The sequence below is a fragment of the Aulonocara sp. 'chitande type north' Nkhata Bay genome, linkage group LG1 (genome assembly GCF_057382095.1).
Source record: "Aulonocara sp. 'chitande type north' Nkhata Bay isolate Kocher_YH1m ecotype deep benthic linkage group LG1, A_spYH_male_GT1.1, whole genome shotgun sequence".
NCBI classification, from domain to species: Eukaryota; Metazoa; Chordata; class Actinopteri; order Cichliformes; family Cichlidae; genus Aulonocara; species Aulonocara sp. 'chitande type north' Nkhata Bay.
The window spans coordinates 15,823,183-15,884,130 of NC_141344.1; the positions used below are offsets into that span (position 1 = coordinate 15,823,183).

The window sequence follows — 60,948 nt, forward strand, 5'->3', positions numbered from 1 at the left end:
CTCAGGGGTGAAAGGCTGCTTTTGGGTTGCCAGATATCGCGAGAAAACCAAGAACTGTCAACATTAAAATGACTTTCTGAACACAAGTGTAACCACATCCACGTGATCACTCACAATCATCGTATCTTTTCGTAATTTGCAAATCACAAATATACCATAAAATTAACTGTGTGTTTTATTGTATAGGACTGTATTATACTATAAAACAATGTTCATGAAACGGACAAACAAAAGTTTAAATCATGCAATACGAACTTTCAAGGACATAAATATGCTGAAGTTGCCCAGTGAAGCTGTCTGCAGCAAATACAAATGGCACGCTGTAAAAGCGAATTCACGTTTATAGAAGGACATGGCAACAAAGGATTGCCGAGGCACACTGTAATACGATCATATTTCCATGATAGAGCTTTATTGCCACCTACTGGTCAAGAAAGAAAAAAAATGACGTACATGTTTGTATTGATCACCTATTTCAGTGCTGTTTGATTTCAGGCTGCCTACATATCAGAGGTCTCTAATTCTCCCCCTGCCCATCAAGAGGAAAGTTAAAAAGAAAGAGAGAAAGTTCTTCTTTTTGCTGTTCTTTTAGGGGTTGCAAGGTCAGATCACCTTCCTTAATCTCACCCGACCCCTGTCGTCTCAACCCTCTGCGTGTTCTCCTTCCCTTACATCCATAAATCTTCTCTGCGATCTTCCTATTTTCCTCCTGGCTGGCAGCTCCATGCTCAGCCAGGATATATCCAATATATCCATTATCGATTCTCTGCACTTGCTCAAACCATCTCAGCTAAAGTTTCCCTTTGATTTACTCTTTTCCATCCTGGTCAGTCCCAGTGAAAAGCTCTTCTTAACATCTCATCACAGCTTCCCGTCTCTTCGTCAATGCCGCAGTCTCTAGACCACACAGCTCTCACTCCCATCTTCTAAAACTTCACTTTCACTCTTGCTGTTGTCATGTCCAGTGCTCTATTTTGGCATCTTTAAAATGCTTCACCTAAGGCCTTTGAATGCTGTCACGATCAAGCCAACAAAACTGGGGCAGCTGCGGCTCAGGTGGTACAGTGGGCTGCCTACTGATTGGATGATTTGTGGATCAACTGACTCCTCCGGTTGGCACGCTGAATATCTTCCAGCAAGATACTGAATCCCAGGTTGCTCCCAAAGCGTCCATGTAAGTGCAGGTGCAAATGTTGGAAAGCACTTAGGTATAGATAAAAGTGCTGAATGAATATGTAAGATTACATGAATGAGATCTGCAGTAGCAACTGAGTAGAAAGCTGCTACATAAGCACCAGTCTTGCTCAAATCACTAACCAATGTTTGTATGCTTTTCTCTGTAGGTACATCTCTACACCCTGCACACCCAGGATTATCTCCTGAATTAAAACTCGTAAATATCCTGTTTTAGAGTGATTACATATTCAAAAAAGACATGAAAAGTTAATTTCCCCCCTTATTACTTCAATTAGGTTTAATTTCTTTTTCAAATCAAAAATCTCCATTAAATCCAAAGAGTTCTCAAACTTTTTCCCCCCAGCTGGTTAATTTCGCCCTGCCCGAGTAATTAACCAGATTTCCTCTTGCAGTTGTCCACCATGAGATGGCAGCAGATATCCAAATAAAGCTCCCAGTCAGCAACACACACAAAGCAACAGATGGTTTACCTTGGGCAACGTTGTAGCCACAAACGGCTGATTTATCGCATTTTTTCAGACATATCGTGGAAAAAATTCAGAGAGCATAAGTTGAGAAACACTGTTTTGTTAGATCTTATCTTCCATTTGTCTTCATTTCTCCTGCAAACGAAAATAAATCTGTATCATTTAACCCCAATCTTGAATCACTGTATGTACTTTTATTCTAAACCATACAACTGCCTTATCCTCCAAAAAACAAGAATACGATTTCTTTAAAATATACTTTACAGACTTTTTTCATTTGTAATCAAGGATCTTTATTTCACAATAATTCCTATTCTATATTGTATATCATATGTTTCCTGTTTCTCTCCCCATTGTGTCCCTAAGCTGCCAAACCTTTTTAAAATGCCAGAAATACCACTACTATATATCGTCTGTTTAGACTTGAGGCTTAGAACACACAATTTCAGCACGCTCAGACAATAACATACCAGTGGGGGGCCACACACAGCAGAGCAGAGACCAGGCACCATCTAAATTTTGTGTGCCAGAGCTCAGCCTGCAAAGACTGCACACTTCGATCTACCCAAGCCAGATGCCAATGTGACATTAAAATCCATTTTTAAGCCACAGTTCTAGCACCAAGTCTGAGTGGTCAGATATCAGACAGAGCTGGAATTTACAAGTCCTCATTTGTCTTTTAAAACCCGTGTGGGATTGTAAACATATCAAGGACATACAGTCCTTTTGTCCCATGTGTTTACACTGTAATAAACCTTAACCACTTACAAAAGGGCTCTTTAGAAATAACACACAAAACAAAGATCATATTTCAGTGTTTCTTTAATTTCTATCTCATCAGCTCATCGTCCTGGAAACTCACCACTCACAAAAAGTAGTATAAGAGCATCAAGCATGATTCAGTGATCTCTGAATACAGTTTCTACTTCAGGCAATCCTGAACCAGGCACAGATGGTGTGACATCTTTGTTTAATTTATTTATTTCAGCTTAGTTCAGGAGTTCATGTCACAGTTCCTTCAATTATTCTTCGATTATTCTATACAGCAGCTGTAGTTTTCAGGAAACGTTATCCAGGTGTTTTGAAGGACAACTTATAATTCCATCAGTTTTGACAAGATTTCCAGCACCACTGACTCACAGAGCTTTCGTTGTGTTTTACAGATGACTCTAGAGAGTCGCTGTTGTATCCCTCTCCTGACTTCCTCCATACAAATTGTCTGTTATGTATGGGCAACTCACTGGTTTATCCCTTTAGTTAGGTCAGTGTTAAATGGCTTAAACAAAAAGAAAATCCTCTGACAATGATCCGGTACAAGTACAGTGGAGAAAATGAGTGAAAAAGCAGCCAATGTCCAAAGAAAAAACTCTTAAAGACCTCAGAAAGCCTGGAGAACTATAGCTCAAGACCACTTTATTAAACATACAAGAAATATAAAGAACTGAAAAATGGCTCAAGACTTCTTTACAGTATTGTCTCTAAAAGTGCGACACAGTTGTAGTGTTTAGTAAGAAACTGTGATTATTTTTTAAAATATTAGGTTGTCACATTACCATATACGAAAACTAGTTCAAGGTAAATTCTATATAATAAATTATTTGACAAGTTTTAGTTGCAGGTAACTCGATGGCAGCACTCATGGCAGCTAAAGCAAATTACTGTGGTAACCTGGTAGTTAGCCTGACTTAATAGAAAGACTTTCATCCCTTTTTAAAGTCACAGCAATCACTATTACTTGATTTTCTGCAGGTTTTCAGTTTAACTTACGAGCTCAAAAAGAATATCAACTACAGGGTACAAATTTGTAACGTTTTTTTCCCCTAGATTATATATGTTGTGTCTTGACATGACATTTCTGCACAGCAACAACTGTGCGACCTGCAACTTCTTTGATATGTTCAGAGGAGTTATATCTCTGTGATGGACAATGACCACAGTCACAAAAATATTTTTATTGCATATACACACAATCTGACCCACTCACCCCACCGATTCGTCTGTAGTGTTTATTTATAAAGGTCAGAGCCAAACTTAAAGAATTAAAGAAGGAAAAAGAGACAGAGGCAAAGACAGAGATATAATTGCTCTTCAGCAGACTCATTAGACAAGGCACCTGAATCCCCTGACTGAATTGATCTTTCAATCATGTTCTGCATATTAATCATTAAGGTTTTTCATGTGCACAGTCACTCATGGCTCATTCGCAGCAGATATAGCTTTGGTGTTTTAAAGTCCGGATTTTCACAGGTAGAACTCCAGTGCACAAATTGAATAACTGTTAATTAGAAGGTTCCGAAAGAAAAGTTTGCCATCATCATTCGCATCCAGTCAGAAAGCAATGAAGAAAATGAGCCGTGAAGCTGTGATTTGCCGAACAAAGGTTTATTTTCCAAAATTAAAACTAATTGCAGCTGTGAGTATAAAAAGGAAAGAACACACATAGACTGACTCCCTGTAAAAAAGGAAAGAATAAGTTAAAGATTGTATCAGGAATTACTTATTTGCGTGCAAAACTAAGTCCAGGTTCAATTTGAGGACAACATTATAAGACGTGCTGCAAGAAAGTGATAGGACATCATAATCTGTTTGTTTGCCAAGTCAAGTGTGAAATCATCACAGTCACAGATGGATATGGATGAATAAAAAATGGAAAAAAGTCAGGATGATAAGCAGGGCATCTCAATTTCAGCTGTATCTATATTCAAATTTGTGTAATATATTTATATATTAGAGATATTTGTAATGTATTGTGTCAGTGCTTTGAGTGTTTAAACAGTGTAGAAAAGTACCATTAAAGTACCAGTCTATTTACCATATTTTAAAAAACCTGACTTTAAAACCATCTCCAAACCAAGTGTGTAGAGTTTTAGCAAAATTTGTTTCATTTTGGACCATATAATAATGGAGATTTGATTAGGAGACCTTGTGGCCATACTTTTACGATTTTATTTATTAAGGGAAAAAAGTGATCCAACTCTACCCGGCCCGTGCCTGCTTGGAGCAGGTGCATGACGTATTTACTTCATTAGATTATCATATATTCGATTACTGTCTTGCAAGCACAGAGCGGCAGAAATAAGTGGCGTCTTTAAAAGGGAGGGGAGCTTTTGGGGAGCTGTAGCAGGTCACGCTCAGCGATCGTCGATAATGTTGTATGTTTGTGCAATATTATATAAAACTCTATTCAATATGTTATTGATTTTAATAAATAAAATTAGTTTAAAGTAATGTTTTTTGTGTCAAAAAAAGATTAATACATGTTAGCCAGATTTCGACCTGAATCTGTGCGCACTCTGTGGCAGGAAGATAGGACCCAGATACAGGACTCAAACTCACACGATAAAACTCAAAAGCGGCTTTGTTGCTGAACTAAGTCAGAGAAAATACATAATACAGAACAACTCAGGCCAGGCAGAAACTAGGAACTTACGAGGCTCTAACAAGAGACCGTGGAACAAACATGAGATACACAGCTTGATGAGGAACATGACGAAAGATAAAGAGAGACTAAGACGATATATACACACAGGTTGACGAAAGAACAGGCAACAGGTGAAACTTATCAGACTAAAGAGCCAGGGATGCAAAACTGAACAGAACACGCACAGGACAAGGAACTATCAAAATAAAAAAGGATGTAACAAATACTCATATCAGGAGTGAGACATATGAACAGGACATGACTGAAGAGGAAATGACGGGGGAGGCAGAAAGATAAACAAACAAAGAGATTATACTGGAAAAACCAGGGATTCATAAACCAGACTTAAACCAACGAATGCTTACAAGAAAGTATGAAACCAGAACACAAAAGACTCCAAGAAAACCTTTAGATCAAACATTCAAAAGTAAAACTAGCAGAGAATCATGAAACAAAGGAAAAAACGTCAAAAAGAAACTGAGTGACAAATTAAACTTTTTCATTTCCCCTTCAACCCCCCGCAGCTGACTCTGAAAGATTTCAGGTGGTGTAAAGGAAGCACAATATATAAACACTACTTTTCCACCTGCTCCATATATGGCCATTCAAAAAGGCTTCTTTTTTCACCTTAGTTTTATTTTTGAAGAAACTAGCCTGTTTTGTTAGGCAGCTTTTGCAGTCAGAATTATGGTCTGAATGCACTGCTGTGCCAAACATATTTGCTTTTACAAGACAGGCTCGATAATCTCTGTATAGGCATTAAAGGCTGTTTATTATATTGCTTGATACTGATATGTTGATGATTGTCTTGTTTGTTACGTATGGTGTCTAATTCAAGCTGCTCTCTATCACATCCTTATACTGCACATAAAGTAACCTCAACCAAAACACTTGAACAGAAAATGTTATATGTTCTTGAAAACTTGTCTTTTATTTGACAAATCAAATGCACAGTGAATATGATGTTACAGAGATCAGTCACAACATTAAAACCCAGTGCCTAATGTTGTGTAGGGTCACCTTGTGCTGCCAAAACAGCTTGGACCAATCAGGGCGTGGATGCAGTACAACTGAGGGCCTCCTGTAGTCTCTGGCATTCCAACTGGCAGCAGATCTTCAGGGTCCTGTGGGGTGTTTGAGGCCTCCATGGTTGTTTTGGTACATGCCACAGATGTTTGATTGGACAGGGATCTGGGGGGTTTGGGGGCCAATCCAGTTCTTGTTGTGTTGTGCCTTTGATTGGACACTGTGTATTTGACATTTCTGCTGAAACTAATTGTTATACTCAGCAGTTACTAAAACAAAATCAGTAGAAAATTTGCAGAGCTGCCACAGTAGGAGCTTCTGTGTGTTGATGCCCGATCAACTTTTAGTGTGGGCACAAATGAACGTGTGGGGCAGAGGCTAAAAAAGTATTGTAATTAATGATTTGATTATGGCACTACTAAATAACTTACAAAGTAATGAAAACACTGACAGTGACTGTCTCCTAGTAGTAACTATCACAACCACAGCAGGCAAAAAATTTGCTTTTTTGGTGTTAATTTGTCCAATTTACAAATTAATATTATATATTAATAATATGGGTAGGATTAGTAGCTAGGAGGTCCTTTTGTAACCCTTAGTCTCTGTATCTCCCATTGTCTCTCTGTATTTTCTGTCTGTTCATGAAGTATTGTGGGCTTTCTTTGTATCACAAATGTCTACATCTGCCTCTCTGTAAGTCTGTGTTTAGGACTCTTTACCTAAAATTTATGACAAACATAAGCACGTAGGATTTAAAGGAAGTAACATTTCAATGTCTGCATTCTGAATATTGTTTTTATTTACAACGTTTTAAACTTTTATGTATAGAGATGCTCCAGCTGTACGACTAATATAATATAGGGAAGAATGAAATGCCTCTCGACAGAAGTACACTGGTTTATGACCCGATCTGGACCCGATCTGCTAATGTGGGACACTACCAAAATCCCCTTCTGCCTATACACACATTCAGTTTCCTTTACTGATAGACCATTTTAATTATGCATAGAAGAAGTGCTGACTGCAAATGTACCCTCATAAGTAAAAGCAGTTGTTTATTCCTCTGACAAGTTTGAAATAGCACTTATAATATAATTTATTTAAAGTTATTTAGATGAATGCATCTTTCATTACATCTGTTGCAGTACTCTCAGGGGATCCTGTAGTGGTTGCTGCTTTTCATCTATTTCTGTTGTTAGTTTATTGAGTGTCGTTGTCAGTGCTAAATGCCAGCTTCAGATCAGACAAATCATGTCTGCTCTGAAGAGTAATTAGCTAATTTGTTGTAATAGTCACAGAGAGAGAAGTATACGCATGTCAAGTATACATCCGTGGCCACAGCCCATTAGACGTGTCTCTGATGTGGTATGTCGACACAAACAAGTTGAGCTAACTAACGATATAAACAGGAACAATGTGTATCATTGGCAAGCTACAGTTTAACTGTTTAAGTATGCAAAGAGAAAAAATGTTCACTGCTCCCACAAAAATAATTAGATTACTTTCTTACATGGGTCAGGGCTAAATGTCAGCATCAGTCCAGACACAGGGCTATCTACAACACTAATAGGCCAGCTCACTCCCACACATTGCTGCATACTGGGACATAGTGTCAGTGTGTGGGAGAAAGCACCTGTGTATAAATAATTGCAATGGAAGAGTGAATATACAGCATCTCTGCGATCTTTATGAGTCTGCCAATAAACTGACTGCACAATGATTTCTCTTTCTTTATAAGTAACAAAGTAATTTTAGAGCTATAGATCTCAATGATAAATCACACACTATTGATTGCACTCTTATATGTGTATCTCCCTGTCTTTGCTTTAGAAAGAAATGCTATGGTTTCTTATTAGCTAAATAAATTAGAATTTTTTTTAATGTTAATTAAAAATAATCGCTAATTTAACTTTTAAAACATGAGACTAGCCAACACACGGTTATCTTGATCTTACATTGAATATAGATTACTCAGCAATGGGATTTTTACCATGTCGAATGTGATGTGCTTCCACTGACTTTGAAAGTATTTTGTCACCATAATTTGTTACAGTGTTTCATTATATGTATTTAATGCAGAAGCAGTATACTCCTATTGCTTTCACAGAAATTAAGAGGGTAAATAGCAACCAGGTGCTGCTAATCAAAGTCCATCATTCTACAATCAGAAGGAATATTCACAAATGGAAAACATTCAATATTGCCAGGAAATTCACCCCGAGGTCAGAATGAGTAATGCAGAGAGAAAATGCAGAACACCCGAGAGCTACATCTCAGACATACAGGCTTCATTTAGAGTGTCAAATGTTAAAGTTCATGACAGTACCATTAAAAAACAGAGTATGGCTTGTTTGGAAAAGTTGCCAAGAGAGTCTCTTCTCTATAAAAATAACATAGCAGCAGGTTTGCAAAGTTTGCGAACAAAAACATTCTGAACAAACCACAAGACTTCGGGGAAAATGTCCCTCGGACAGAAAAGGCCAAAGTTGAAAGGTTTGGTACACAGCTTCATGTCTGACAAAACCATCCATCTATCGTCTTCTTCATGTCAGGGTGAAGAGAAAGCTGGCGTGCACTGCGTCTGCATTTTGGTTTAATTTTTGTTTAATAAATAATGACACATAGTAAAATTACATTTGGTGAAGGTTATCTGAGGGTACTTCTTTGTCACATGACTCTACATATCTTATATATATTTTCTGTCTGATAACAGGTAAAAGGTCAACTGACAGCTGCTGGCTGAAACTTGTTCTGCAATGTCATCAGGCGGTTTATGAGTATAGTTCGTTTTATTTTTATGCATATTTGCTTTTTTCAAATATACAGAAATTTTTGTTCTTAAAATGACTCTAAAATGAAATAAAAAAATAAAAGAGTATAAACCTCTCAGGAGGGTGCACATAAAATATCTGAAGTGTTAACGGTAAACTGCCCTGACAAACAAACACTTTTCAGGTTGAATTCACCCCAGTGCCAGTAATTATCTGTTGCTCGTAAGCAAATGTCATTGTTGTAAAGAACCATCTTCAGCGACAACTAACGTGACTGAATGCTGCAACAGATGGTGTGACCCCCACTGAGTCCTGAACATCGCTGAGATTTGGATTCCACAAAGAGACAGAAGCAGCAGACATGCAGACAGCCTACATCCTCAGAGGAACTATAAACAAACTTTAAAACCAGCGAAGAGTCTGATTTAAAGCATATACTGTTTGCTTCTGTAACCCTTTCACTTATGGTCATATAAGACATGCCGTGTGCCTGACAGACCAATCACTCTGCTGTCTGTACAGCTGTCTGCTTGTTTTGGTGTAAACAGCTGAAGAGGAGAGGTGAAAGTCAAGGGGGAGACAGAAAGCCAGACTGAGAGGGAGATACACATACTTTTTCTCTCATGATGTAAAACCATAAGCTCACAAGATGACTCCCACACCAAGAGAGGTTTGCCCTCCTAAATTTGCCTGCAGATGAGGCAAGATGGTTCATGACTAATTGTCAAGGACAAACTACTCGGCTGGAAGCTTGCCGGAAGAAATATGTGACTATCTCAACTATCTCACTATATCAAGTAACCACTCTCAGGCAGTGGGTGCTTGGGAAATTGTGAAATTCTATCTTAAGCAAATACAACAATGGTTGTAGTTGTGGACAGGCCCCCTGTCTGGATAAACACAGGCTGTAGTCCTATGGTTTTAGCAAGGTTCCTAACAGAGTGAAGGGATTCTGTGGAGTATCTGTGTGGCAGTCATAACAAGAGCTGTTTGAATTCTTTAAATCCCTAGGAAAGGTGCTTCAGTGCTTCCTTTATTATACACCGGACCATCCTTTATAAAAGGAAAGCCGATAACGCCGTCCCAGAGTTCAAAGTAACACTTGTTCGCGAAAACAGTCAGTCAGATAAGAGATATTTTCTGCCATATCCTGCTGATATATTTTGAACCTTTAGCGGCAGGCTGTTAAACCCACAGGTGAACTTTGAACATTTTGCTACTGTTATAAAAACTGCTTCTTGCGTAGCTAATCTAAAGAAGGATTATGAGCTACATAAAACTGATCAGAGTCAATTTAAGGTTTACCATAATTCAGTTTGCATTAATTATATCCTCAATTTAGGTGCTGCTGCCTTAGGATGATCATAATTAATTTTTCTTCTGTCACAGAAAGCCTTAATAAAGGCATTAGTTACACTTGCTCATCTGTCTATGAAGAGAAAGCATGAGTGGCCAAGGATACGCAACTAATTTCAATGTGACAAGCATTTTATTTCCTTTTATAGGCAATTTATTCCCTCTGGAATTTAATCTTGCAGCTGAAGTAATATTGTTCACCAGTTGTTCTCTTTTACTGAACTGAAGCAATTAAGATGAGCTTACCACATTTTCGGAACATTGCCGTTTGAGACCTAATTCAAGAACAATATTAAGGAGGCCAGTGTTAAGTGCAGTCAGACTCTCTGAGCGCACCAGTAATCATTATGAATTCTTCTTAATGTCTTTCCTTCACTTCAGTTTTTTTTCTTTGAAGTTCAAGTAAAAGTTTAGAAAAGATTAAAGAAATTTATTGGGCGATTTTCTTTTTTTTTGGCCATTTCTCGACAGTCATGCATTAGAAGACAACATAATACGACTGCTGCACTGAAATACAAGATCATAAACTGTGTTATGGTACAGCTAACAAAATGAATTAATTGAAAATGTATTGTTTTACAAATATAATTACCACAAGATGAATTGGTGTGAGTGTATATTATATTATGAGATATTCTAGGTATATTTACAATGCTGTCTTGAAAAGGTTAACTTTATTTTTCCCTGAAAAAGAGGATCTAGTATCCTTTGTCCCTAAATTTCTGCCTAAGGTTGTATTTCTATAACAGCTCAATTTCATAGTGGTCTGGGGGTAACCACATGACTGCTCTCAAGGAGATGAATAGCTGTGATCATCTTTTAATTTTGTGTCATGGACAGCTTACAGTACTTGCTTTAAAATTGAGCCAGAGTCTGAGTGTATTGCTATGATTATTTATATCGTTTTGGTGAGTGGAACATGGCCATTGCTTTCAGATCATTCCCCAAAGTGTCTTCTTTCTGTGATAAAACAAAATAACTTTCTGGTCCTGAGTGGTGGTCGAAGTAAAATATTAATGGGTTCGATTCAGCAGGAAGTCTGTGGAGCAGCAGGAGCAGGAGGAAGAAAGATCGTACAACAGATAAACACCAAGCCTCTGTGGACATTCCTGCTCTTTTCACATAAACTCTTCTAATGTGTAAAACAGAAGAGACGTCATGTACACATGGTGCTTGTGTTTGAGAAGCTTCTAGTATAGCACTGTTTGGTAATGTAAAAAGTAAAATTAGAAATAAACTGACTCTAAACTAATCTTTCAATTTTAGAGGTTTTCAGTGCCACAAATTTTGGTCACTGTTTTAGCCTAAATATACTGTAAAATGTTACTATTGCAACATATTGTTTTTAACACAACAAAGATTTTTGTCACTCAGCCTGAGTCTTTGATAAATGTGTTTACTTATTTTGATATTATGTTTAAACCAAACAAACAATTCAACGAGTAGGTTTCTTTCTCCAATGCGAATCTAATAAAATATTCTTATGTTGTCTCGTATGTTTTGGTATGAATGTCCTGTTATACGGACCATTCTTGGGCATTTTACATGTAAGCATTAGTGACGGTTTGTAACAGTGGAGCTGAATGTGACAGCTTGAATTATTACAAGAACTGGCTCTGTTTGGAGACTTTTATGGAAATAATTCAGGAACTTTTACATTTTTCATCTGTTCCGTCTTTGTCTGTAGATGCTCACATACTTCAACATGAAAAATTTACACACAGCTGTAAACTCAGGATGAAGCCTGGCCTAGAAAATACACAGTATGATATCAACAATCATTTATACAGCATCACCCGAAATACCTTCACAGGACGACCTATTGAGTACTATAATTTTAAAGCGGTTTTAATGTTTAAGCCAGAGGTGACAATTTTTAGGAAAGGGTGTAGACTTGGGGAGATGTTTGGTGATTGAGTTGCTTTTGTGGTTTGTTCCTTAAATACAGTCCACTAAAAGACAAACAACAGGACTCTTAAAATATTTTAATCATTTTATTTTCCAACCTAAACCCAACAAAGCATTTCAAAAACATACTTTCAAATTATGTTGTGCAGTCTTTCCAACACTGTATAAACTTTGGAGCTGAGACCACCTTTGTACATATTTATACAACCAGTGACAAATAATGAATATGAAAATAACAGAACTACCCATATATATTGTTATATCACATGGACGGTGAACTGGGTCAATATATTTTTATTTAACTTACATTACAGTTTCAATCAAATTTCCAAAAAAATGTAGTTGTGACAAACTAATTAGCCAAAATAGTTCCCTTAGCACCGTTAGTTTAACGAAGCAGACAAACAAAGCACATTGAGTGACATTCATGTAATTAAATCCATGTAACTAAAAATAGTTTTCATTTTTAAATGCATCAAATCATAAAAAAATAATTTCCTTAATGCTAGAAGCTGTTGTCGCTTTATATTGAAACTGATTCTCTCTAAACGCATCCTCACAGTAAAGAGTATAAAATAACTGTAACACATAATAAAACCCCCATACAACAGAGTACATACACCAGCCAGTAGTTACAAATGCGCAAGCTCAACCAACACCTAATTAATAAAATATGTAATTTGCAACAAAAAAATAAATAAACAAAAATTTTTCTGGACCACTGCAATATTCTGTAAACCTTGGTCGAATAATTAAAGGCAAGAATTGAGTGGAACCTGAAACGATTGCAAATGTGCTTTAGCCATGATGTAGCTGCAGTATAATATATTACAGGAATAGATACAAATTAAAGATAATAATGTGTACATCTGACAAAGGAAGAAAAACAAACAAACCCCCCCCCCCCCAAAAAAAACCAAACAAAAAAATAAACCCAACTTCGGTCTCTGGTTTGATGTTACGTCAGACGCAAGAAGTTCAACAGTACAATAAATTCACATTGTTCAGTTAGGTCATAACAAGTGCATATATAAACGTCAATAGTAAAACCACAATGACGATAAGCTGTAATATATTGTAAAGCAATATCTGCTTCTCTACAATGTTAATTCATTTAGACCAATCTGTTTTTTTAACCTTTATTTTACTTTAAGTATGTGAAACACTTTAGGTTTTGAGCTTTATGTTGCAAGAGAGTGTCCCAGTGTAGAAACTAGAGGTCCTGTGGAAAACCCAGGACCCTCTTGTTGTGAGGCAATAGTGCAAACCACTGAACCGTCGTGCTAACTTGAGAAATAACCAATGGTGTTGCATTATGTTCGGTGACGTCACTTTGACAAGTAGTAGGGAGGTAGTCACCGAAGGTATGAGTTTGAATCCAATGTGCACTATGTAACCGGAAGGTCGCCGGTTCGATCCCCGGGCTCTCTGTCCTGGTCGTTGTGTCCTTGGGCAAGACACTTTACCCTACCGCCTACTGGTGTTGGCCAGAGGGGCCGATGGCGCGATATGGCAGCCTCGCTTCTGTCAGTCTGCCCCAGGGCAGCTGTGGCTACAACCGTAGCTTGCCTCCACCAGTGTGTGAATGAATAGTGGCATTGTAAAGCACTTTGGGTGCCTTGAAAAGCGCTATATGAATCCAATCCATTATTATTATTATGTGGTTAGCATATTAGCAATATATGGGGGGGGGGAGTGTGGTTACCAGTCAGCTTTCCATAGCTTGTGAAGTTTGAGGTTCTGGGAACTCATGGTAGTGTTGTACAGACATTTTGCGACTATACTTCCAAGCATTTCACCATGTTCAGGAAGAACTCTGTGACTGATTTACTGCTGGTAATTAGTGGTAAATAAACGTCGCTATACCTCACGTTGTATACTTCTACACCCACACTCATTACCGAGTGAGTTACACTTATAGCTCTGCTGTAATGATGCTCTGTCTAAATAACAAGGCCACACTACTACTCCTGTTACATCTTTCCACACAACAATAGTCAGTGGGAAATATCTCTGTATTGTTCCCTTTGAACCTGTTGTTAGGCATCATGTGGTTTTTTGTTGTTGGCAGTGGCGCAACTTTTTTTCTTCATACAATTTACTGCTTCAATTTTGGCAGTTCACAGTGATTGTATACTGTTTCGCAGAGTGATCAGAAGCATACTCATGAACTCAGAAACTGATATTCAGCATGCCAGAGGGAGCTGTTACGACGAAGGGTCAACACTGCAAACAGGCACTGTTTACATAAATCTGATTTATTTGCCAATAAAAGTCTTTGAAAATTATGAAACGCCCCAAATTGTTCTTCATTAGATCACAGAAACATGTAAAAAAAAAGCTAAATAAAAAAAGTCAAGCGGCAAATTACAGGAAACAAAATTTGTGCCACGTCCGCAGCTTTGGCCACGGCAGATCTAAAGTGCTGCTTTTATAACTTCACTATTCTGTGAAAAGGCAGCTTGAAAACATGCAATCATGACTAACATGTCAATCACAAATCGTCATTTCCACTGCATAATTGTTTGACTAAAGACAGTTGTACTGTGCTGATTGTCAACCACTACACAAATAAGGAGTAGGATACATACTACATGCAAGTCTACTAACAGCAGTATTCAAACTGGCATGCAGTGGCAATATTCTAAAAGACAAGGTTGCTGCTTATAGGCACCCTGAGATTATGGCATTGCCACTTTACTAAGATTCATATTTTTTTTTCTGTTCCCACTGACAAAATTGTATTTCATAATAAAGGTTTTTTTTGCTTTAATAAAATATCTGTAATACATCTGAGCATCATAGGTAACACTTGTCCTGGACACATCAGGAGATACAAATAAGGTAAACTGACCAGCTGTTTTTAAGCAACAAACAAAAAAAGTCATTTTAGACCATTTTTATGCATACCAGCACTTCAATACCAATTCAGCATTGATTATTTAGAAAGGTCAAGCAATGGTTTAATCAACAGAAGAAACAGGGGCAGAAAAGTATCAAAATTAAGGCAACGCCACAAACTGTGATTGTGTGTTGCACTGGAAAAGACTCATTTCACATAAAAGAAAGAAACAAAAGTGGTTGTTTTGTATTTTGTCTTTATCCCTGAGACCATGTTAGGCACATTGCAGTTAAAAGCTCATATCTAAACGAGTATTTTCCACCATTAGTACACTGTATTTCAACAAAGTTGTTAAAAGTAAGTAAAACAGTGGACGCTGAAAAAAAGAAAAAGAAAAAAAAAAGCACAATTGAATATCAGATCTCTTCGCTACTTGCAGTTTTCTGTCAGTCCCATTCTGGCATACATTTGAACCATTTGTCCAAGCGACCTTTCTGACGTCGTGCATCTTCGGTGGGTTCAGCATACTGATCACTTATGTCTTCAACACGAGTGATATATATCCGGGTGACTAGCACACCGAAGAACTAGACAGAGGGAATGAGAGAGAGAGAATCTTAATAAGCATGGTGGAAGAAAGGTGACTGTGGCTGCTTCTCATCAGTCTCATTTGTGTCTTTACCTTGTATCTAAGCCTCCCTAATGTAAGATATGAGAAAGAGATTAAAAGAAGAGATGTGAGGCGGAAGGAACAAAGGAAATGTGTGTTTAGATAAACTGGACATCCTTTGAAAGATCACCTGAAGCAACATCAGGCTGCTTTGTATGCTTCTGAGTTTGTCTTTGCAGAGATACAGAGATACAGTCTGCAATAAGGGCACGCGACTACTACTGCCACATCTGTCCACACAACGAAATTGAGTGCGAAATCTCTCTGCTTCTGTTTCCCAAACGAGAACTAGCAAACTAGACACCTGTACCTCCTCCCAGCTTTGTTTTTTGTTTTTCAGGCCTGAAAGAAATCAGCTAATTATTAAATACAGGTCTGTGAATGCCAAGAAAGTCCATGCAAGAGATAAACCCTCTAAAAGGCTTTTATGTATAATATCTGTGCTTGTCTTATGGTAATGACTTAGAAAAAGATTACGCAAGAAGAAGAGGAAGGGCTTTCTAATTTTCATTTCTGACTTTTCTTTTTGACTCGTTTAAGTTTGTGCCTAATGCAGTTTTGAGGAATAGCTGACAAGTATCTGCACAGCCTTCACCAAAAAAATCTTTTCTACTTACTCTGCAAACGCATCCCAGAAATTAAGCTCACATCTCAGATAACAAAAGCACACATATCAGCAATACTTTAATCTATTTATTTATATTTAGAGCTGGTATTCGTTCCATTTGCTTTTTCATGATTGTGAAATTTGTCAGAATAATCTCAGTGAATCATAGAAATGAGAGGAACAAAGGTACTTTTAATCACATACACATTTTTGGATTGTTCACAGCCAAAAAATACACTTTGTGTATTTTTTTTTCCATTTTAATATGTCTTGAATAAAACTTGCTTAATATTTATTTTATTATTTTTTATTAATTAGACCTACACTAACCACACGTCCAGAAATACACACAATTGGAATCTAAACTGGAAGCTGAGATGAAAATGACTTGTCCTGCTATATAGAGATTTCTGTTGAGTTAGATGAAATTTTCCACTTGGAACTAAACATTCGTAAGTAACCTCAAATATCTGACAGAGTGGGACACCAGATTAAATGTTGGGCATCACCTGAGAAATCAGGATGTGTGACAAAGAGCAAAAGAGAAGCACCTGTGTAATGAACCAGACGACTGACACCTTCTGCACAGCTCAGTGAAGTTCAACATGCTTATTAAAGTCCAGCACAGCCTACATTCATATATTCATAGCTGCCAGAGTGTGTGGATTATTAAATGTATGATTGAAAATGGGATTTATGAGGGTAGAAATGGCAAAGTAATGAAAAACAGCATCTGTGCTGTTACATCCACACTACCAAATGAATCTGGTTCAAGAAAAGGGAAGGATGAAGGAGTATAAGGTGTGCAGAGTGAATGAATAGTGTGCATTTGTTCTTTTAATGCTGGAAAAGAACAAAAGTCTGATTTAAAAAGAAAATCTTTGGTCCATTTTAAGTTCAGACAGAATATTTTAAAATAAAAGTTAATTTTTGTGTTTTTATTATGGCCTGTTTGGTCCAAGCAAATCTAAATAAATTGGACCAGCAAGTAACTGCACAGCTGATTTTATCTCTCCTAAGGCTGTGGAGCTGTCAGATGTGCCTAAGGGGTGAAGCAATTTCCATTTTATTCCATTTGCTAATCTGGGTTTTGGATGATTTATTCGGGGCGACCGTGGCTCAGGGGGTTGGGAATCGCATCTGTAACCAGAAGGTCGCCGGTTCGATCCCTGGGCTCTCTGTCCTGGTTGTTGTGTCCTTGGGCAAGACACTTTACCCTACTTGCCTACTGGTGTTGGCCAGAGGGGCCGATGGCGCGATATGGCAGCCTCGCTTCTGTCAGTCTGCCCCAGGGCAGCTGTGGCTACAACTGTAGCTGCCTCCACCAGTGTGTGAATGAATAGTGGTATTGTAAAGCGCTTTGGGTGCCTTGAAAAGCGCTATATAAATCCAATCCATTATTATTATTATTCCACTGAGCTCTAAAAGGTACACTCTATAAGTCTCTGCAAGCTGTTTTGGTAAATACAGAAGCAAATACAAGTTTGCGTTCTCAAAATCTGAAGTACAAATGACACATCACTGCAGCCACACCTATCACAAAAAGGTCAACTGAAAAACTGTACAACCTTGCATGAAATCTCTCTGTTTGGCCACCTCTAACATTATCTCCCTAACCTGTGTGGTTCCACAAGGTTCAGTCCTGGGTCCAGTATTATTTTCTTTCTACATGCTTCAGCTGGCATCATTTAGTATTTTAATGACATTTCTTATCATTTCTATGGTGATGACATTCAACCATATATGTCTTTTAAGCTTCACCAGCTGGACCCACTGTTTAACTGGGTTTAGCTCTCTAGCAGTTGCCTTGTATTAAATGCCAACTTTACTGAAGCAATAATTATAGCACCTGAACGATATCCTAAAATCAGTCCGGCTCTTGCTTCTTTTGTTTCAAATGTAAAGTTCAGTGTTTGAAATCTCGGTACAATATTAAATTCTTCTCTGGTCTGCGCAGCTGAACCAAAAAAAAAAAAAACCCAAAAACAAAAAAAACCCCCACAAAAAAACAACAATTCCCGCATTTGTGCTTAGATTATTGTAATACCCTGTTTACCGGTTTTGACAGATAATCTCTCCAAGCTGTACAAAATACTGCATCCAGACTATTAACGTGTTGATATTTAACAACACGTTCTAGAAATCAAGCTCACAACACTCCCACCTTATACTGAATAAATTAGCTCCCAAGAGATTTTAGCATTTGTTTAAAATCCTTGTATTTACACACAGAGTGCTAAGTGGCCATGCTCCATATTATTTATCTCATCTTGTTACAAAAGACACTGCTGCTGACTATCTCCATTTACAAGCTCAGAATTTTTTAGTTGTTCCTCGTACATGAATAAAGGCCAATGAGACAGTCTTTTTAGTCTACATTTGTTTTGTTTAAACAGGCTTTCTGTTGAGACTTTTATTACATTATTTATCTATTTGCCCATCTGTACATCTGTCTATACTTTTGTATTGAGTTTAAACATTTAATTGTTAAAAAGGTAAAGTAAAATTAAATGGTAATTGTTCCATAAACATCCATGGTGGGAATAAATACCAATAATGAAAATAAAACTCATTTAGCTACAAAGTGACATAAATAACTCCTCATATATAGCGCTACACATTAAAATATAACTTAGTCATCCTTGTCTCAGGTAAATCATACTAAACCAGCCTGTTTTTTGCAGCTAATGTTTTATGTTAAATTGTGCTTCTAAAAGGCTTTTTCAGCGCATCTTTTTAAATCCATTTTCTGTCCCATGGGCAACAATTGAAAGATGTATGCCTCTACTCTGTGCCCCTCCCCAACAGAGCGCCGCACTTTTATTCAGACACCCTTTTGAAGAAGTTAATTGCTGTTGTTTGTACCCACCATCGACAGCTTTCCCGTCACCGCAATAATAACTGTATTTGTTTCGAACTTTTTAAAAACACACAGTTACAAAGTGAGTCACAGTTGGGATAAAACACATTAAAAATGAGTGTAAATATTTGCACATGCAAACAGAGTCAAGCACATGGTCTTTCATTCATTTCTGCATGAACACTCCTATACAAACATATTAGGAGAAGAAAAGGCCACAGATAATGGGAAAAGCTAACCTGTAAAAAATGAGTAGAAAGGTAAAGCATCTGTATCACTATCTCACTGTACAAATGTGTGTGTGTGTGTGTGTGTGTGTGTGTGTGTGTGTGTGTGTGTGTGTGTGTGTGTGTGTGTATACCTGAGGCACTAGGATCAAAAACAGAAGTATGATCATAATCTTATAATTGTCCAGCAGCCAGTAAATGAATGCACCGGTGCAGCCTCTGGTATAGATGTCAGGCAGTGGTTGATGCTGTGGGACACAGAACACTGGTGGTTAGTCCAATTTCAAAACTACAAAAAGTCAAAGGCAGCTCCCTTTCCTTTCTTCCAACTGTTTAACTTTCTGTTCCTTGCTTATAATAAGACCAGTCCATTACTTAATTATCTGACACTTGTCCTCAGTTGTGTGAGAGCGACACAGCACACCCAGAGTTATTGCTAAGAAACATTCAGCTGTCAATGAGATAAAAAGGACAGCAACTGCCAGTTTTCTGTCTGCAATTCCCAGTTTAAATGAACCTTCTGTGGATATAAAGCACACAATAGTCACAATGGATATTTCAGCACATAATAAAGTGTTTTATGACTTGGTGGTCTTACCTTGTCATCTAGGGCCTTGTACCCACACATAGTGTTGGGAACTTCATTATTCTGAAAGAGAAGTAAAATGTTTCAAATGAAAATTAACAGAAAGCTGTACAGTGTGGGGACAGCCAGGAGAATAAAAGCTTTTATCTAATCTAACGGTTTTATCTTCAGAACAGAGTCACCTGCAGCCTGCATCTTGTTGTATTAAAACTAAAATTAAGTGGAATTAAAAATAAACCTCTAAATCATTATATCCATGTTTGTTCGCAAAGATAAGTCTGCATTAAGGGCATATATGCTCTGCTCTACAGCATCCGTTGCCACTTATGTGAGTCATCTCTGGCAGGTAGGGATCGTTTTGCTATTTTCTCTCTGCCAAACAGTTTGTCAAGACCATTTTTATTCCACATAAAAATGCTGCTAGTCAAAGAAAGAAAGAACGAACTAACGAACGAAAGATAGATAGATCTAAACATCTAACAAAAAGTTTGACCCAACAAAGAAACCTTTAAATAAAATTAAATTTTAGAGAATGTCGGATGAGATCAGTTTCATTAGTTCAGACAGTTCGTCAAACTGTTGTGTGTTTAGCTCGAGACTTTCTCTTTGTTCTCTTTGTCCTTATAATTACTGGACAGTGTAGGTGTACAGATTACAGGGAGCCTTTGCTACTTAGAGGTGGAGAAAATTGCCTGCACATGCCATGGCTAAGGCTTAATCACAATATAGGGTGAAGAGGTGCATTTTAAATGTCACTCTGCATGCAAGAGCTATTACTTTAAGACCCAGACACACAGACACTGGCAGCCACCGAGCACTAGAGAAAAATGTGCATTCCTTAATGCCAACCACTTTGCAGATGAAAATCAGAAGTTCAGTTGTTTAGCAGTTGCTTGGGGCTGAGGGTTGAGGAAGGTGTCGCCGACAGATCTTTAGGCCTGTGTGTCTGAGAGCTTTAATGACACACACACACACACACACACACACACACACACACACACACACACACACACACAAATCCAAAACTAAAAAAACAAATTCAGGAACAAACATGATAAAATTACAGATTAGTTGGTATCTAACTCTGATCTTCAGCTCCCACTGTGATTGTGAGACTGCATGCCCTCAGTGAGCAAATAAAATGCCAGCATCTCACAGTGTGTAATTTGTCTCTCAGAAGTGAAGCTGCGTGGGATTTTGGGAGTTCTCCTCAGCACAACTGCAGATCAAAAACCCTCTCATGAGACAGATGAGGATGTATCAAGATAAATTCACGCCACACTTTAGCCATTAAGCCATTTATTCACGTATTTTCACGTGAATATCACCCAACAGCAAACCTGGAATCTTTAGCTTTAACTAATCAGACTTTGTTCATTCCCACTGCAGCCACAAAACATCTACACAATTGTTTTTAAAAACCTCTTAGCATGAAGTGTTCATCAACTCCAGTGAAGAGACAGGTGTGTTAAATATGTGCAATCCTCTTTTACAGGGGACTTAATGTATTCTAGCTTCATATGTTTTTATAACTGGACCCCATTAAAAATAGGTCAGCATGAGATACAGTTTAAGATGATAAATGCCAGTGTCATTTTGGTCTTTTAACATTTGGTTTACAAGTTTGAATGTATTTTAGGATTTTCTCAAATCCACACATATATTAAACTGGTCAACATTTCAAACCACAAATCAGTCTTGATGAGTGTTTGGGGTTATTGTCCTGCTGGAACACCCATCTGTGTCTTGGTTTTAAGTGTCTAGCTGTTGATTTGAGATGAAGCTGAAGAATTTGGAGGTACTCATCGATCATTATTCCATCTACTCTGTGTGATGTAATGTACCACAGGCAGCAAAGCAGCCCCAGAGCATGACACCATCGTGCTTGACAGTTGAAAGTTTGAAAACCTCAAGCTGTCACTATAGTCAAAAAGCTCAGTCTTTGACCATAAAACCTTTCTCCAAAAGGCATATGGCTTCCAGTTCACAGCAGATTTGAGCCTCTGTTTATTCTGAACATCCTACAACCAATTTCTTCTTATGTGATGATGACAGTTTTGGCATTCTTCCAGATAAATTGTGCTTACATAGACCCGTCTGAACTGATGAACTGATGATCTGCAGTTGTTTAGAAATGGCTCCAAGCGACTTTTCCAACTTGTTCAAATCTACTAGTCTCCACTTTAGATTTTTGCTGAATTCCTTGGATTTCCCTTGTTCTGAATATTGGTCAATCTGATGAGTGCTGTCAAACAAATCTTTTTAATGCTGATAAAAGAAAAACTACTGGTTGTAGTCAGTGCAATATAAGTTCAAATTCAAACTTGTGCACCCAATTCTTGTTCCCCCCCCCCACCCGGTCATTAAAAACAAAAGCTGTTCAAAGAAACCATTAAATGCCCCAAATTTCCATGACATTCATGCCCATGATGGATGTAAAAGTCTACCCACAAGTAGTTTCTAAAAAAAAACATAATTTAAATGTTATATACCATGTAAAATATGTACTTGTAATTATAATAATAATAAAAATGTTTTAAATGTAGTAGCTGAACATAAATTGTGCTATAGCAGTATTATCAGAAGAGGCAGAAGCAGTTAGCATCATGCATAGAAACTGGTAATACAAGAGGTATTATTGCAACAAGAAAAGCATATATTGTACCAGCCGATGTAGTGGTAAGACCATCAATAATGACACCTACCTTAGTAGTAACACAGCAGGTATATGGGACACCGCAGGCTAACGGACCAGGCGCACTACAGTTGTGGTACATGTTGACTTTCCAGTCTTTAAATTCTTCACCTCCACAACACTTAAACTGACAAAGAGGACAATATTAAAGGTAAGAAGGAAAAGGAAAGTGGTTTTAAAACACAGGAGAGACAGAGAGAGTCAATAAGTAACTAACTATGTTGTGCTGGCATGATGCCAAAAGTAGCATTTTAGGATGAAATTAATCACAATTAACAACATTTGGCATCCGGTTAGTATTTGATTCTCTCTCACACTTTTCCTTTCAGCCAGAATTTCAAAGGAGCAGATTGAAGGGCTTTCCCCTGAAGAAGTGACGTTTCCCTGTACAAAATATTTTACTGAGCTGTTTACAAGACAAATGAGGTAAACTATACCATCAATATTCACATTCAGATGCAGCTGTGTTTACTATCCAAATACAATTTTCCACTGGTGGCAAATTTATTTGACTGTGCAAACACAGCTTCCCCCTTTCATTCCTTCTACCACATTCTTGAAAAGGTCGGTAGGTGTTGTGATATTTGCACATATCCAAAAACCTGCTTATATCTACTTCCTTCATTACTTTTAAGAGCAGGTGCATTTTTCCTTCCCACTAGAAATGTAAGCTCTTCCTCAGGGATGCATCTTTGTCCCTGTCTTGTAAAGTGCTGGCCTGTTTGTGTACAAAATACTCAGAGCCGACTCCGGCACAAGTCCATCCATCTGTCTATCCATCCATTTCCTTAATAACTAATCCAATTCGGAGTCACGGGGGTTTTGGGCCCATTTCAGATGTCATTCAGTGAGAGGCAGGATACCACCCGGACAGGTGGCTCGTACATCACAGGCCATGTATCAGAATTTATGTTAATATTCAGATCTGAGGAAAATATTCCCATTTCGAAAGAAAACCTGAAAATACAAAATACTTCACCAGGAGGAGATAAAAGGACTAATTTGGAATACTCAAAGAGAATTTGCTGCTTCACTGACCTGCATCAAATTTGGAAATTATCATCTTCACAAGAACAGTGAATCATTATGTGTCATCACCTGCAGCCACGTGTTGTGGGATCAACAAGTGGCTGCAGAGGCTGCACCAGTCATTTTTACTGCCCTCTTCTTTTGCAAACTCTCAAGAGACTAAAGAAACCTAAACAAATCAACAGCAAACAAACTTGGGAAAACACATTAGCGTTAGTAAGACAACAACGTATTTAATAAAGTTTTAAGTCTTCTTCAATATACAAACAACACAAAATCCAGTATAATACACAAAAGCTCTGTTCATTTGTTTCCAAACTCTTCCTAAATGATCAGCAGTTGTGCAACCAGAGTTGGCACACAGGTACATCTTGGGACCCTGAAGGTTTTCACATCATTACATTGCCTAGCAACCACCTACCAGCAAGCTTAAATGACCCATTCATACTGTTTATGCACATAACATCTAAATTATATCCAGATATACTTAAATAATGTGTGACATTTTATGATGGCTTAACATTGCCTAGCAACCAACTAGAAATGGACTAAAATGACCCATTTGTAGCATTTATCTAGCTCCAAGACCTATGAAAAGCCTAATATTGTTTTATTTCATAAAAATAACATTAATTTACATCCATGTAAACCTGAATTGCGCACAATTTATTATGATGTCATGTTTCCCAGCAACCACCAACCAACAAGCCAAAATGAGAATTTGTAGTGTTTATGCATCTACAACATAAGAAAAGGTGGTTCAGGGGGCATTTCCTATGCGTTCTGTGTTTATTACTTAGGCAATCAGTTTATTCGTTTCATTTAGCTATTCTTACATTTGCTGAAGGCACAAATGTGCACTTTCTTTGCTCAGTTTTCATCGTACAGGGTGGAAAAGTTGCCACACCGATGCTTTGGTGTGCTGAACTGTATTTCCCATTTTCATCCAAAGTGACAATAACAGTGACAGTTTTTAAGGTAGTGCTGAAGAACAAACTCACTGTTAAAATAGGACATAAGCCTTAAATTGGCACTTCTCATTATACAAGAAATGCAAATGAACTTGTCATAGCAGTATCGCCTCAGTTAACAATTAGCATTAATGGGATACAGCTGTTAATGGAGTTACGCCTGTATTTGACTAGCATAAGAAAGAAAAACAAAATTAGACCCAATATAAATGACATCTGGTACCAAAGGATTTTCAATATCTGAATATAAAAATGGGGAATATGTCTCAATTGATGGCACTCGGAGTAAATTACAGCTGCCGTTTGACATCTCAGTTATTTTTGTTTGATTTACGCTTTCACTTGGGGTAGATAGCAACTGCACAGCTGCCTCAGAGAGTAAAGAATGAGCGAAGCAGAGCCCAATACTGGTACCTCTGCTTGGTAGTCACTTATTGAATCTAATATTTTATTTGGAGGGAGAACATGAGGCAGAAAGAGAGAATGAGACAAGAGATAAAGAGGGACGATGAATAAATGAATAGATATGAGAGCGCTCTTTGTCAGGCGGCGTCATCAGTATGCTGATATGATGCCAGTCTGCCAAAGCAATACTCCCTCCTCTGTTGGTGTGATTCTGCACAGCTGTTTTTCCAGCACTGGGTCAAGACCCAAAGAAAGGTCACACACAAACCCCCCCCCCCCCCCCCCCAAAAAAAAAAAAAAAAAAAAAAAAAAGCCACAACAACAAACAAAAACTTAATATAAGAACACAGAGTTCTCAGTGTGGTAGGTGCAACAGTGCAGTATCACCCAATCTAATCCCGTCTATGAGCAGACTGTTCAATTCATTACGCAGCCTCATGACATAAAAATGAAGCATCTTTTCAAAACACGTCCATCTCCTGAGATTCTGATGTGACGTGTGAGAGTGATGGATGGATTACACAACAGTTTGTTTACTAAAGTTGAAATTGAAATACAAAGTCATTTAAAAGTGATGTGACACATTTATTTTTATGACCCTCACTGGTGACAGTCATGACCGAAGCCATTATGTTCTAGGGTTGTCCATCTGTCCGTAGCTCTTAAACTGGCAACCTCGACAATTACAGAGCCTTCATGGAGTAATTGTTAAATCAGTTCCCTTCACTTCTCTCTCTCTCTCTCTCTTTTCACCCCCAGTGTGTGGCTGAAGGAATTCTGTGTGTTTACATCCTCATGAATGTGACATGTCAGGAATTTGTATAAACATTAATTGGTCAAAAAGTCACCCTCACAAAATATTTAGCTGAGCTGGTTTGCAGAGGTATACAACAATAAGCTGGTAGCTCGAGTTTATTTTATTATTATTTTTTTTATTGTGATTAAATTTCCAAAAGTCCCCTGGAATTAAATATTTGCAGAATAAGCGACTAATTTTGTGACTGTCCAGCTGACTGATGACGAGCTGCTTGCATGCAGACTGTGACTAATCGTATGGTTAAGTCCCCCTCTGAGCCAACCGCTCAAAGCGTGGGTTGCAATTACAGCAACATAATGAGCGTGTGATTACAGGTTAAAGACTGAGGTGTTTTTTTTCAAAAAGTTTGCTAAACTTTTCAGGATCACTTACTATTGTTACTGTATTAATAATAACCATAATTATGACTTTATTTATATAACATTGTTCAAGCTCCACATTACAACGTGCTTCACAGGAGCAACAGAATAAAACAGAATTAACAAATAGAGGGGGAAAAAAGACACTTTAAAGTAAATTTAAGGGGAGGGAAAAGCTTTCTCATCAAAGTATTTTTTAAAAGATGATTTCAAGGAAGTGACTGACTCACACACACACACACACACACACACACACACACACACACACACACACACACACACACACACACACACACTCAGCTTAACTCAACTACCTCAAAACATTGAGACTGGACTGACTAATCAACACAAGCGCAAACACACTGACCTACACCACCAAACCATCGTACACACCAACCTGTAAATGCTCTTTTGCACAATATTATTACTGGACTTTTTGCACTAACTTCTGCACTTCCTAATTTTTGCTGCTACACTAAGGAATGTTTACTGTTCCTCCACTACCTCAACTCATCATCACAAAACCTTATTATTATGTTACGTTGTGGGTTTTCTTTTTTGTCACACTGTCACTTGCTGCTCTTGTTTGCACATTTGCACGTGCACTTTGTTGTCTGCTGTCTGATAACAAAAAAAAGTCATCCTTAGATAGTTAGATAGTTTTTTGTTAATTTATGTTGTAATTTATGTTAGGTCAGTCTGTCTTGTCTCTGCTAGCCAGCTAACTAGGCCTCTTAGTTAGCTAGTTTAGAGTTTTTCTGTTAAATTATGTTGTAAATTTATGTTGCATGTAGCACCTTGGTTCCTGGAGGAACGTTGTTTCGCCTCACTGTGTACTGTTAAACTGTATATGGCTGAAGTGACAATAAAGCCAACTTGACTTGACTTGACTTGATTTTGCCAGACAGGTTGTTTCAGATTTGTCCCTTTGAGTTTTCAGTTGGGCCCCTGGAACAGGCAAAAGACCTCTGGTGCATATGGTAATTACTAAGAGGTCAGAAATGTAGCTTGGAGCAAAGCTATGAAAGACTTTAACAGAAATCAGTAAAATCTTAAATTCAATGCTAAACATTGTGTAAAAAGGTAAGAGAAATGTGATCTTGTCTCCTCGTTCTAGCTGAAAGTCTGGCAGCTGAGTTCTGTAGAGTCTGATTTAATTCAGTAGAATGACATTCACAAGGATCTAGAGGTTGGCCATCTCCTGGCAGCCTCTTTTTCTACAAAAATATTTTGCCCAACCAAGTTGACGAATGGTTTGCAGCTGTCACTGAAAGAGGTTGCTGCACCAAAAACTTGCATATAATTCTTTTGTTCACTAACAGATTGCTGCAGTTGCCCATAGTTTGCATGGAAGATGGCAACTTGTATGCAAACACTTGCTAATGAAGCACTGAACAGTTGTGAAAAATTTGAAGTGTTTCTGGCTTGCAACTCATTCTTCAAAGTAAACATTGTGCCTTAGAACTAAATCCAATGTATTTTTCTTATATTTTCAAAGACGTTGGCGGCTTCCATAAGAACCACTAGCAACCAAAGCACGGTAGTTGTCAGTGCAGCACCTAATACCGGTTTGTGAAAAATTGCACCTATCGACGCCAAACAACCTTGAAGAATACAGTTTTTTCCTAGTGACTTACGGTAATACATACCGGTAGGTTCACTGTCTGGACTCTAAAAGTGTGTCACTGGGGCTTTAGTTCCCATCAAACCAGTAGGTCTTGTAAAACCAGCTGCTTGAAATTTTTATAGCAGGGAACCAGTTCACCCACTTCCCCGAGGCTGATATAGCTCCTGAAAATGAGTTTTCTCTGCTTTTACCAAAAATTATAGTATTTTGTCATTTACACAAAAAAACAAACAAAAAAACAAGTGCTGTAATAACTCAGTACATTTGTATAGGTACAGTTTTAAACTCTATTAGATGGATGGAAAAGGAGATCTAGTGAAGATTTGTTTTCAGGTCTGTTAATGTTCCATATAATCATAACCATACTGCAATATAAGTTCAATGTCTCTACCTCAACCCATGAAAATGAATACAAGTGTTTCCAGTAAGTGGATGGCAAAGGTTAGTGTTTGTGCATTCATGTAAGATTTATTAATGGACTTCGTACTTTTCTTGTTTGTTACTGCATTTTGTGTTATGTTTCTGTGTTTATTATATTTTCATTGACAGACACCACTGGATGAATTTTAATGTTATGCTCACAGTTGTCTCTTAATGAAATTTACCATGTCTATGCACAACTGCTATGCTTAAATTGCGCCAATGCTTTCCGTGATGAATCCAGAATTTGCTTATAAATATGCATGATCACTTCTGAGTGAAACATGCAGCACTCGGGAAAGATGGCGTTTGAAAGAGTGTCTGCCTGAATGACTTTTTTGTTTGAAGTGCTCTAACACTTCTTGGTATACACAACAAAGCCCGGCTGCAGTGCTGTGGGGGTATTTATTGCTGTGCCTGCAGCACAGATTGTGGTTAACAAATGATGTGACGTTTTCAAGCTGAACTGTTTTTATGAAGCAAGTGTCTGCAGTGACTAAGGTATTATCTAATGAGGGAAATGAAAAATTGTTGCTCCTGGCAATGAAACCAACAAGTGGTCAATAATATGACAACTATTTTGATAAATTATGCATGTAATTGTGTGAGAAAAATGTCTCCTCTGTCTCCTCTGCAGGGGCGAAGAAAGAGGCAGCTTACTGGTGGAATAAATGTCACATCTCCATTACAATACTGAGGCACAGTGGATAGAAAGGGCAGCTTGAAATCGAGTTAATACCGGATATGATGCGACCTACCACTTATACATGAACTCTGTGCTCAGAATGAGATGTTTCCTAATATCTTTACAGCTGGAACAAAAAGCTTACAGATGTGGTTTGTCACTGAAGACACATCTTTAAGTATGCTTCAAACTAAGAGATCAATTATTTTGTGGTTCATGTGACATTTATCATTCTGTGTCAAAGGAAGAGCCATTAACAGTAAAACCAGTGATAGCGTCACACTTTCAGACACTATACAAGATTTCAGATACGAAATGGTTAAAAGTTATTTTGTAAAAAAAATGGAAATTAGACTTAAGGCCCAACTCTAACTTTTGTCAACTCCTCAGATGGATTTTGCTTGGTCTTGCTCAGGTGTACGCCTGCTATGTTAGTGTGTAAATGTAATGAGAAAAACAAATATGCAGAACCCTTCTATGTGACCCCATGCCTGTCCTACTTGCTTTATTCGGTTAAGAAACAGGAAGTGGTGGTGCGGTTATTACAGTCTGGAGTTTGAACCCTAGAGTCATTCCACATCCGCTTGTAGAGCCAATCGTCAAGAACTTGAAGTAAGCAATTTTTTGTGCGACTTTATCAGTCTCTCACAATCTCTCACATGAGGTGGGGGAATGTTGCTTCAGTTCATTTGGTGACACAGCTCGCTCAAGTCTTTTCTTTCCCATCCTTTCTGTTGTAGTTTTGTTGCTGTGCTTGGGATCATTGACCTGTTGCAGGACCCGGTTTTGCACGATCTTCAGCTGATAGACATGTAGCCTCACATCTGACTCTGGTATACAGAGTAGTTCATGGTCGAGACAGTGACTGCAGGATGTCCAGGTCCAATTCCAAACCAGTCTAAACCATCACCCCTCGACCGCCTCTTTGTCCTGATATGCTGTGTTTGGTTTTTGCCAGATGCGGTGCTATCCATTAAGACTAAACCTCTCCAATTTAATTTCATCACTGTTGATGTGTTTCGTTGCTGGCATTGTGTAAAAGACCTGAATGCTCCGGACCAGCAAACTGGCAAAAATTCGGCTTTCAGACAGGTGGTCACGCTTGCTGATGATCATTTAATCAAGAGCATTTGATTAACACCTACTTCCCCATTCCTATGGAAGCAGTAAGAGTGTACTTCATTTTCCCACACACTGCTTCTGCATTTCAGCTTAATGTTTGTTAATTAAATAATGACATGGTGTAAAATGACACGTTTTTTAGTTCACTTGAGGTTGTATTTACCGAAATTTAGAACCTGCTAAGGACCAGGTTATTTTTAACATGTCCTGATACAGAAACTCTTACAATAGAAAGTGGGTGTGCTTTTGTTTTCAAGTGACTCTACATTTGGAGTCTTATCTCAGTTATTAAAGTGAAGATGTCTTAACCTGTACAGAATCAGATTTTAATATTGTCAAGGAGAGGTTCACTTAAAGTCCATCTTAAAATAGTACTCACACAGCTATTTCTCTGCTCAAGTTACTCTTTTCTCTGATCCATGCCCCTACTGACTTCAGAAATATCTATAAATCTATGGAGCTGACCATACTGATAAATGTGAGGTTAACTGGAAATATTCTCTTCCATTTTTTTTGTGTTGGCTGAACAACAGACTGGCAATCTGTCCAGGGATGTAACCTGCCTCTAACCCATCACAGTATATAAGAGATGGATAAATGAATGGATGGATGGAGAAACTCAAAGGTATAACCTTGAAACTAGGCAATGGTTTAATTAAGGAAGTTCAGGCAAGAAAAAAAAAAGTGTCAAATTTTCATCAAAGTTGGTCCTTTATTCACAGAGGGTGTCACCAGTTGGGCATCCTACCAAATTGAATAATGGTCACTATTTCGCTGTAAGAATAGTTTTAGTGAGAAACTTCCAGAAAATTATGAAAGTGAAGCTTTGACCTTTCGGATTTAAAAGCATCATTATATTTTTTATCCTATTAGAGATTTTTGTGAAATCTAACTATTTTAATGCAATTAATTCATCCTTCAGCCAAAGCGAATGTTTGTGCCACATGCTAAGAGTTTTCAAAATGCATTTCTGAAATGACACATTCAAGAAAAACAGAAAACAATGAGTCCAGCATTGACTGTCACCAGAGGGGATGGAAGAAAAATAGCATGGCAGAAATTAAATTCTGCCTCCTCTGACTAAACAATGTGTGTGTCCCGGCTCTGAATGTTGGATTGTCGATTTCCTTTTTTGGATTCAGAGACGGTTCGATAACAAAAATAAAGAAAAGAAAAAGTGCTGACGCAACTGTTCGGGCTCTGAGGCATGAGGGCGTTTTCAAGCCTGAAAACTGGTCCCGACAATCAATTTTTCTTTGTTGTTGCAATTATGACAGATGGCTAAGACGTAGCCCCATCCAAAACATCAGCAGCTATTTACATGGAGACTGGGACAGGATGCCTCCTGTTGAGTTTACACTCAAAACACCTTCAGGCATTTTGCAGGAAAGACTCCTCTGACCCTTTTCGCATTACACACACACAAAAATAAAATAACCTGACAGTACAGACGGAGGTGCCATCTAAACACATTAGAAATGTTTTTTTCTTCTTACTGGATATGAGCTTTTCCAGAGTTCAGCGGGCACACGGGACGACATTACACAGAACACATTAAAATAAAAAAATAGATGGTTTTATAATGTAGAAGAACATTAAAAACACTGCTGGATACAGAACTGTGCTCACAGGGCACAGACCTGGTATGAGCAGTGAAATATTCTGATTGCTCACAGACAAACGCAACATAAACTTCCTATTCAGTTGTTCTCACTTACCCACCGACAACAAAGGGACGCCTTTTTAAATCTTATATGAAAGGAACAGAGAAAAATGTCACCATTTACACGACGCAAACACAAATGCATGACTGAATTTGGTACCGTTCTCACAAACAAAAATAAGTTCAGAACATAGTCTCAGTGCCCTCCAAGTTTGTTTTTTCAAACATGGTTTTCCATTGAAGTTCTTCAGAAAAACACTTAATCTCTCTAAGAGCAGGGCAACGGGCCCAGCAAGCAGCTTTAAAAACCTTTACAGGCTTCTGTTAAATGGCTTTCTAACATCACTGAAGCAATCTTTGCTGCTATAAAGTTCTTCAAACATGTCACTGGATGAATCGGCTGCCAAAACAAAAAAAAGAGGCTCCTTTTATGCTTTGACAGATAATTAATCGGCACTTCTTTTCTACACAACCAACTAAGATCTGCATAACCAAGGTGCTGCTGATCTTTGACAAAAATAAATACACCAACCAATTGTCCTAACCAACTAAGCACATGCATTATTGTCAATGTTTTTTCCTCCAGCATTAACAAACCTTCTCTGTGAAAGAGAAAGATATTAATTTTTAAAACTCTCGTTGCATTCTCTCTTTATAAACTGACCAGATTTATTAGGCCTCTTCCGCTGCCTGTTAATAACCTGCTGAAGATCAAATTGAACATGTGAATAGGGAAGAAATGTGATTTAAGGTGGCGTGTTTGTTGATGCAATTCAGACCTGTCGAATTAGAAACTGCTGATCTACTGGGATTATCACACGCAACCATCTCTAGGGTTTACAGCGATTGGTTAAAAAAGAGAAATTATCGAGTGAGCAACAGTTCTCTCAGTATAAATGCCTTATTTATCAATTTACACATCCAGCTAGTATAGAGTAAAGTTTGCCTGTCCTCGTCCCTGCTTTGGTAACCTCTGGGTAGTGCAGTTTTCTCACACAATCCAAAGACTAATGTGAGATTAACTGGTCATTCCACAATTGTCCATAAGTATGATTGTGCACATGAACCATCATCTGCCCCTCTGTGTTAACCCTGAAACAGATCAGGGTGTGCTCGGTGTATTACAGAGACAAAGCCCCATCAAAGCAAAAGCCAGTATCCTCCATTCAAAGATCGACATGCATAAACTGTTTCTCATCCTGAGAAAGTTTTACAAACACCCGTTATCAGTTATCTGGACCTGACCAAATGCACACAAAGATCTTTCTTGTAGCTTTCATGGACAATGCTCAAATGCTGTTAAATCTGCCAGTCCACAACTGTGTAAAAAATTCAGCCCATTTTCTAAACCACCAAATCACCTGAGACACAATAGCTTTAGGGAATTCAAGCAGCCTGCAACTATCACGCAATCAGGCCACAAATCCACAGTACACAATCCTTAAAATGATGAAGGCCTGTAGCGTGCAGAACATATGCCCCCTCTCCTGTGCTAATCAGAGTTTGTAGCTGGCTGCTAGTTTCAACGTGTGACCAGTCCGCTGTCCCCTACAGTGCATTACCATATGCTTGATAAAAGCTGGGGAAGAGATCTCCAGCTTCAGGCTGTGTGCATGGCGGCTCGGTGTGCTCTGATGGTCATGCACAGCGATGCAACTAAAAATTTTCAGTGAGGATTCAGGTTCACTGGTTGTGCAGTTTTTAAACAACAAAAAATCCTCAGCTTTATAATAATAATAATAATCAGGCTTTGTCTCTACTGCAGGAGATTATTAACATAGACTATACATAAAAGATGGATACCACTACTGTGACTTCACCCATAGTCTGCGCACTGGCCTCATTTTAGTTTTTTTAACTAGATATGACCATAACAGGATGTGAGTGTTTACCGGGATATTTACCAGCTAATACTAGTTCTGTCTAACTAGCTTGGCTGTCGCATTATAGCTGTCATTAAAGGGATTATAACAACAACATGCACCTACTGAGAGAGAGAAAAAAGAAAAGAAAAAAAAAAAAGCTAAACACCTGACTCTTTAACGCATCTTTAAGAACACATGAAGCATGTCTTTAATTCTAGTTTATAATTTATAGATTAGAGGGCATAGCTTTAACCCTTAAAACTATTAAAACAGATCAGTGATCTAAAAAAAAAAAAATCACTCTTAGTACAGATGGAGAGGTATAGGCTGTAATATTTATTTATCCTTTAAAGCTGTGTATTTGGGGATTTACTAAAGTCAAGTCAAGGAACTTTGGTTTCTGACTTTATTTAAAGTCCTGAGGGTTTCTGGGTGATTAATACAGTCCGTATGTAAAAAAAAGACAGGTGACGTTTATCAAGTAACAGGAAATTAAGAGTCGTCTTACCCTATTCTGAACGTAGTCCATGATGTTTTTGAAGTCCAAGTCATCGTAGTAGTTTACTATGCCCTTTCGAATGTTCTTGTTCAATAAACGTTCCGCCTGTGAGGGAGTTAGAAAAAGAACGCAAAACTGTGAATAGTACAGGAGAGGAGAAAGTCAGATTATCACATCTGTCAGTGGAGCTGTAGAGTTACTTGTATGTGTCAAAAACCATTTAGTTGCCATTTTCGGTGCTGTATGAAATGTCTTTGGCCCGCACGTCCTCTAAGCAAAACGGCAGTAGTCCATTTATGGTGATGTATTTGTCCTCATCCTGTTTTAATAGCACACTGCATGCTGCCCAACAGTTATAGTATGCGGACATTGTTAGCCTTAAAACCACAACTCCAAATAAAAACAGAGCCAAATATAACCCATGTTTTTGAAAGGAGAAGCTGCAGGTTTTATTTGTAGTGTGACTTTCAGGGTTAACCGTGGAATTGCATTAAGCTTTAATAACCAAACATAATCATGACTTGTTGAGCTTAATCAACATTTTAGGGGATTTAAGGATTTAAGAGCTTTGACTGTGCAAAATTATGATCAATGAAACAGTTTAGATTTTTTTTTTTTAATGTTAGAGCTTTTATTCCTCCTACTTATATATTTTTTTTAAAAAGCAGCCAATTGTGTCTCAAATTGTGTGTGTTGTGTACCAAAATACCCTCTATGTTAAAGGGTATTTCGGTACACAACAATCAGTGTGTCAAACAGGCGCCTGCTGAGAGCAAATGCTATCATAAGTCAAGGTGACTGATTCACTGAACCAGGATATTAAAATGAGAGCGAACTTGACCGCTCACATCTGTCAGTCACAATCTGGTGCTGTGGGGTTACATTAAGTTTAATATATAAGCTTATACAGTCACTTGGCATAAATATTTATAATTTGGAGGTCTCTTAAGAGAATTTTTTGAGAGCTTTTCATTAAATGTTTTCATTCAGGGAACGGTTCATTTACTCCACTAATTTCTCCACTCTGTTTCTGATACATTAGTCTTATTTATAGTTCATTGGCGATGAAAGCGACAAAGCGCTGTTTTTCTTTTTTACCCTTTACTTAGGCCTAATATTGTTCCTTTATTTCATTCTTCAAAGCACTGCCGACAATAACGAATCGAGAATGCAGCCTCCTCCATTAGAGCCACAGAGATTAAAAGAGATTTAATTTTTCATTTCATTTCTTCCCCTCTTGAACATATCAGGTGTTGACAGTGGATGTACTGGGACAAGGCACCCACATTTAAACCAAAGTACGATGTGCACATTTGTAGAACGAGAGCTCAAAGGGCATCATCTCCTCAAACAGGATGTTAATTAAAACGGGAAGCCAAAAATAAGTATGTAGACGTTCAAAATGTATTTTTGAAAGTCTACATACTCCATCACTTGGCCCATTTTCAGGGATTCTTTTAAAGATTGAAATCTCGATTGTGCTCTCAACATTTCATACGTGCAACCTGTTGAGCCACATCGTAAAAGTACGCCTTGTCATGAAAATCCATATGCATTAAGATGGTGATGCAGGAAATGGAAATCTGTTATAGTTGGTTTTACACTGAACAGATTAAAAATGTGACCAGTGTATCACTAAGAATCAGTCAGTTAATCAGTGAAATTAATTTCACTTTAATTTGGCAACCAATTAAAACAATTTCTATGTTTCCTACATGAGAGTGTCAGACCTGAAATGCAATCAGTAACCTTTAATGTTCAAAAGTTTCAAAGAGCAGCACACAGAGCATAGTGAGGGAATTAAATAAATATAACTCAAATTCAAAAAGATTAATGATTAATTCATTTTTTCAACACAAGTGGAGCCTTTTTGTGTTCTGACCAGAGTAGGTGACCTTCAGTCGTACAACTTTGAGCAGAGGAGGGTGAAACAAAGAGTCAAGTCCCAGATCTTATGTTTGTGAGCCTGAAGTGGAAAGCTTCATTAACAAAGAATGTCATCTGGGAGGTGGAGGAATTTCAGTTTCACGTCTAAGAGGCTCTTGCTGGATGTAAGTAGTAGATGTGATTTTCTGTGTCTGTAGACAGCAACAGATTTGTGATTGAATTTGGAGTCCAGGGAGCGCTTTTAAAAGACCTTCTATGACTCTTTGGTGGCATCTGTCATTTTTTACAGTGTTGGATATTGGAGCAGCGGTTTATCGGCAGCTGAGAGGAAGAGGTTGGATAAACTCATCAGGAAGGCCAGCTCTGTTCTGGGATGCACCCTGGACCCAGTGCAGGTGGTGGGAGACAGAAGGACTCATCTCTGATGGATAGAGTCTCCCACCCCATGCATGTAAATGTTGCTGAACTGCAGAGCTCCTTCAGTGACAGACTGCTGCATCCTAGATGCATGAAGGAGCGTTTCCACAGGTCCTTCCTCCCTGCAGCTGTCAGACTGTACAATCAGAACTGCTCCCAACAAACATAGATGTTTACATCTGCGCTGTAACTGCAATAATTTAATCAACCGATTTGCACTACAACCTGGTTTGCCTCTTATCTGTAGTTTATTTTATTTTATTTAATAACGGCACTCTGTTTATAGTAACCCATTGTCCTTGATGTAAATATGTAAGAAAAATTTTGTATGTTTCTGTTCTGTGTCCTGTTTGTTGTATATGTGTCTTTCTGGCTGCTGTTACAGCCAAATTTCCCCTTGTGGGGCAATTAAAGGATTATTCTATTCTGTCATATATTCTGACATAAAAATTAAAATAGATTTAAATAAAACACAAGCCTTTATCGTCAAAACGGGTTGAGCCTCAGGGAAATTAAAGTTTCCATTGTCATTTGTTTACCCGTGTGTCTGAAAGATTAGGCAAAAACCACTTGGCAGAATTTATTAAAACTAGGCGGGGCTGTGGACAAAATTATGTGGTGTGGAGTTGTTCTCAGCAGAGGACGGAAGGATTCTTAAGCTCTTCCCTACAAATCCACATCAAGATATTTATGAGAGTGAGCTATTTATAAAGAAAACCCAATGACGTCAGGATGTTATCAGAGAATTGGTGATGTTTGCTTGATTAACGCGAATCTTGTTTTGATCATGGCTCATATTAGTTATCATCCTCCACCAGTTGTGTTCTGTGCAAACCTCATTTCTCAGGGCAGGACTAGAGGCTAAGCACCTAACAAACTTATTCTGTAATTTTAATAACCATTAACACCATTCTGTTTTTTCCCCTCAAAATTAATTATCAAAAGGTTTTCATTTAACAAAATTATATGAGGAATTTTATGCCTAACGAACACGGCGCTGTAACATGCAAATGAGAAGGAGATAAGTCGTGTCAATGTTATCTCCCCCTTCGTGCCGGTTATGGTGTGTAAATGATCTGTGACTCACGGTGCGTTGTGCTCTCCTCTCAGGTGTAGCTGGTCTGGTGTGATTAACTGAAAAGCAATAAAGAGGGGGCAGGACCCTTGGTGTGCTTTCCTTTCCTCTACACACCGTCCAGCCAGTGCAGCGGTAATTTTTGGTTGAACAGTTGTTAATTATTTTGTGTTTTGTGTGTGTGGGGGTTTTGTGTTTTTGGTTTTTTTGATGGGTCCAGAGGGTCTATTTTTCCTGCTTTATTTCTGTTATGTTGATTTTGATAAAGAGGACTTCAGACACTACAGACCCTAGATTTACTGGCTTATCTACCTTCTGTTGTTAGCCCTTCTTTAGTAATTATGATTAAAAAAAACAAAAACAAAAAACAAAACCCTGCAGCTTTAACTTTATAAGATTATTTTTTAGACCTCTCATCTAGAGAGGCTTGGATTACAATTTAAAAACTAACTAAAAAACAAACAACAACAAAAAACGACATATTTACATCCAGATCTTGGTTTTTTTTGTAATTCTGCTTGAACAACCTCCTTTAGTTTGAGCCAAAGTTTATTTTAAATATACAGAAAATTATTGTTTACATAACATCAAATTTAATCCATGTGAAGTGGACCCATTTTCATTATTTTAATAAAAGCATAATAAACAGTGTTGTTGGAGTACAGAACCCTGATGCCTCATTTACATCGAGTTAAATCATTAAGAGGTGGAGGTTTGATAATTTGTTTCATATAAAATAAATTTTACAACATGCAGCCATAATTGGTTGTTGTTGTTTTTTCATTTAAGAATTTGTTGATGAATCAAATGAGCCTCCCACAGTGTCTCATTTTGGTCCCCTTTACACTTCATTTAAAACTGAGCCTTCCCCATAAAAAAGGATTACAAAATAAAAATCACAATCCTGATGATTAAGCCTCAATTTCTGTTGCTTTTATTAACAACTGCCTTTAAATGGCGCACCATTAAAATCTCTTGGTACGACGCAGCAGCAGGAACAACCTCTGGAAAATCCAACAGCACAGCAAATAAAGGCAATCGAGTTTTCTTGTCTAAACAGGATTCATTAAAAGGTGCTCTACACTTCGGGGTTGGGGGCCTCTACATTAGACAAGACCCTGCATTTTGAATCACCCACCTGCAGTGCCTTATTGCAGACAGTTTGACATTCAACACTGCAGTAATTTCCAACAATCACTGACTTTAACTTTCCATTCTTTACATTTTAACTATTTGGAGTTTCTATGTCATGTAAAGTTGCTCCTTTCTGGTTTAAAAAGTATTGACAGACATGATGACCTATGTTGGAAGAAGCCAGAGATCATAAGGCAGAGACAGTAAGCAGGACCAACAGGAGAACTTAAGAGGGAAATATTAAAAGTGCAAAATACAGAGACATTGTGAAAGATGACATAAATATCACATAGACAACTGATAATTCTACATACTCTTCTAAACATATGAATTCTGATCCTGTGCAAGTTTAATCTATTGTATTGGTCACAGGAAAACAGCTTTTAACAGCTTTATCTCATGTTAAAGAGAATAAGACTTCAGAAATCAAATTAAACTACATAATGTGGCTTTACTTTTCTTGGCTAGAGTGAATCTCTTCCTCGTGGTAAGCAGACTGTCAGTGTCAGACTGCTTTGGTTGTTATCTTGCTCCCTGCTACGTGAAATAAAACACATGCCTTCACTGCCCACCTGCTGAAGTCAGAGGATTTCAAAATGGTAGGGAACTGATTAACACTTGAGGCAACTCACCTGGTTGCGAAACACCAGCCCCAAGATTGCTCCAACCAGCTCCAGGAGCAGACACGCTGCCAGGGTGTACATGAACTGTGGTGCACCAGACAAGAATATGAATTTCATTGTTCTATTGAGTTCAAGCATATCCCCCCCCCCCCCCCAAAAAAAAAAAAAAAAAATTGAGATAACGTTTTCTAAAGTGCCTTTGTGTGCATCTTTTAACAGTTTGTGTATTGTGTCCATACAGAAAGACCTTTCCTTCCTATCCTAGTTAATCTCTAAAGCAACCAGTGACCAGAACACTCTGGTCTTGCTCTGTGCTTTCATAAAATCCTGAATATAGATGCCATCTTCCCATGTTTGTCTTTTCCTGCATCTGGCAGTGACTCCAGTTGTTTAGTTGCTTATTAAGTAATTTGTAATACAGTGTGTCTTGATTTTTCACCAGTCAGTTCATTGCATTTCTTCCTATAGTTTTAGTACATAACAGAAGCAAAAATTTAGTACATTATGTCAAATGACTCTCCTTAGTGTAATAAGCCATTACTCACTCCAGCTTAGAGACCGGTGTGAGCATCCTCCAGTCGCTAGGGAAAATATACATTGTCTGACTGGTTGCTGGCGATGAAATCAGTTGCAAATGTGATGCTGCACCAAATACCTCCTATTGATTGTTTTGGTTGCTAGCACGTTGCTACAGCTGAAGTAAAAGTTGTGCTTTTACCAGTGAAACAAACATGTTTCCAAAACGTAACAATCTCTATTTCTGGTTTGTGTCACACTCTTCACACAGTTTCAGTTGGAAAGTGTTTGCAGACAAGTTGGCAATTCCAACTAGGTTTTTGGTGCAGCATCATGCAACTCTCAACCAGTTTCATCCAGTAACAGCTTTTTCTGTTTGTTTGTCTCTCTTTAAATCCCAGAAAGTAAGACAGACTGGTTTAGTTTAAACTGTGTGTGTGTGTGTGTGTGTGTGTGTGTGTGTGTGTGTGTGTGTGTGTGTGTGTGTGTGTGTGTGTGTGTGGGTGTGTGGGGGGGGGGTTATTTGCATCTTTACAAATAACAATGATGCAAAGGCAATTTCCAATACTTCACCACTCACCACTTTCAATAGAGTTATATTATCCCTCAGGGAACCCAAGACTCCAATGAATGAAACAACAAATAGGATGATGCCCAGTAGGATCAGGATTATAGATGGGGCCAGAAACACACCCTCCAGTGTCTTGTACTGCTGTCGCTCTACTTCTGCATAGATGCCAATACCCAGGATACATCCGCCTATTAGCTGGAAACACACAAGCGAAGCAGTTAGGACAGATTAGTCATCAGCTTGAACATGATGGGAAACCAGCAGGTTTCTAGATTCGCTCAGTTTCTGCAGATTTAAATATAACTAAGAGAATAAAACATTCAGTGGGCCAAAGCTTAATTTCCACAATTACATGTTCGTCAGCTACCACTTAGCAGGGAATATTGAGGTGGAAAAAAAATGGAAAGTGCTTAGACCACCAGGTCTCAAAGACAACAGAGAAAGAGACGCGTACAATACTTAAGTTTAAGGTCATACATATTAGAAGGAAAATACAGCAACATCACTTTGTCAGACAGGTTCTATTTAAGTGATTTCTTGATTCAGGAGGTCCAGCAGTAATCAGGGCTGGATATAGCTAGTGAAATTGAACTTTGCTTCCCCAAAAAACGTGGTTTTCACAGTCAATGCTTGATTTAACAATAAGGCAATTAATATTTCGACACAGGGACAGATAGGTTTGGATTTTTGTTGATGCTGGAGGTCAGAGGAGAAAGGCCAATTAGCTTTGAGTTGACAGGAAGGTAACAAGAACTCAAACAACCACAAAGATGGGCCACAGTGGATACATCTACCGTCAGCTAATAACAAGTCACACAAACGTATTCACATAAATGTAACTGCTGTGACATCACCTGTTGGTTAGTGTAGCCCTCACACTGTATGTGATGACCAGGAGGTGAATCGGACTAAGAAACCAAGAGACACTGCACACTCATATTATAGCAGTTTGTAAACCACACGTTAGCCTCACCCTAAAGCAAATAATTATAAAATGCAGTTTAACAGGACTTTCACACTGACTTCACTTTTCACACCAGTAAGCTGTGCCAGTCTCCCAATCTCTCATGTACAGTCTATGGATGATGGTCCATGTGAGTCTGTCTGATTTAGACAGAAACCTCAACAACAAGCATAAAAATCTATATGCCTATAAAGCATAAAGTCTGCACCTCAATCAAATCATGAATGTTTCATTTAAATTCCACTTTGGTGGTATACAGAAGCAAAAATGTTTTTGTCCATTTCTAAAGCCAATTGTATAAAGCGTTTTAATAGTTTCTTTATCAAACAACAACAACAAAAGAAATCCTGGCAAACACTGACATAATTATAGGCATACCCTTGTAGAGCTACAAGGGTATGAAATTTCTCCCGAAGAAGAAATGATAAATAAATTAAGCAATTATAATCTGTATAATCGCCAGACTGTAGTGGACTATGGTAACAGATAATTCAGCGTTGTTATTGTAAAAAATAGTTTCTTAATTAGGTTCTCTGAAGTTTTGTATAGTCTGACACATGCACGCACACAGTGTCTTTATTCGAGTTTCCCTTCACCACATTACTCCAACATAATTCAACAATCAATTCAAAAGAACATTTAAGAACCATCAGTGCTGTGAAGCAAATTGCCTAGATTGTTTATACACAGCCATAAATACACACTTTTCTGTCTTTGTCATTGAAGAGAACTGAAAGAGAAGCAATCTTCAGTTTTAAGTTCTCAAGTAACCAATCATCCATACAAAGTCATCACATCAGGATGGAGAAGGCTAGTTTTCCCATTAAAGACAAAAGATGGGTAGAAACAAAACCGGGCACTGGCATTACAGACTGATAATTGGAAACTCAGCAGGATGTTCCTGTGAAACAGAGCAGTATCACATGAACAAAGCAAACTTTCACAAATAGCAAATTATATTTCTCGACAGAAATTAGTGGGGTTTTTTTTGTCCCTTTTTGTGCTCAATGCTATAAATTTCAATTCGATTCAAGCGAAACTTGCAAGGCCGGTTTAGCTCAAGAACCTCCATTTAGAGTGGATTCACATAATTATACCTCAACATAGGTATATTTTTAAACATATAAAGACCAACAGCTCCATTATTCTTTCTGTTGTGTTGTGAAAGAAGCACTGTTGAACAGCCACGTACTGCTGCACGCCAGCTGAATAATATATCACAAGAAGGCTCCTGTGTAGACATTAGAATTGTTAATGAGAACCCTAATCAAAAGGTCAATTAAGTCAAATTAACAGTGGCAGAAGCTATTTAAGCAATCAGCAAACAAACCTGTCAAAGTCTAGGAGGAGCAAAATGAGAGAGGGGAGAGCGCAAAGGGTCAGCTCACCCAAATTACTTGGGGTTTTTTTTTTTTAAACACAACACAACCCCTGCACAGAGAGGAGCCGGGTCAAGTGTGTAGACGTCTGAATGAGTGGTCGGTCTCAATATAAAACTGTTTTTTTGTTGTTCCCTTACAGCGGTGTTTCCAGCGCTGACATCCTCAGGTTCCTGCATCTAAAATGACACCGTGAGGAAACTTATCACCACCTCACGTGACGCTGTTTTGAATCCTATCTTTAGAAACGACAGGCTGTTCTACTGTGTCACAGCAAGCCTGTGTGTGTGCTATACTCTTCTGGCTCACTTTGAAAATGTTTATTTGTTTATTACAGACACACTTTGAGCAAACTGCACCATATAACCTCAAATATTTGGCTTATTCTATGCATATCAATCTAGCTAATAAAGTGCTGTGAAGTATTTCCCCACCTTCTGATCATTATCATTTGTAAAATGGTCACATCTTTCTTAAGGAGTATTAGGGCAACATTTAAAAAAATGTATATATATTAGTGATAATTTTATGCCTTGTGTAAATAAGTTAGTGAAACAAACTGATCAGCCATCTGATTGTGTCTTGTGATTTAACATACGTCCTGTCTATTGCACGACGGTGTGACCATCAATATCCTTGCATCTGTCCACTGCCAGCTATTTCATTGTGTACAAATCAGGCCAACTCCTTCAGGCTTGTGTACTTTCCTTCTGACTATTGTAGCTTTCTGCACCATCTTTTCTGCATCCTTCTATTTATCACCACACTGTGTTTATGTGCTAAAGAAGAAATAATTTTCTTTTTACTAAAACCAATTCTGAAGTACGATTTCACTAACTCATCTTCAGTTATCTTAAAGATGGTATAGCAGCTGCAGCACTTTCAACAAAGGGACAGGGATCTCAATAAGCATCACATCATGCTGTGATCTAAAGAAACTCAACAATAGCTGACGAGGACTGACGAGACAAAAGTTTACATTTTTGAAAGGCTCGAGTCCCGTTACATCTGGCGTAAAACTGATGAAGCTTTTTATGAAAACGAACATCATACCAAGAGTTATGCAGGATGGCGGTAGTGTCACGAAACGTCTAAATCCAAGCGAGATACTTTGGCCTGACTTTTAACAGGTTGTTCGTTCTTTAAATCGTTCAGTGTTGCTGAATTAAAGCAAGTATGCAAAGAAGAGTGGGCCTAAATTCCTGCACATGGACATGAAAAACTCATTAGCAGTTGTTAAAAATGGTGGCAGAATTAGATTTAAGAGGCAGTTACCTTTCACATGGGGTCATGTATGTTTGGATAACTTTTTTTCCCCCCTTTTCAAAACTGCATTTTGTATTTATTCACGTCATCTTTGTTTGATGATCTGAAACATTTAAGTGTGAAAAATATGCAAATAAACAAAACAAGAAAAAAAATCAGTTATGAGGCAAATGCTTTTGCACCATATAAAACTAAATTTCAGTCTGAGAACAGTGTTTCTCAATAACAGCAGCTAAATGTTAACAACTATGCATTTGCTGAAACAAATTTAAATGCCCAGGTGTGTTTCAACAATGACTTCCAGGCTAAATTAAAATTAAAAGAGCCATTTATACAAACTCACTGACTGCCAAATAGCACATGGCACGTCCTGAAATAGGATCCGGCAGCTGAAGTGGAAACTGGCCAAATTGCAACAATCCATTTATACTGATTTCAGTTATTTGGTCTGTTTTTGCATGCTGGAAGGGTTAAAATGAGCACGACCTCTTGCAATATTCATCCACATATCCATTACCAAAAAAACAAGCATTTTCTCTTCTGTACCCTGAAAAAAATAACTTTTCCCCATTTCATTTTCAAAGCAATGACTGTAATGAAATTGTTGTTTTTCTATAATAATTGAAGCTTGTTATCAGGAAGGCTGCTACTGAGAAAACATAGAAGAGCTGGTTTATTTTTCTGCTTGTGAGGTATGCTGTAAACAGACAAATTTAGGATATTTGTGTTAAGCCACCTGGCGCTATCCCTGGTACTGAATAGATCAGAGGAGGAAATGGAGAAAACATCACTTTAATTCTGCCTTGTTGGCTTATTGTGGACAGAAATATCAAAGTAGCAATGTTTCAGAGAGAGAGTGAGCGAGAGGCAGAGGGAAATGCATGGCGTGAGCAGAGAAGCAGACTAAACGATCCAATAATCACGGCATATTGCTTCTGCAAACACCATTGTATGACATATTGCTAATTGCTGTTTGCCGCCATCCCCCCTCCCAATCTGATTTCAGCCATCCTGTGAGATGCACAGCGCATCACAGCAAAAGAGAAAAAGGGGGAGGGGGGGCCTATGCAGATTTCAGAAGGTCCGACACTGTTTATAATCCACCATGATGCCTTTCCCTTACATGTCCCTGCTTGGTGTCTGTTATGGTCTCTTACTGGCCGCTGGCCTGTACGCCACGAACTCGCTTCCATTCAGCCAAGAGGAGAGGAGATCACTTAGAGCCTTTTAAACAGCAATTTGAAATTTCTGCCAAGGATAGAATATGTCAACAGTCAAGAGTGATAATCTCCACAAAGAGTCTGTCTTGTTTGAGGATCATTCTGATTCATGCAAACAGATTTCTAACAAACGTACTCGGGAAAATAAAATAAAACGGGTCACACACTGTTTATCATCATGCACTTAGCTGCAGATGGCTCGGCAACAGTTTCAGGGCATTAGGCCAAGATCAAGTGGTAGTTTATAACCTATTACACTCTGCTAAAACAACTTCGTGGTGCTATTACTGGACACAGCTCACAGCTATAAAGGCATGCAGTGCAGCTTTGAAACCAGGGTACAATCTGCAGACATAGCACAGACAGAAAAGGAAAAGAAATGTAACTTTAGGATTGTCACTGCTATTGCGTCCTAATTTAAATTAGCTTTTGGAGACATTTTAAAGCTAAAGCAGAGTTAAGAAACCAACATGGAACTAACAAATATCTGTAAACTACTGGCTCTCATATTTTCCCTATGTGATAATCAGAACACCTGTTAGATCTGAGAGAAAAGGAAATCTTGTCATCTACATTCAGAATGACATCATAGGCTATTTTTAGCCAGTCCAGCAGCTCAGTAAATGTGGATTTTGTTCCCCAGATGTAAATATCTAACAAATAACAGAACAATTTACTAACCTGTCTGAAATTTCTAGCATATTTATTAATTGTGGCCAGACAGCCAGTTCTAAAAACTTTGATGAGCTTTCCTCTAAAAAGGTCAGTCTATGGATGAAAAATCTCTTTTCACAAGTTATTGCATTGATTTCCATCTTTCACATTTATTCCTTGTCAGTATGGACTTTAATGCGCAGTAGGCAAGTGTACCATATATAAATACCACGTTTCCATGAATTTACACTGATGTACCTTATCACAAAATGTTAGAATCTTTCTCTAGTCCTTTGGTTAATGATCATATGCATTACAAAAACCCCTCAAATTATAATAAAGGCTAATAAATATGCATCCAGATCTGTGTGTTTATATTGACCTCAAGCCAATGCTAAACCAATAGCGAAAGGGTCTGTGATGCCTTCTGGAGACAATTTTTCTGTCTGCTACATCATTGCAGATGAATTCTGGCTCACTCTTCTTTACAACGTTGCTTCAGTTCACTGAGGACTGTGGGCATCCAGTTATGTATTCAGGTTCAGGTCTGGACTGGGATGGGCTGCTGCAACATCTTCTGTTGAAGATTTTTTTTCTATGCTTGAGATCATTGTCCTGTTGCACGAGCCAATTTCAGCCGAGCTTAAGCTGTTGGAAAGATGGCCTCACATTTAGATAGAGTATTCTGGCATATAAAGAAGTTAAAATCAAGCTTCAGCCCTCTACCACTAGTGGACAGTTCCTATGAGATGTTTGTTAATCACCAAATGTGGCTAAACATCTCCACTTTGGCCTCGAATGTCCAAATGACCTTGTCCAGAAACCTTGTAGTTTGTTCAGATGCATTTTTGCAAACCCAACTGTGCTGCTGTGTTCTCTTTACAGAGAAGAGGCTTTGTTCTGGTAACCCTTCCAAACAAGTCATACATGTTCAGTCTTTTTTGTATTGTCATGAACTTTAAAATGTAGCATGCCGAGGCCTGTGGAGTCTGTGATGTAGATCTTGAGGTTTTTTTGCAAATTTCTCTGAGCATTGCATCATTGAGGTAAATATATACCCGAATAATCTGTGATCACCTCCAAATATGGGTTCAGGAGTTTTACAACTACACGGTCAGTTATAGAAATCAAAAGAATGAAAATATGGGAACATATCAGCATTTCATAGCATTGACCATGATCCTAATTTCAGGATATTGGTGTTAGGAAGACCCAAAGCATGACTTACTAATGTGGAAGATAAGTAATGCTCATGACTAATGAGATCATGATTGTATGCAAAATGTATTAACACTGAAAATATTAGACTGGATTAAATAATAAATCAGTGTGTCAAGAGTGAAAATGACAAATGACCTTCATCATGAGGACGATTTGGGTAAAGACCAAAATTCTCCAACACTGTAGGCAGAGTTCTTGTGAACAGTGGACAAAGATCTCACCAGAGCACGAGCTAGCATTTGAGTTTTTACATTTTGTACCTTGGGCTTTACAGATGAATGTTTTAATGGTCTCAAAGTAAATGCAACAAAAATTCAAAAATATGACATCCCAGCGTTTTCCTGTGTGTTAGTGAGCTCAGTCAACCTTCACTGGATAAGTAAAGGTTAAGAGCAGCAAATAACTTCACGCAGCAAACTGAAATATTCTAAAAATGTTTTCTAAAAGGGAACGGGGATACAATTTGAGGGGGGAATTAAATTTAAAACATCCTCGTATCCGTACAACATTAAAAAGTTTTTGCATCTCTGTGTGTGGAGTGAAGACTAAGTAAAGATATGAAGCAATGTCCAAGCATGGCGCAGTTTAAAAAGCGGTTTAAGGATATGGTTTTTACAGGGTACAGGGAAAAGGTAGAGATTTGATAGGGTGTTCTTGTCTAATATTTTCATGTGTGTGCGCATGCACGGGTTTGTTGGTATGTATGTATGTATGTGTGTGTATATATATATATATATATATATATATATATATATATATATATATATATATATATATATATATATATATATATATATATATATAAATAAATAATTGTAGGTTGTGTATCCTTGAGGTGTTAATGGGGTTATTGAAAATGTGTACATGTGCGTATGTGTGTATATACGTATGTATGGATAGAAACATATATGTGTATATATTTAAAAAAAAATTACACATAACATATAATGTAATTGCAAGGAGGTATTTCTGTAGTCTATTGATACTGGATAGTGGAAAAGGGGTGGGATTAAATAAGCTTATGCTTCTTCCTGCTCCTTTTTGAACATGGACGTTATTTGGAGTTGTGGTTGCTCGTTTTCCTTTTGTTTGCTTTGTTCATTTGTCTCTTTTAATTCTATTTTTTTATACTTTTTCAACATGTTCAAAATAAAGATTCAATCAATCAATCAATCAATCAATCAAAAAGAAAGCAGCAAACTTGGGAACATGCCGGGAAGGTTATTGGAAGAACTCCAGCTGCTTTTACATTTCTCTGAGATTCAGATGACAGGAACAAACAATTTGTGACAAATTACAGACGGCAATCAAAACCGCTGACAAATCCTCTCTGCACCTCTCCAGTCGTGCTCCTCTGTTCTGTCCTCCTAATCAGTTGTTTACATTATTTCACTTCATGCTAATTTCGGAATAAGAATTTAAATCAAAGCGGCGTTCAAACACTGTTAAACATGACCCGAGGCATTCTCGTCACCCTCGAGCTTTGCTTGAATCTTGCGTTTACTCTTTGTCAACTGTTCTCCATTTGAATACAGAGCCAGAGGAGATTAATCTGTTGTCCTAATGTGGGTTAAATCATTCCCACAGTAAGCAGGAAATGACTCATCATCTTCTGTACATTGTTCCTCCAAAATATACACCGCACTGTTTGGACATTTACACTCTAAGCAGTTGATAGCCAGCACGCGCACATCCTGTTCTGCAAAAACGCTGAATGGGGGTGAAAAACAGGTCATTAAGAGCAAAAGAAAAACAAAACCAAATGAAGAAGCACAAAGAGATCTGAAAGTAACCCGCTCGAGTTTCTTTTTACAGGTGGTTTAAATTACCGACTGACATTTTAGTAAGTGAAGCTCTGAATTCTAGTAAATCTCCACAAGAGTACTCACACTGCAGAGTCCTCTGTTTCTCCAAAACCAACTGGTGCATCATTACTTGTTGTTTTCATTACTCATTATATTATATTATAGTGTGAAATGATTACTGTAGCATCATGCGGTGAACTGAAAAAAAGATTTGAGCACCTGTTGCAGGAAACATTTTATGAGAATCGCTGTTGCCGTTCAATCTTTGTGTCTAGGTTTCCAGGAGGATGTGCCAGAACTCTTTATTCAGAGGTACCATGTGGCAAAAAATATCTTATTAATGTGACTGAGTCAACGAGCAGCAGGATCAAAGTAAATATAACATGTTTATCTGTTTCACCTTCCTTATCAAGGCAGCATTCATTCTCCATAATAAACCCATTACTGAGTCTTATGCCTTTGCCTCCCGTTCTACTCCTTTTTGAGCTTCCTCCCATCGCAAATTAACTTCTCAAAAGGTTCTTTCAGAAGAGACAAATAAATGAATTTTCTAAGTGCACCAAGTTCAATTAGCCATCCGTCTTCAAAAATATACAGTCTGTCACATCATCTATGAGAGGGAGCAGCTGCATGGTTGGTTATACAGTATTTCCCAGAAAGGAAGACAAAAAAAGACAAGCTTGTAAGCCAGCAGTATAAACTGTTGCAGTCATATCTCCCATTTGGAGGTATTTGTTGAAATAAACATCACGTTCAAGAATCTAATTATATCACTTCATGTTACTGCCTTTAAAAAAAATAAATAGTTACAAGTAAGGCTATTGTTTCGGGATTAAATGGTCAATATACTCTAATGTGGCCCAGTTTTTACTGGTCGGACAACTCTGTGTGCATGAACTCTGTGTTCCAGTACTGATCCACTACTTTTGTCTACAGAAAAGAACCTGTGGAAAAACCAGATGTCAAGCTTAAAGTTTTCTGTGTCTGTCTATGTGCCACAGGAACTACATTCTCTGGTGGGGAAACAATTTTTAAATGTGCAACTTGTTAAGTTGTGCTTTGCTAAAAACAATGAATGAAGCAACACATTGTCACAGGAACGTGCATGTATTGATTTCTATTCATCTGCTAGAGGAATACAGAGCGCACAAAGAATACCTGTTCAAACAATGAAATGAATTTCAGTTTAATCTGCTTATAAGCTAAAGAGATTTCCACGTTTACTTTATTATCCTATGGGGCAGTAACAGTTTAAATGCATCCAGTTTAAAGTTTCAGAGCTCTAGAAATAAACAGCAGGACTGAGCTTGCACTCAGTGATAAAATAATTAACCTGAATTAAAATGTTTAACACGCTATACAAAGATTAATGATTTTTCTGCTGCATTAATCTCATCTTATTTGCAAAAGTTTTGCATTCTAATGCTATAATTTTGTTATTTAGAATCTCTTTATCACTTACTTATCGGACTTATCATCATCAGATAACATCATAGGGATAAGTTTGTATGGAAAAAAAAAGAGTAACATGACCCACAAAATGTCCCTTTTAATGCAAATGTGCAGAGACCTGAAGTGGAAAGCCCGGCTTAAGTTGTTAATTACTGTCATGATACCCATTTCCAACCGGCCTGGCTGTACTGAACTTGTCTCGCTGTAATACCTTTCAGGTGTTTAGTGTTAGATTTGTATTGTTGATTGTCATTTATGCTTAGAAATATTTACTTATATATGCTTAGAGTTTTGTAATTAGTTGTAGATTGGTAGAGGTTTTGATCCTTGATAGTCTGCAAACTTTGTGTGTATTAGACAGCACTTTGGGAGCATGAGAGGTCATACCGTGTCTTATTGTTTTATGGTAGGATTAACGTAGTTGCGTCTGTTCTAGTCTAAGTGCTCTTTGTTTAGATGAACTGCAGGACTTCCTCACTGTGTTATCTAGGATGAACCATCTAGGGTGAGGGGGAGGCTACCCTCTTCCTGACCAAGGATGTTTGACCCTTTGATCAGCAGTCCACACACACACACACACACACACACACAGGCAAGGTACTCTTTGTGTGTATGTAGACGTCATATGTTAATGAACTTATGCATATTCATGTAACCTCAATAAAAGAACAGTGGTACGGGAGAACGGACGAGAGCAACTGGGGTCAAGCGAAGGAACGGTGCCTGTCCGGTTCTCTCCCGTGCACGAGAAACATGAAGAAGCTTGCCTACTTGTGTCTTGCTTTGCAGTGTAATTATATTGCCTTTAACGTTCCAGCGGATGGGTTCAAGCTACAAACCTATCATTTAGAAAACTTGGTGAGCGGATTTATAATGTTGATTTCCAGCACTGTATTTTATTCTACTAAAGCAAAAAGACAACTTTCTTCCGATTGGCTGACCCTCGTAAGCAAAAGGTTTGAAGAATGGGTCAGTGGGGTTTCTGTACCCGCAGTCAGAGCCATGACGACCATATTAGGGATATCCATTCTCTGTGAAAACCAAGAGTAGAAAAAAGACCCTGTCTGAAACAGAGAGTTTAGACTTTAGCCTGAGCTTTTTGCTCACAGGGATTACTGAAGCAAACAATGACCTCCATCCACCACTGTCACAATATTTTTATATATGACAAAAAAAAGGAAAACATAGTATATCCACTTTAGTGTTAACATTTATTGAAATTCTGCTTGGCTTAAACTAACACTCTGTGTTAGTTTAAGCCAAGCATTAGTAAGACTGAATTAAACAGATGGCTGAAAGGTCAAAGTTTACTTACAGCTCAACAACCAACATGACATCCTTTGAAAACTGTAGACTAACTGTTTAAATTCATGTGACGCTTTGGTTGTAACTATATCAGAATTGGCATATCTCAATGCGTTATTGATCTAATAATTAGCCATTGTTTATATCCCCCCATATATCTGGTTATTAAAGTAGAAGATAAGGTGGAGAAATGTAAGAACAAAACTATGCTAACATGTCAACTAAACTGGGATCATATATAGTGATATTCTTCTATTCTGAAAGATTATATGACTAAAATCAGGTGCACAGTCTGCTCTGAGACTTATTATTATCTGTAGCAATCATTTCATCATCAAAATGAGAGCAGCATCGTCAGATTGAAGTTTTTCTCAAAGGTTTCCTGGTTTTATTTGTTGGTTGCCAAATTCATAATTAAAAATCAAATTTAATAAATGACAGCAACGATAAAGGCGGGCTTCCAGCCACTCAAAAAAATACATTAATTAAAAAAAAAAAAAAAAAAAAAAAAAAAAAAAAAAAAAATAAATCACAAAGCGTCATCACAACAGGTTGCTCTGTATATTTGATCTGGCAGAGTTTGAAGCTGGAGTTTGTGTTTCCACCCAGAAAGCAGCCAGGAGATATTTTACTTGTTAGGCAAATGTGTAAACCACCACACCATTTTATTCAAATATAGATCCAATATGTAGAAGGCTAAATCAAAAATTTCTTTATAGGAAATTGCAAGTTTTAATGTAGACATGACACTAATGAAAAGGGTATGTGTTTTGGTCGTTTTAAACTGAAGCAAACTGGGTACTGTATGTTGTACGACTACTTTTAATAACCTTGAAAACCTTCAGTGTCTATATGAAGTGTGGGTCCTCACAGGGGCATACAAAATAATTTGGGACCCTCGGCTTCCTCTGCTTGGGGAGTTCCAGGTGCTTCTGTCTGGGAGATTGTGTGGTTTTCCCAAGAAAAGCTATAAAAAAAAAAAAAGAAAGAAAAGAAAAGTAGATAGTGTTGGACTACTATCTGCAAAGTTTTACTCTGCCGTGTATGTGCATGTGTTAAACTGCCTAAACTGTTCTAATGCAAGAAGCTACAATACACTCCCGCTCTTATCTCAGATGGCTTTATCACTCAAACACACACACTTGGAAAAGATGATCTGCAGGTCGTTTCCAGGCAGGCTATGTCTGTCGTTCCTGAAAAATCCTAAAGGGAAAACAAGATAACTCCCAGAAAGTCTGCTATGGCAGCATTATGCTGAGGAACCTCGATGGGAATGACTGATGATGGCTGGAGAGTTTTGACTCATTTGCAGTGTTTCATCAGTGACCTGTACAGCAGCAGTCTAAATGTAAACAAATAAAAGTAAGTCTAAATAACTTTTAGGTGGATTTTTAAAATGCATTTAATGTAATACTTTCATCATAACTGATCATTTTCCATTCAGATCCTCTAATGCGTCCTTCCTCCAAGTCAGTATGAACCTCTGCAGAATAAAAATGTCCCCATATAATTTTTCAATGCATCAGTGACCCCAAACAATCAGACAAGAAGAACAAGGAGCAGTGCAGCCCTGATCTCACACTGCCACTCAATTACAAAACCCCCAAAACATAATAAAATAAAATAAAAATGCTCCACACACTGAAAAAAATTCTACGCAAGAAAAACAGAAACTTTACTGATAGCCTGCGTGGAGTTAAGTGGTCAGCAGATTGAATGAAAAACTACTGAAGCGACGCTGCTGCAGTGCTGTCACTGTCATTTGATTTACACGTGGCTCATCGGTCCACATGACCCGTACTGTGGTACAGTGACCACGGGAGGACACAAGACTCCTGCGTGAAAAATGACGCCTCGTCCGTTCTTCCTTTTTTCTCTGTTTTAATTTAATTTAATTTACCCAGTTCTCATTCGGGTAGGGTAAAGGTAAGCAAGGAGGGTGTGGCGGCGGAAGGTTTCTGTGAGCAATATCCTACAGCACCTGTCCGTCCACAGGTGTAGCTTACAAAGCCCATGGTTTTATTAGAAAAACGAAATAAGACCGGATCACCCTTTGTCCACCCCACGGATCTGACCGGAGCTCGCATACCCACAAATCAAAAGCATTAGATAAACACACAAGCACACACATACACAAAAACACACCCAGCCTTCCCTCCCTGCCAGCCGGGATCTCCGAGCAAACAAAGCGCACACTCTAGGTTTTAGGATAATCGTGTCTGTACTCACCCACCAACAGCAGGCGTAGATGAACAGCATGAATTTGATGATATAATAGGAACAATCAGCACAACATTTAGACTCTCCCTCTGCCATCGTGTCTGGACGGAAGATAGTTTCTTTCAGCGGCTCTTTGGACTGTTGACAATTCACTTCCGCGTTGTCCTCGTCATAGCACCTGGAAACGCGCGTACAGTCTGATATATGGACGGCCGAAGGGGGCTGGTGGATGTGAGCTTGTGCAAGACTTTTAACTTGTAGAAGTTATGTGACATAAGTACATTAATAAAATCCAATTCAAATTTTATTAAGATTCAAATCTTTGCCCAATTAAGGACGTGGTCATTTTAAGTGACAGATGGGTTCGCTTCCCGTTGTTTATTGTCAAAAAATAAAACAATAAAAAACTTCTTTGATTTTTCTGGGGCTTTCTGTTCAGTTTGTTTTAAGCCTGTTTTTAATATTTTTGTTTAAACTGAGTATCTACCTGGTTTTTACTATCACAGTAAATTACAAAGGTATCTTTCAAGCTAAGCTATCCAGCATATAGTTGTTACTGATAACAAGCTCCTATGATCTTTATCCTGTCTTCCTTCTCTCACCCCAACCGGTCGCAGCAGATGGCCGCCCCTCCCTGAGCCTGGTTCTGCCGGAGGTTTCTTCCTGTTAAAAGGGAGTTTTTCCTTCCCACTGTCGCCAAAGTGCTTGCTCATAGGGGGTCATATGATTGTTGGGTTTTTCTCTGTATCTATGAAGCGCCTTGAGGCGACTTTTGTTGTGATTTGGCGCTATATAAATAAAATTGAATTGAATTGAATTGAATTGAATTGAATTGATAGGTTAAAAAACCAACACACATGATTGAAAGAGCCAAACCGGAGACCAGCAGAACAACTTATGAACAGTGCGGCTATTTCACAACATCTTCTGTACTTTGCCCAGGTATTTCTAACCCATTAACGTACACGCCTATGTAAATATCTAGAAGTTTTTGGGCAGCCTGTGTCAGCAATAGCTTCACCACACTGTGCAGGTCTACAGTTTGACGTTATTATCTGTATCTCACCATTTTATGCTGTAGGGTGTTCAGAAGTAAACATGACAAACACTGAGTTTGCATGGGACAAAATGGGACTGAGATGTAACCCTAAATTTTCATAACTCACAAATAAAAATGCAATAAACTGTGCAGGATAAATATACATTTTGCTCTATTACTGAGTAAATACAATAAGGATAAAGGGAAGCTAAAGTTTGTTCTTTTGCTTTCACGTGAAAGTCTTTATATACTCCTGTAATCTCTTTTATTTCTCTGTTATTTCAACTTCTCTTCTGTCTGGATGCATCCAAATTAAAACACAGCACAGTTTGGATGTAGCCACAGGCTGCCAAAGCTGGCAATTTTAGCAATCTTTATCTACTGTGCCCCTCCACTTCCTGTTCAGAAAGAATAGAAACTCTATTTCTAGGAACATAATGGCACTTCCTTTTTTTAGGGTTGTTTCCATCATATTTGACAAAATTTGCAAAGATGAACCGGATCAATGTTTTGGGACTTTAGAGAAGTGCATTTCCTGCAGAGCCAGTCAAAATGTGGGACATTGTTTGAAGATGTGGAACAAGGGAAAAAGGAATAAAAATGCTGTGGAGATCCACATAAAGACAGACGTCTGGACCCGAAACTATTGGGAGAAGGTAGACTCTTTCTTATCTGCTATCATTTTATTTTAAGATTAACATGGCCACAAAGTGAAGATGAATACATTCACATACTTTGATCTGAGTCTTGTTTGTACTCTAATCTGATGCTGTTGAAAGCAAAAAGTCAAGGAAAAACAAGATAAAGTCCACTGTGAACAAGATTCATTCCCTCTGTTATTAGAACAAAACAAGTATGAAATACACCAATGCAATTAAAATGTATTAACTCAGCATTTTATACAAGACTGGATTTTTCGACAAAGTGCACTTCAAGGAGACGGACTGTGTTATACTGAAACTGGTTTACTGGCACAAAGTGACTCAGAAGAGAGAGTGAATGCAACAGGCTCTGATCTGAATGCGAAGGATTTGTTCATCGAGGCTGTCATGAGATGCTGGTGGGTGGACAGGCAGACAGCAGGACGGACCAGCTCGACTAGAAAAGCAGAGCAAATATGTTGCAAAATGTACCCGGGGAAACACCAAAATACATAAATGCAATCTAGGAGCCTGAGAAGATAAGCATTTATCTTCTTACATTGGCTCCCCATTAAATACCGTATTGACTTTAAAATTCTTTTGATCACTTTTAAAATTTAAAAAAACTTGGCGTCTAGCTACCTAACTGATCTCCTGCACTTGTACAACCCCAAGAGAGCACTAAGATCTTCGAGTCAGTTGCTCTTAGTGCAACCAAGGTCTCGGTTAAAGACCTGAGGTGATCGAGCCTTTGCTATTGCTACACCTAGACTCTGGAATAATCTCCCAGCTGATATTCGCATGTCTGAGTCTATCCAATCTTTCAAATCGCACCTAAAAACTCACTTGTTTACTTTTGAATCAAACTAGTTTGACCTTCATCTGGTTTGCTCTGCACTATGCAAAAGTGTTTTTTATTCCCTGTTTGCTTGTTATGCTCTGTCCCGAATTTTATGTGTCTTGTGGTCGACTGTGAAGCACTTCGATGATGATTATTGGTCTTTCAAAATGTGCTATAGAAATAAACTTTGATTTGAAGCATTCTCCCACAGAATGCAAGCGGGCCCATATATACTGCTCCTGATGACAATGACAGGAGGCAGGTACAGTGGCTGAAAGACGGGAAACCAAAGACCCCACCAAAAGGTGAAGACAAAACCTGCCACTTCCAGCCAGAACTCAGAGACCAGAAACAACAGGAACAAACAAGTGCAGGACTATTACATAACTGGGCCCAAGCCTCAAGTGGTACAACAGGAAAGTACAGTTTCTTCAGCATGTAAATTGACCTAATGACTACCCGAATTATTGCCCCACACACGGGCATTTGTTTTATACAGATACCTGCTTACTAACCCGTCTGTCTGGCCATAAGAAATTATGTGAGATGAGCATGAACCAACCGTTAGAAATGTGTCATCGTAGCAGAAACCTGAACGGCAAACATACTCTTATCACTGTTTTCACAAAGATAAAAATGTTTGTTTTCTTTACGCTAATGCAGCAGATATATGAAGGTAAATATACTGCCAAATATTAGAGGCTGTAGAATGAAATATGTGAATGTGCAAAAAAATTTCAACTTGAGCAGCTGTTTTAACTGATTCGAGAGGCTGTGATCAGAGTTGTGGAAATAGTAAAAGAAATTAAATAAATATCAATAAAATCAGAATTACAAGTTTGAAGCTCTCAGTATATCTGTGTAAGTATCAGTCTCCACATTTATTCATATTTTTGTAACTGTAAATTTAAAACACAAGCATGTGAAAACTTTTTACAAGTGAAAATTTCAAAAAATACAAGTTCAGATTTTTTTTTTAAATTCTCACATTTTATTCTGCAAGTTCTCACATTTTGCAACATATTTACCTTCATACAGAAAGTACATCAAACATTACTCAAAACAAAAACATCTACAGTACCTTCTCTCCTCGTGGTGACATTTGGCGGAGGGACCATGCATCCCCATGCTGTGAGGGACTGGATCATTGACTGGATCACTGACTGGATCACTGGAGGGTTCTTCAAAGAATTTTCAGAGGTAGCAGCTTTAGTATGGAGGCTATTGAGCGCCAAAATTAATTAATTAAATATATTATAATAAATAAAATTTGTCATTAATTAATTAAAATTGGAGCTATATAAATAAGGCAGGAGTGACTTCCTGTGTAATTCAGTGGTGCATTTTGATGACCACAGCCGTTCACTAAACATACTCCTGTGACTGGCAAGCGCATCATGGAGTGCGTGGGAGGTATTGTCCTTATCTTGGTCAATATCTTGGTCAACTCTCCGACACCACCTTAAGAGAGTCCATCGCCACAACATTACTTTCCTTGCGGATCAGTCACTTGAGTCTGTTGGCATCTGCGACTCGATAAACAGATCCGATACACACAACTTACACATGCATATCCGATCTTCTTTAAATAACCGCCTATCAAAGAGTTCACAGCACAGACTCTATCCAAAGCAAACATTCAAATCCCTGAATATATATCAGAGGATCAGAAGACATCGGATGTGATAAACCAGTCATTAGTTTGTATATGATAAATCGCCATCCCTCGCCTTTTTAGCTGCTGTAGCGCCCTTATTGCAGTTTTCTAAGCACCAAAAGCAGCAACATCTTAATCAGCAGTGACTCGGCCAACAAAACATTTCACATCAATAGGAGGGAGCTGTGTGATTGGCTGTTTCCCCCCTCTTGGTACTTTTCTTACTTATACATCACCTTTATTACTTTCTTCAGTCAGAAAATGACCTTGGAGTGAAAGCAACAAAGAAACTCAAAGATTTTCAAGTGTTATGAAATTCAACCTTCAGCAAAATGAGAATTTTTGTGTCCTCTGGTTGCCTGGGAGTACAGACTGTCTAGTTTTTGTAAAGTATTTATTTGAGATGTGTTCAGGTGCAACTGAAGAGTCACTGCAGGTGTCTATTTCTGTGTTTGCTAGTTTAGGTGGTGAAAATGAGTTTCTTCCCCTCTTGATTAGGTTTTGACCCTTGATAGCCAGCTCTCGCCCAGATTCACTCGGGCAACCACATTTATTAAGAACTGCTACACCTTCTCAGAAACTTTAAATTTTTGGGCCTGCATCCTTCAGCGTGTCAGTCACTGGGCAAACAAGCTTGTGTGATCACATGAAAGTACACACAGGCAGTGCACATTGTACACAGTCAGCAAACTCTACCTTTGGTCATTCTGTTCACTAATTACATGCACGGGCATATGCAGTAGATTTCCCCTGCAAGGCAGGAATGTGAGGAACGGGCATGCAACGAGAAGCAGGTAACAAAGTGAGAAACTATCACAGAAGCACAAAGCACAAAAATCTACAACAGTAACAGTGAGACTGAAAAAAAAAATCACTGGAGTCACAATCTGCCTGTTTGCACTGTGAGATATGTTGTTGAATTTCTTCGAGGATAAACTCAAAGTCAATGCAATGACAAGAGGGTTTTTTTTTTTTTTACAAACAGTATAAAAGAAAGTGTACATGGCGTGTCCTTAGAGGCACCTTCTAGCTGGTGATAAGCAATGTGGATAGAAAGCACACTCTTAGAAATAGGGGCACAATATAAAAGTAAGTTTCTGTAAATACAGAACATACACTTGCTTTGAATTTTAAGTTGCAGCGTCAGGATACACTCTGACACATAAAGATAAAGAAATTATGCACAAAAATAAATTTTAATCTTAGACTTTAAATGAGACACATTTAATACAAAGTAGTATAATTTTATATCTGATTTGTATCGGTGATGTAATGGGGAGGGGGTTGCTGCCTGGTTGACTATTCCTGGTCTCTGTGTCCTCTGTGTGTCTAACAGCCTTACGTGCAAATTTTAGATAAATAAAGCTTTGAATTGCCAGCAAGACTAGGCTGAAACAAAGTCGGTACAAAAGTCAATATTTGGTGTGACCACCTTTATCCTTCAGCACAGTCTAAACTCTCTTAGGCAAGCTTTCTTTTAATTTCTTTAAGTGGTCTTCAGGAGTAGTTGTCCAGGGTTACTGAAGGACATTCAAAACTCTTCTTTGGCTGTTGGCTGCCTTTTGTTCTGTTCTCTTTCAAGATGCATCACTAATGTTGGGATCTGGACTCTGGGGAGCCCAGTCCACCACAGGTGTTCCACCAAGTGCTTTTCTATCCAGGTGTGCTTTTACTGTATTGACAATGTGTTTGGGATCATTCTCATGTTGAAACATGAAGCTGTTCCCAAGCCGATAATTTGCAGATGGTATTTTACCATGCATCAACATCTGACAGGACTTTTTTGTGTTCATAATTCCAACAATTTTGACAAGATCCACAACACAAAAAGGCTGCAAACCATGACAGAGCTTTTATCGCGTTTTGCAGATGGCTATGGACACACACTGTGGTAACACCCCCCGACCCTATTATCAAATATTAAGGACAAACTGCTCACCATGCTTAGACATGCCAGGTTTTCAGCTAATAGCTCTTTGGGACTCACCTTGTTGATGCAAAAATACAAAGATACTACTGGTCTGATGGTCATAGTATATTTAACAGCAAGAACAAAAAATATTACGCTGAAAGGTACAAAGATTTTAAAAGTTACAACAAAGTCTTGCTCCTTTAAAGCACAATGTAAAAAAAGAAAAAAATAAGGGCGAATCATTTCTTGGACATTTTCACACTTAATGAGCAAAACGTTTTCAAAAACATGATGCATCTCAGTTTCCCCTCATTCAGTGATTCAGCTATCATTACATGCTTTCCCATTGACAGATCAAAGTGCATTCATAAAGGTAAAGCTGTCACACACAGTTTTTTTTCTAAAGTAAACAGCATGTTTTAAACACTTCATCTAGATCCAGAACTTTCAGTACGTTTTTGTTCTTGTGAAGAAATGTTTGCATGACATCAACACACCAGGAATAACAGTAATTTCAATGAAAAACCACTGAGTGCACAGCAATTATCATACACTTTAAAGCCAAAGCCAACCAGCAGACCAGATCAGACCCTCTGGTGTTCAGACAACATGTCTGACAACTCTACCACTCCAGTGACAAACTGCTGCATTTGAGTTTTTGTGGCTTCATGTTTCTTCAATATAAGCACAAAAAGACTGTCTATAATTTCATGTGAAGAGAACCCTTTCCAGTCCAACACATGGATTGTTCCTAAGAACAACACACAACTCACATGTAAATACTTTTATTCAGGTTTATGTTTTACTGCAGTTTGGCAGTGATACGATCTCCTGGAGACCTGTTAGTGTTTTGTCATGTTTCAGAGGCACAGCTCTAACTGAAAGTAGACAGCTGCAGCCTTTTTAAATGTGTGACTTTTCAAAAACTGCAAGCACAGGGCTGGACTTAAACAAGTATCATGGCATGACTTTTTAACATCACTTTCAACTCTGCGGCACTTTTCTGTTTGCCTCAGATAACTGCATTAGATAAAATATCAAAACTGCTACTCTT

General features: G+C 38.1%; 2 protein-coding genes across 2 annotated transcripts in view; both read right to left on the minus strand.

Moving 5' to 3' along the window:
- LOC147338860 (uncharacterized) overlaps positions 1–35 on the minus strand; it is an 8,141-nt gene extending 8,106 nt beyond the window's left edge. The window contains exon 1 of the mRNA XM_086285560.1: positions 1–35. This exon is cut by the window's left edge and continues 208 nt beyond it. The gene's annotated coding sequence lies outside the window, so the exon portion shown is untranslated.
- A 12,183-nt stretch (positions 36–12,218) lies between these two features.
- tspan15 (tetraspanin 15) lies at positions 12,219–53,967 on the minus strand. Its single transcript, XM_086285580.1, has 8 exons — positions 53,814–53,967; positions 40,328–40,513; positions 39,241–39,315; positions 34,105–34,200; positions 22,644–22,760; positions 19,951–20,001; positions 19,487–19,600; positions 12,219–15,575 (listed from the first exon to the last, which is right to left on the minus strand). Exons 1-8 carry the CDS (start codon positions 53,898–53,900, stop codon positions 15,435–15,437), a joined length of 867 nt encoding a protein of 288 aa, XP_086141706.1. The 5' UTR covers positions 53,901–53,967; the 3' UTR covers positions 12,219–15,434.
- Between the last annotated feature and the right edge of the window lie 6,981 nt (positions 53,968–60,948).

Excerpts from the sequence above, each read along its gene's own strand:
- tspan15 (XM_086285580.1), bottom strand. The coding sequence starts at position 53,900 with ATGGCAGAGGGAGAGTCTAAATGTTGTGCTGATTGTTCCTATTATATC. Across the intron at positions 20,002-22,643 it reads CCTGCTGTGTTACTACTAAG|AATAATGAAGTTCCCAACAC; the intron begins GTAGGTGTCATT and ends CTTCTCTTTCAG. Across the intron at positions 15,576-19,486 it reads TTTTGATCCTAGTGCCTCAG|TTCTTCGGTGTGCTAGTCAC; the intron begins GTATACACACAC and ends CCCTCTGTCTAG.